The sequence below is a fragment of the Dendrobium catenatum genome, unplaced genomic scaffold (genome assembly GCF_001605985.2).
Source record: "Dendrobium catenatum unplaced genomic scaffold, ASM160598v2 fragScaff_scaffold_1056, whole genome shotgun sequence".
Lineage (NCBI taxonomy): Eukaryota > Viridiplantae > Streptophyta > Magnoliopsida > Asparagales > Orchidaceae > Dendrobium > Dendrobium catenatum.
In genome coordinates, this window is record NW_021319518.1 from 7,977,197 (window position 1) to 8,043,659 (window position 66,463).

Below are 66,463 nucleotides of genomic sequence, written 5' to 3' on the forward strand. Positions count from 1 at the left end.
CAATTTGTTTTTAATATTTTTTTAATCTGACACGTTTTCGGCGTGTCCGACACGTGTCGGAGGAGTGTCGGACGAGTGTCGTGTCAGACACGGTGTCGGACACTGCACGCCTCTTTGAGGAGAAGTGTCGGTGCATCATAGTTTGTAACTTAAATGTAAACAAGGGCTGTAGTAGGACTGCTATAAAAGATTCATCGTGAGTGTTGAATAGAAGGAATTATTTTGGTGAGAGAAATCGAACGTGATTTCCTGGAAATATATAATCATACAATAGCCAACATATATCATTAAAGAACAAGAACCCTTATTTCCTACCAAAAGTAGAGCTAGAAAATCACAAATATATGTTTTTTTACTTTGAAAGAAAGAAAAATATTATTAGCAATTTCACGAATAAATTCTAACCAGAAAATAGAATATTTGACACTATCAACTATTGAATAGTTGATGACCAATAGAGATGATAATTTTCTTGATGCATTTGCATTAATAAGGAAATATTGTTTCTCTTTATGTCATTTATTGTTTATTCCAATAGGAAGCTTGGGCATTCAATTGTTCATTTATTTCTACAAATAAACCCATATGACTGGTGAAATCAAATTATGTGAGAAGAACATAAATTTTACCCCATATTTTGGTTCTATGGTTCTACCTTCCAGGACTAGGAATCAACACAAACTGCTTTTAAGGATTCAAGTGTTCAAACGCCTACTACAACTTATAAATTTATTGTATTATTATTTTATTTTCTCCATGTTATATTTTCTTTTCTTAAATTCATATTGAATCTATAATTTGGTTGCCTAATCTATAACAATTTTGCAACAAATACAAAATTCTAATTGTTTTCCGACTACTTTTCATCAATTTTATAAAATTTGTTATTATTAATTTTCATTGAGTTTTCTCTATCCTATCGTCTTGTGTCTTTTCATTTTCCTCCTATAACTGAAAATACCCCCTCTCCACCCCTCAGATACCAATATTTATATGAACCACTAGCTAGAACTAAATCAACTCGTTATGGTACCATGCCAATTACATTGATAATCACTAACAATGAATGCAATTAACCATTTTGGATTTTACAAGATACCCAATATTGCAAAATCATTGAAAAACCCCCATTTTGGATTAAAATTTAAATTCAAATTATAACCATATTACCCATTTTCTTAAATCTCTCAACTAACCAAACCATTTCTTTTCAAAATAATACCAGTATTAAACATTTTCTTAAATATCGCAACTAATCAAACCATTTCCTCTCTTTCTCCACTTCTCATCAATTTCATAAAACTTTGCATTTAAATTTTTCATTCAGTTGTATTGTTTTTGACTTTTCTCACCCATCACCTAGTGGCTTTTCACTTCTCTCCTATGATTGAAATCACCTTTGTTGTCAAACACCAATACACATCTGCACCATGCCAATTGCATTCATTAGTAATCTATCCAATCAACTCCACAAAATGTGCAAACCAATCTTGTAAAATCCCTAAACAACCATATATAGGATTCAATTTAAATTCATAACTAAAACCATTTTTTTAAATCATTCAACTAGCCAAAACATTATAGAATTAATTTCATCGCGAGCAAATAATAATTCTCTTCATAGGAAAAATAAAAAAAGAAAATAAGAATATCACTCTATTTTCCTTGAAGCTACAACCAGTTCTTTTGATTGGCAATCAACAAGAATCTGCCAAACCTTCCTTAGAGGTCATCTACACTCCTTAAGAACTACATAGAAACCAAAATTGGATCATGTTTAATAATAAGGTATCATTACGTTGAGTTGAAATTTTTTTAATTAGTAATTAGCATGTAAAGGTCCTTGTTTTAAGAAATTTTGTTTAATGTAACACCTAATATCAAATCTTAGAATTTAAATGTGACTTTTTTTTTACCGAATTATGAGATACCCTAGATTGCAGGTTAGTGGATATAAGAACTATTATGGGTTTGAAAAATATTTCCCTGATTATTGTCATGTTAGAGGCATTTCATATAAGCATTTGTGTTTGTTTTTGCACTATAATGCATCAGCACTTTTCTTCAAAGAAATATATAGTGTTTGACACATTGGATACGACAACATTCAACACACCTCCAACACGTATTTAGATATGTCGAAGACGTGTCTGATTAAAAAAATATTAAAAATAAATTAGGCATGAGTGTCCGACATGTGTGTCTTAAATACTTTATGGAAAACCTTTTTTAAAATATAATTTTTGTATTTCAAATTTTTATTTATCAAAAAAATAAAAATTAAATTTCTTATTTCCTCTCGATAGCCCCAAATCAATTTCCCACATGCAATACCTTATTTCTCGAATATTCCTATTTTCATTTTTCTCTGGTTGGTCATGGCCAGGGTTTCACAAAGCCCGCTCGACATCATCACAATATCAACCTCTCAAAAACATCTTAAAATCGAAATCTAACGTTATCTTGGCATTGACACTCGACGTCAGCAATCACTTACAATCATGCTCCCACACCGTCTCAATATCTCATATTTGTCTAATGTCGTTTCAACATCGACGACCAACACCATCTTGACATTGATGGTTAACATCATCGCGATATCAATGTCCAATACCATTTCAAGATGTCCAACACCCAACATCATTGTTATCTCCCCTCTCGATGCCTAACACACGACATAGATGTCCGACTATCGACATATAATATCAATCATTTTAAGCATACATTCTAATTAAATGACATATTATTTCTCAATTATTATTAATATTATGCATATTCAATTTCTATATAATGTTTTTTAAGATATAACAATTATAATAGCACCACATAAGGAATCCATCTCATGGAAGTTTTACATCTACTCCCAATACTTCTAATGATTTAAGAGATGTATTGTCTGATGTTGTACTTGGAAGGACATAGCAACGTACAAATCATGGTGCATCACCTTGACCTCTCTAGGCTACTAAAAATGTCCTCATGGTAAGTGCAAATGACCATCATCAATGACTTGGTCAGGAAAAGAACCCTATAGATCATATGAATCTCAACAATCACTAAGATCTTAGATATCATAATGACCCTAATGACTAGAAAGATAATAAAGACCATTGGTGCCATCTAATAAATATTCTAATGTTGATCATGATGTTTGACCATATAAGCATCATAAAAAGGTCATGGAATTTGTGGTTGTTGACAAATGTTGACTCCAAAATATTCAAAAAAGTTAAATTACAAGAGCCCACCCATGAAAAAAGAATTAAATTAGAGTTTTAAAAATTATTTCAAATATAACATCTAAAAGGTTTGATTTTTCTTAAGGAACATGTATAGGTTAGCCATTTAATAGAGATAAGATGAATTAATGAAGGTGGTTGGCACATTTCTTCATTAATGAGCATGCCTCTATTTTTTCCCAAAATTTTCCTCTTATTTTTTAATTATGATAATAATTAACTCTATAAATAGTGCTGGAATGTAATAAAAAAATTTAGCTTTGAATAATAAGAAAATCTTGAAGAAATTTATTCTCTTTTTTGTTAGTGTTTGGTGGCCTACTTTGATCAATCATGGTGAGATTAGTTAGTTATCTTTTTATTCTTATTTACTCTTTTTTAAACATTTGTATCATCTTCCCCTACAATATAACCATCTTTCAAGATCATTCATCCACAATTCAAGCCTTAAAAAGGTCAACCTAACCCTCTTCAAATCCTTGACCTAGTTTAGACTCTCTTGCATCTAGTCTCATTCTCAATACCACTGCAAAGCTTTTAACCTCATAAAACTTTACCATCAACTCTAGATCATAAGTTCACACCTTAATTTTATCCTCCACAATCTTAGCAATTTACTCCGCTCAAAACCCATTCCCTATAGTGAACATGCAAACCAGCCTAAATTAGCCCAAAAAGGAGTAGTCTCTCATTCCTTCAACCTCACCCCACAAACTACTCATCTTTCCACTAAAAAATCTAGATTAGTTCTTTAAATAATAAACTAAATATTCATAAGCATTTTATTGACTAGGGAGATTTACATACATACCACTTAATACTACTCTATTTACATATTTAACACTTCAAACTTTAATATTACATACATACCACCCATAGTTCATTTTCATATCAAATATGAGAGGTAGGAAAGAAATATAAATGGTATATTTGATATTAAAATAATATAGGGTGGTATGCATGTAATATTAAAGTTTTGGATGTTAGATATATAAATATGATGTTATAAAGTGGTATGTATGTAAATTTCCCAAAAAAAAAAAAAAACTTGAAAGAACACCTTAGTGAGAGAGTGCTCTACACTTCAAAATAACCTCACAATTAGTGCAAATTTAAAATTTAATTATTTTATTTACTTTTTTATTAATGCTTATGATTAACTCTAGAAATTATTTGGATCAACTTTTGATAATTTGCTTTCTTAAGAATTAGAGGCTTGGTAGTCTTAGGCATTTTTCTTTATATGCATAATGATATATGCTAAACTTAGTGTTTTAAGGATAACAGAATTTTGTCTAAAAGACTTCGGTCTAAGGAGAGCTTGGGATTTAAGAGGTCTTGCATCCCCTTCCTCCTCACATGAAAACTCTCTTAGCCTAAAATTCATTTTTGATTACACATTTAAATTATCTAATACCCTTTCCTTCTCATCTCATTCATTTTTTTAAAATTAACGGCATAGCACCTAAATCAATTTCTGAGGACCAAGTTGAAAATTTGACCAGGATAGGAAATACTTTAGATCTTTAAATTCATGAAAATTGTTTAAAGACAAACTTTTAGAAGAAAATAAGAATCAAATGCAAGCTCTTATAGCTTATATACAATAATAGAACCTCAATTCCCCTTACAGTACCAACTCAATCTGTTCCATTAGAATAAAAGAAGAAGAAGATTCACACCCAAACTCATAGAAAAATCAAACACTTAGGAGACCACCAACATACAGAAATGGAGGATAAGGAGAGAATCGATCTAGGGATGTTGAAGACTTTAGTGATCCATCCCAAAGAGTAAAAGTTGAAGCACCAATATATTATGGCATACATAACCCAAATAAATATTTAAACTTGTTAGTTCAAATGGATGAATTTTTTGACTGGTATAAAATGGATGACTATCAAAAAATTACTTTTGCTAAAATGAAGCTAGTAGGATATGCTAAAATTTATTGATTGAAACTGCTAGTCAATGAACAAAAAGACTAGGGAGAACCAATCTCATTTGGATAGAAATGAAGGAAATATTAAGAGCGAAAAAATTGTTCTAAGCACCATGATAAGAAATTGCATAGTCATCTGCTAACTTTAAGATAAGGTAACCTTTTGTAATTGAATATTTTTAAAAACCTAATTTCTAGAATCGATTGTGCTAACAATGATTATCAACATGTTTATAATGATAAATGCACAAATAAATTTCTAAGGGCTTTATTTAATTATCTATCTTTTGTGCATAGAGATGGTGTTGTATGTTTAGTGGTGTAGACTACCTTTGGAGGGATCTAGGTTGATCAACCTACTCTCCAACTTCTTATAGTGGATCTTCCTTTTTTTCACCCTGTAATGATTTTTATTGTTCTCTTTTGATGGTGTTCATGATAGGTTAGTGTAATGTTCATGGTACTATTTGTTAGTTGAGCATTTTGTAAGGAGATCTACTTTAAGTTTAGTCACAAGTTGTTTGTCTATTCAGCCTTTCTCTTATTGTCCCTTTAGAAGTAGTTTGAAATATTTCACCTTCAATTTAATTATGTAAGATATCCCATATTATGATTCTCAGTTCTACTTTTCATTATGAAGGATTCCTCTTTTACAATGGCTGGAGTCTATGTTTCACTGAAAAAAGTTTTCTCAAATTAAGATGTAGGTTATTGGTAAAGTTCCTTCTTGTTATTCTTGAATGATTAAGAATTTATAATTTGGCATCCAAAATCTAAATTCAAGAGATTGAAAATTTCATAACTCATGATTTGAAAGTAAAGCATGTTGAGTGGGGTTGTGTATGGCTTGCAAGTGTAGCTAAAGCTCGCAACCTTTATTTCAAGATGTGATAATTCGTTAACTTTTAGCTTCTTATTTTTGATCCAATTGTTATGCTATTTTAACTCCCTTGGGTTCCTTTGAACTCTGTTATGTAGAGTTCAAATCCAAGTAATCTTCTACTAGTTGAGGGGCAAGGTTCTCCAAATCTTCTCGGGATATCTGAGTATCTTCATAAGCGGGTTTTATCCTTCCATCTAATTAGAAATTTATAAATGTTAGCAGGATTTATGGGTGCTTCTTATGTAATAATGGACTTAACTTCAAAGATGGTGAGTGGGATGAGATTCTGTTTGTGTGAAATCTTGTCTCCTACTAAAGAGTCAGACTGAATAAGTGGAGGGTTGCTAACTCATTCATATGATAGCATATCTTCAATATTAATAACTGGATGAATGAGCATATTAGCAGAAAAATTAAGGTGGTAAGCATTTGATCCAATTTTTTTATGAATTTAAAAAGGACCACAAGCCCGCATATGTGATTTCATGTATTTGGTGGTTTGATAATGCTCGGGATGAATATAAATCAAAATATAATCATGTTCGTTATATTCCTGTGTTAAATAATTACATTTTGCCTTAGAAATATAATTTTCATTATTTATCGTAATTTGCTTGCTTATGTCATCACGAAGACTTCGAAAGTCCATAGCAAATGAGAATGCTGCATCAAAAAATGCATGAGATGGTAAATTAGTTACATTAAGTGGTGTTTTAGAGTTTTGATCATAAACTATCTTAAAAGGTGATTTAATTGTAGTTTGGGAGACAGTACTATGATAGGAAAATTATGATGTAAGAAAATATAAATCTCAATTTCTCAAACTTTTACCTACCAAATAGCTAAGCAAGTTTCCTAAAATCCGATTTAGTACTTCAATTTGATCATCAATTTGAGGATGAAAGACATAAGAGAATTTTAATTTGGTGCTTAATATATTCCAAAAGTATGACGCAAATCTTATATCACTCTCAAAAATAATGGTTGAAGGGAGACCATACAGTCGTGCTATTTCTTTAAAGAATAACCTAGCTATATGAGACATGCCATTTATTTTGGAGCAAGGTAATAAATGAGCTCTTTTTTAGAACCTATCAACTACTACAACAATATTGTTATAATCACAAGCCATCCTAGGTAGTCTTAAAATAAAATCCATTAACAAGTCTTCTCAAGCCCTATAAGGAATGGGTAAGAAAGTATATTATCCAGACCTCTATTTAGTGGCTTTAGCTTGTTTACATATTAAGCATTGAGCCATTAAATTTTGAACATCTCATTTAGTGAGGGCCTATAAAATTTATTCTCCATCAAATATATGATTTTGTTATTTTTTTTCCAAAATGACCAACTATTCCTTCATAATGTAATTTCGCGATGAAAAAAATCTCTAAGAGAAGTCCTAGGAATACAAAATTATTTTTTCTTATACATATATCCGTTGATGATTGAGAATTGTGAAGTTAGGGATTTGTCCAAATGTGATAAAAGTGAAAATCAAGGCACACTTGATATTCATTTCTAATTCGATTAAATCCTTGGATCTTTAATTCTAGGGAAAAAAATCAAGTTCACCTTAGATAAGTCATTAGCAAGTTTATTCTCATTTCCAAGATTTATGTTTGAGTATGAAGGAGTAGTTTTGTAAAAATTCAACATATTTGTTGTGCCTGTAACTTAATTTACATTGAATACTAATGAATTTTAGGGCATGATAATCATACTTGAAATAAACTCCTTATGTCAAGGATTGAATTACTGTGTAAAATTCTCTATCAAAAGTGAAATACCTTTTTTTAGCTTTATTCAACGTTTCACTAAAAAATGCTATAGGTTGATTCTCTTTATTTAAAATTCCCCTAAATTCAGTTCTTGAAGATCGCAAGTCACTTCAAAGGCTTTAGAAAAATGAGGAAGCTTACGGACTGAAGCAAAAGTAATTAGAACCTTAATTTGATCTAAGATTTTTTATGCATCATGGGTCCAATAAAATTAATCCAATTTTAGCAAATCAGTTATTGAGGCTACAATATTATTATAGTCCTTGATGAATCTTCTATAAAAAATAGCTAAACCATTAAAGCTTTTAATCAAAGTAAAATTCTTATGTAATGGCCACTCTAAGATTATTCCAACTTTGGAAGGATCATGTTTGAGCTCATCCTCGGACACAATAAATTCTAAAAAAATCACATCCATTTAAAAAAAAAAGCACTTTTTAAATATGTGTAATTTTTCTTATCTAAATATTTCAAAGACTTGTTTGAGATCTTATAGGTGCTCATTTTCGCAAAAACTAAAAATTAGTTTATCATCAAAGTATACTACCAAATATTTTTCTATATAAATTCAAAGAATAATATTCATCAGTTTTATGAATATGTTAGGAGTATTTGAAAGTTCAAATGGCATGGCAAGCCATTCGTAAAGTCCAACAGGGATTTTATAAGCAATTTTTCTCTTACCTCTTATCTAATTTAATTTAATGATAATCATTTTTTAAGATCAATTTTTGAAGAAAAATTTGCTCCACTCCTAAGATTAAATCTAATATATCATCTAATTGAGGAATAGGAAACCTATACTTTATAGTAAATTTATTTATTGTCCGACTATCAACACAAATTCGTCATGTCTCATTTTCTTAGGGGTTAATAGAGTTGGGACTACACATGTGCTAAGATTCTCATGAATATAACCCTTTTTTAGCAATTCCTCAACTTTTTTGATCTTATTATGCTCAATATGGTTTATCCTATAATGAGGAAAATTGGAAAGTTGAGTAGCAGGTAAGAAATCAATGCAATGTTGAATGTCTCTAAGTTTATCAGGAAGCTCATAAGGAGAAGTATTATTAAAATCAGAGAGGAGTGAGGAGACCACAACAAGTATGTGAGTCTCAATAGAGTCTGATGTGACTTCCTTTATATGTAATAGGTGAAACTTGTCTCAGAATTGATAATACTATCCATAGCAGTAGGATTTCCTTTGATAATTAGTTGAAGTTTTGCAACTTTCTTTGAATTGGACCTAGGTTGCAGATCAGAAGTTTTCTGATGGAATGATATAGAGGGTGTCTTCTCTAGAGGTTTCACTAATAAGCGTTTAATGATCTTATAATTATGGTTGAAGATATATGTATTTTCTTAACCATAGTGAATACCGTCAAATCATACAATCAAGGTCTGCTCAATAGAATGTGAGCAATGTCCATGGGGAGAACGTTATATCAAATTTGATATTCATACTTATCAAATTTTATAGGAACTAGACATCTACTTATAATTGAAAGAGAGATGTGTCTGGAGATTCAATTTTTAGGTTGGCTCTAGAAGAGTATGGGTTGAAATAACATTCATTGCATTCCCCTATCTACGACCTACACATTTTTTCATTACACATAATATAAATGCTAAAGATATTTTTTTCTCCTCTTGTCTTCTGTTTCATTTTTAGCTACTGTAAGACACTTCATTACATTAATTTAAGGGTCATCAATGAATTTCAATTCTTCATCAGATAGTGGAATGTCATCATGAACTTCTAAGTTATTATTTATTGGATCATCAATTTCTTCTAGGAATAAAATTTGGATTTTACATTGACTTTGCATATTTCTTTTTTTATGACATTTAAAATACATTATTTCTCTAGTATTCTAATACCCCCTTTCAATAGGAGCTTTGGGCGACTAGGTTGAGCACATAGATGGGGGTAGGTCTAGCAGTATACTTATGAGATGAAATGGAAGAGGTTTGATTCTTAGTTTTAGAGAAGGAAGAAGATTTTTTCTTGTTATTCAACTAATAAGGCATAATGAAAAGCATCCTCTAAGGTTTGAGGATCAAACAATTCAACTTTATTTCTAATCACCATTGCAATTACTATTTTCATAGTTAGTACTTTTTATTTTCTGTAAACGCTATCCATGTTGTCAACCGTTCAAATAAAGTTAGAATCAACACGATTTCAATAATTGCTCATTTCAATCCCAATTGGACAATATTCATTCTCTTACCTTTTTTATTACTTGTACAACCAAGTACGCCTGTTTGTAGCAATAGCATAACACCTAGAGTACTCAAGATATATTTGAAGGTGAGAAAAAAAATACAAAAAATGTTGAAAAAAAAATCAAAGCATGAAAAATTCAAAAGGAGATAGAAGGCAGTTGCAAGAGTAGTTTCATCATTAAAATATGATTACTAAATTTACTTTCATTTTACCTCTAGTGACCTCATTCCCATTTCATCCCACGCCTTTTGATGAAAACATAATGTTATAAACCCTCATTATTGCACATTGGCAATCATTCCCACATTAGCAACACAAAAAATTTCAATGGCACCATTATGTGCTCTGACATGTGGAAGACTTTTGCAACTAATAAGTATTTATGATAAGACTTAAAGGCTGGCTTTTAGAGTATCCCTAAATGGTAACCTTAACATATACAAGGTACAAAGTGCCATAAAGATATCTATAGGGGAATGGATCAGAGGAATAAAATGATACTTACCCATATGAAATCTTCCCCAAACCCTAATTAAGATTTCTATCCATAAGTTGCTAAAGGAAAGGAGTATGGGATATTTAAGCCCAAAACCAGGAGAAAGAGACCAAAGGAAGCGAGTTATGTTTATGGGGTTAGCCATGCACCTTAGATATCATGCTTCGTGAGAGAAGAAAGGTAGGACTCAATTTAGAAGAGCATTGGCCTAAATTTGGGGGATAAAATGACAAATATATATGAGTAGAAATAATTAGCTTCATTCATCCTCAAAAAAACCATTACATGATGGTTTTAGTAGACAAAATTTATAAGTCATCATGATAAAGCCTAAGAATAAATATGTTATAGAAATAAGTTAATATATAAAGAAGCCTCCTTATAATGCCTATACAATTTAAAAAAAAATTATCATAGCTTATCAAAAAATATTTCTTAAGATCTTTCATTTAAGATGGTAGATTAAAAGAGACATTGATGAACAGGATTTTGGAAGGCAATCCTATCTTCCTCATATTTTGAATATTTCTTTTTTGCATGATGGTCCACATCTTTTAGAACGCACACTCAAATCTTCAAAATAAGTTTTGACACTTCAAAGAGAATCATGGATAGTAGTTTTTTTTAAGCTATTTGCTCCTACAAATTAATTTTAAAGATGATGAGACATCTTTTGTACATGCTTCTATATCTTTTCTTCTAGTAGCTAAGAGCTTTTGAGTAAGTTGAATGGAATAGTATCCTTCACGTAAGACATATCAATAAGGTTGGATGATAGAAATAATCCTTTTGTTCAAGAGAAATTTCCTTGACCCCTTTTTGCAACTCAAATCCCTTGGTCATCTCCCACTCCTCCGAAGTTCAAGTGGCAGATGGGTTGAATCTAGACCTCCCCCCATTACAAGCAAAACGTTTATGTGAAATAGGAAAAATTCTAATTCCACAAATATGAACACTATTACATGACATACATCCAATGGTTGTCTCATATACAATCTCGTCAATCAAATCTCTCAAAATAAGAAATTTAAAAATAATCTGCTTTTCATCATACACTCATTGCCCTTTTGAAAAACTTAAGATAACTTTTATCATCACGAGTTGTAGATCCTTCACTCATCCATTTGCGTTCAATTCAGGTGCTAAAATATCAATTCCTAAGCATCACAAATTGATGGAAGCTTCCCCAATAACTTCCATCATAATATGGGATCAATATATGATCAACACAATATAGAAAAGACAAGGAAATAAAATCATGTCAAACTGGAGATTAAACTGGAGATGAAACGAAAAAAGGAAATCGCTAGACAGTTATTTATTTTTTTTCTTTTTTGGGCAACATGAATTCACCTGACCATCTTTCATTCCCCTCTCAATGTCAACTGTGATGAAGTAACCTTCTCGCTCATATTTCACATTTGGACATTCCTCACAAACCTGAAGTAAATTGGAACCTCTGTTAATTTTAGCTTAACAATTGACCAGTTTAAATTCATGCATGTTGATTGAGAACATATCAAAGAAAATAGACGATGCTGTACATGGTAAGTACGTCAATTAAGGTGCCAAACGGTTCAAACCTGTTCTGATATCTGCTGATACATTCCAGGTGCAATTTGTATGTGACGTTGTTCATTTCTACAGTTACAACGCCTCTTGCCTGGAGCTGATTTTAAAACATTCTTCTCCCTCCATACCTAACAAGCATCGTGGCAGTATGAAATCAATGTACTTCAGTATCAAGATTCCAAGCAGCTAGCTTTAGCTGATATGCAAATGCAATGAAAATCCATGCAAAAATAATGAGAAGATCATGCCTTACACGTCTACAGAAAAGGAGAGAGGAGTGAGTGGGGGCCAAATGGCTAAGAGTTATAACTAGCGTTCATCAGCCAGTATTTAGCACAGCACACGTTATCTAAAAGAAACATTACAATGGATTTTTCTTGACAATAAGTGCGAAGTAAGCTAGCTATCACGTGAATGCTGTAAGCAATATTTTAAAAAAGAAACCACATCAATGAAACACAGTTCTGCCAAAAAAATCAAACTTCTGGAAGCATGTTAAACTCACCTTTAGTGAACCACCCATGTATAAATCTTCTAATGTAGCATCCAACTCTACAATTACATCATCACCTCTTGGAATTCTCTCCTCTTCCTCACGGGTGCTACCACCAAAGAAGCTACAAGAAGGAAAACAAAACCGACCATATTAGAGCATACCGAACAGAAACTATACAAAGCATTCTTTAGCACTGAGGCTCAAAATATCCACACTGTTTCGTTTCAAAAGAATAAAAGAGAAAGGGGGTAGCATGTTTCAACAGTACAGAGATAAATAGCAAGATTTAACTCTACAAAATGGTCAAAATAACCATGGTTAAAGCACTATTTTCTACAGAATACTAAACAAAAATGTATAATATGATGTTCATTAATTAAATCGGGATGTCCATTACTTGATGAGTATAATAACATCATACAACTCATAGACTAATTCTTCAAAAAGAACATTTGTCTGTAAAACGGGTTAAACAATAATTAGTTGTGCTGATGTAGCATTAAGTTAAACGAAGTATTGGTTTCCTGGTAAAGTGCTGTCTTTAGCTAGCAAGATATGAGATGTTAGGATGTTGGATATCCATATAAATTCAGAAGCATCAAATAAAATATTTTTATGTCAGCTCAATTTGCAAACCACATAATTTTTTTTAAACAAAAAATTTTATTGCAACAAAAAAAAAGGATTACAACAAGCTTAAAAACGGGACGAAAAAAAAAAGCTATAGAGATATAAAAAATAGGGGGGTAACAATCCATCGGGCTTAGTATTTGGCAGAGGCTTCCAACTACTCCGAAGCCAGGCACGAGCCATCCCGTTTGGAGTGAGGGCAGAACCACACCAAGTAGCCATCCGAAACGAGCAAGAAACACACCACCAGAGGTTGCCACAAACCATGGCTTAAGAAAAGTGAGCACTAGTCACATCATTGCTCACAAACCATAGATCGCATCCTCAAATATGAAACAAAGCTCCAGCAAAACGGCAACCACCAGAAGTAAATAATAAACCAAAGAGCCTTCCAACCGATGCAGCCCACAGCCAAAGCCATCACCACTATGAGGGAAACCAAAGAGAGACCCAAAACCCACCACCTCTATAAAACCAAGTAGCATAGAGAAGAGCCAAAGCCAAACAAAATCAGCACCCCATTCCCAAATTATTTCCTACCAAGTCTGCCCCTCCCACGAGAGGAGACAGAAACAACAGGTCGGTCATGCTTCAAGGCAAAATCATCCCCAGGTTGTTCATCCCCACTAGCCTCCGAAGAGGTATCGGGCAAACATTGAAGCCAATCAATTTGCAGTCTCACACTCTCCCCCGAATTAACACCCACATGAGAAAACAAAGCCTCAGGTGATATTAAATTAACAGGAACCTCAACAAAAGGGCCAGGAACTAGGACAGTAGGCGTCTCAGGGAAAGAAACATTAGGAACAACCAAACGAGCAAAGACCTCACCGACACAAACAGACGAGTTACTCTTAGTAGGAGAAACAGATGAATCAAATTTCTCAGCAAGCACACCAGGAACCTCAACCAAAACCAAGCCACATAGGGCAGGCACAGAAGTAGCACACGACATAATAGGATGGAGGTAAACATCACAATTCCCACCCCCAGCTTCACGAACACATAAACGATGGGCATGGATGGCCGGAACAGACCCATTCACCCCAGAATCCAAAAGAAGAACATTAGGCACACAATCAACAACAGGGGACGCAAGGGGAAAGTTCAGGGCTAGACACAGGCTCAAACTGACCATAGACCTGCAAAGCACAGGGCGGAGAAACATCAACAAGAACCACAGGATTATCGGCCAACCCATCCAGACCAACACCCAGAGAAATAGGATTAACAGAATCATTCAAAACACCCTCACCCGCGATATCCACAATAACAACTTCATGACTAATAGAAATAACAAGCTTCGAAGAGGAAACAAGCTTGGTAGTCGTGGAAGATGAACGACAGTCACCCCGCTTATGCCCAATGGATTTACAAAAATCACAAAATGGAGGAAAGACTTCCATTTGAAAGGGCGAATTCTCGAATCCCAGCCAAACCTTCTTAGGATAGCTTTTCGTAATATCAAATTCAACCAAAACATGCGTCAGAGAAGGTCACGAGCCAAGAGAGGTGGCGGAGTCAATTTTCAAAGGGCGACCAAATAAAGATCCCAAAGCATGGAGGATCTTGGGAGCGAAAAGGTAAGGCCGAAGAGACGGGAAAGAAATCCAGATGGGGATAACCGGAGATTCCACTCAAATGTCAAGGCTAGGCAACCACTTAGTAATTTTCATATAACAATTGAAACTAAGAACGGTGGCAAAAAACTCTACTATAATCCATATCAATCGCAAGTTTAATCAGGGCATGAGACGAATCAAGTAAAGTTACCGAAACCTCTGTCGAAAGCTTAAGATTGCAGAAAAACCGCCGGATAGCATCTAAATTAGGGCGACGGGAAGGAAAAAATCCGACCAAAGCAAACTGGAAAGGAGCGGCTAAGGAGGAAATCTCTTCCTCCGAAATCCAAACAGCAGGCAATCCACGGAAAGTTCGAGAGACGAAAAAATAGCATCCGACGAATGCCCAGATAAAGCATCCAAAAATAGATCCATCCAAAAAACTAAGAGCCGACGCGAGACCATGCCGGCCAGCGGGAAAAGAGACAAATAAACAACAAAATAAAGGGCGAAAGAGAAGAAAACTTCTCTGAAACCAGAGCGACACCACCAGCCAGAAGACAAAAAGCATCCAGCTGAAAAAACCCAGCGATGAGGGGCGAAGCTGACGCGCCAGAGGAAACCTAGCATATGGGGCTCCACAGCAAAAAACTTTTGTATTTTCTGGGGTAAACATACAACAAACCAATATACAAACAACTCTTATGAATATTGCAAGTTGCCTTGTGTCTTTTGAACTGCTCTGCCCACTTTAATGTCTAACTACTCATGATATATATAATCCAACCAATTAAAAATTTACTATGCCTTATGGAGGATAGATCCATCTAAATAAAATTAGAGCACTTGAAAGAAATTCAGTAGCCAAATCCAAATAGCCCCTCACTCAGAATCAACAATAACAACAACATCATCAAATCTTTATCCCACTATCACTCAGAATCATCATTCAAAAAATTTCAATCCGTCCAACCAATCTCAAACAGTTTCATTTACTATATAGAACAGTTCATGGCTTTAATGAAAAAAGAAATTCTATTTGAATCATTAAATGTTATCCGAGAACAGATTATATGACAGTTTTCTTCTCACTTCAAAAAAAAAAAAATTAATAGGTTGGCATAACTTTCATTTAGCATTCCAGAATGATCATCAATTTCTCATCATCATCAAGCTTTTCCCAACTATATGAGGTCAATTTTATTAATCCTCATTTTCCATTTATTCCTACGAAGTGTCACATGAGGTGTTAGACCTATTTTATGCTCTTTTTTTCTTTTTGTTCTACCACCATTCATGTTACCATTGGTCCACCATTTTTTTAATTTCAATCTTTGTATAATAATTTTAGCCACAAGTCTAATGAGATCATTTTCTACCAAATTTAAATTGGAGAAAATTCAGATCAAGATGTACTCACCCAATAAGAAATGAAAACAATCGATTTTGATCAAATTTGGCTTATATTATTTTTTTCCTTCTGAGTTATGTTATTTTTTTCCTTGTGAGTTTTGGCTCATGTTATTTTTTGAATTTTTATTTTTTTCTTGGTTTTCACTTATGTTGCAACATACCTCTTTAACAAATCATCATCCAATGAAAGCTACAACAACATAAAATCATCAGATCTCTCAAAACTTTTTTAGTGTGTGTGTGTGTGTATATATATATATATATGTGTGTGTGTGTGTGTGAGAATTTTGTTTATTATTTTAATTTTTTAATGTGGATGAATGTTTAATTTTTTTAAAGATATCTTTTATGAATTTACATTTTTTGTTGAAAAAAAAAAAACTACAGCTCATTTTAAATGATCTTTTCATAAACATTTATATTAGAAATTTGTTAAAGAATTTTTCTTATGTTTATTTTCTGAGTGTGAGGATGCCAGCATTACCGAATTCTAATCATAAAGCCATCCAATTAATGGGAGTATGTGATCATGGGACCTTGTTACATGCTTATCTCATGTTTATACCACAACAACTCTATTTTTTAAGCAAGATTTTCCTATAACTTTTTATAATAGGGAGGAACACCCATCGAATATCTTGTAACTACACTGAGGAGAAAGGAGATTCAAGGAAGGTAGCTTAATAGCTAGTAACTCCTTTATTCTTTTAGTTATGAATGGCAAGTTCTTTGAGATATGTCAATTCAAAATAATGACATATTTACGGAGGGTATTTTTAAAATAGTTAATTTATATCTCCACTAAGTAAAATTTCTATCTCAAGTTCTCCGCCACTATCTCTAACCATTCTTGTTGTGTCCTTAAAACATCCAGCCACGTTACCTTAAGTCCATGTCTTTACCTTCCTAATTCTTCCACCATGATTCTATCCACTTATCTCATTGGAAGATCTTTTTACCCTCACTCATAAATGCCCAAACTACCAAAATATTTCAGTATGATATTTTCAATAGCTTTCACTTCCACAATCTCTCTAATTTAATATTTCCTTGCAAATAATCAAGAAAATAAATAAATAAAGCATCAAGAGATGAATAGCAATGAATAGAGGTTAGATTCTACAATTTCATGGAACAATTTGCTCATTAGACAAACTTAAGATCTAAAAATAGGACATATTTCTTCTCCATAATTATTAGGACATCATCAATTATATAAGATGAACAGCAATGTCGAACAATTAGAAAGGAAAGGCTTAGACCTATAATAATATAGGTAGAAGTTGTTTAAAATGAATTACTAGAAACATTTTCCTCTTGAGTCAACTTCAGCTAAGCTACATGCATCATACATTAATCTGTGTTAATCCACTAGCTGTAACATTAGCATGCACAGGTCTAAACACTAACACATCCACCTCAAGCCTTCCTCATCAGTATCCTTTCCCTACATCAATTATTAATTGTCAGCCATACAATAAAGTGCAAAATTACAAGAAAGATGGGCAAAAAAATAATATTAATAGCAATAGCCCAGCATTACAGGATATCATGATATGTGATGTTAAATATAAGCATCATTTTTAGGCAAAGAAACATGAATGAACCTACTTACTTTTTAGTTAAATCCTAGGCCCATAAAACAAAGCTACAATGTTCCGAAATTCTGTTTGGTTGACAGATGACCCAAAGATATAATAGTCAATTAGCATTGTGGAGGGTTGCATCGATTATCTCCAACGGATCATGAGTTTGAAACATAGAAACAAATATAAGGAAAATCAATGTAAATCAACCAGTTTCTAGACCCTACATTGCTAAGAGCCTTGTGCCCTTGATGTGCCCCTAATTGTTCTAAGAGTCAACAACTTATCAAATGGTAAAAAATTTAACTACCAAACGACATGTATTGGTGCATATTACCAATCATGAAACTTCATACCCATTAATCTTAAACACCCAGTGCCGAATGAAGGATGCGCATCAAAAGTCTCAGATTTCAAGGTGACTAAAACAAATTAATTCCAAATCTCATATAAATCACACATATGCAACAAATTAAGGATCAGCAAAGCATAAAAGGGCCAGGAAATTAACAGATGTGAATCAATCCGTTGATCAGAAGGCAACCAGTCGCACAATTATGCACCAATCGAAAGAAAACAGATCGATACCTGCTGAAGATGTCCTGAATGTTCATCCCGGGACCCCTTCCACCACCAGCGGCGTGCTGCCTGAGGCCCTCCTCCCCGTATCGGTCATAGATACCCCTCTTCTCCGAATCAGTAAGCACCTCATATGCTATCAACAAACGACAATTAAAAAGCCGAATAAACTGCCTCTCACACTCTCTCCAGCAGAAGAGGCACGACAATAACAGATCGCAATTCCATACCATTATTGATCTCGGCAAATCTCTTATTGGCCTCTTCGTTCCCTTGGTTCTTGTCAGGGTGGTACTTGAGCGCGAGCTTCCGGTACGCCCTCTTGATCTGCTCATCGGAGGCACCCTTCGGAACCTGCAGCACCTCGTAATAGCTCTTCCTGGAGAACCCGCAAGGAGAATGAGAAAAGATTGCGAGTTAAGGAGAGGGTGAATGACAGTCTATATTAGCGGGATCTTATTACGCTCCAAAGGAGGCGAAGACCAGGGAGAGCACGACGGCGAGGAGGAGCAAGCCCGCCCTATAACGAGCCATTTGAACTCCAGCGGAGCTCCGCCCAATGAACCATTAATATTCTTTCATTAGAAAAATCAAGTCAATAGAATAACAATAGATATATATTGTCTTAATTTTTTTAAGTAATTATATAAATAATATTTTAAATATATATATTTTTAAAAAACTAATATTTTTTATATCAATTCTTTAAATTATATTTTAAATATCAAAATTCATAATAAAATTTTAACTCGTATTTTTTGCTTATGTCAAATTCATAGCACATGACAGGAGTATTAATTTTATAAATAGGTGAGTTGTGAGTGTTATGCATATAACTCTCCTTATTTTTTTACCATGTATAATTAGTTAAATAAAATATATAATGTGAAATTGATTATTTTGGTTAGAACTAAAAAAAAAAAAGAATTATCATGCATTACTTAATTGAGTAACTCCCATTAATATAAAAAATAAAAGTATTGCCCTCATTGTGTTATAATACGTGTTAATAATGTTAAATGAAGGGTTACCTAAGTTATTATTTAATAGTTTTAGTATAGGATGGCTATCAATGAAACCAATGTCATTTACAGTGCAGGTCCTATAAGAGACAAGTGAGACACAATTCTTACTGATGACTTGAGTCTTGCTACGACACATGGCAATAGCATAAGTCTTGGTACAATGATGCTTTTGTAGTTATTGGTTATAAAACATGTTGCAAGTGATGGTTAGAGTGAAAGACTTGTTTATGTGCAAGACAATAGTGCATGTTTTATTTTAAAGTCACTACCTGGTGAAGCACAAGGCATATAAGCAACTGGAGTATAGGTCTTGTTCTGATATAGATCTTGATGAAATGATGTTCTTGTTACAATGTAAGTATTGTTGGTGATGGTTAATGACTGAACAATGAAGGCATAACTTCTACTCAATCAATTATCAAATTAGTAAAATTGGTCAAGAGTTCGAAAAGGAGCATAGTAAGTGTTCAATCTATGTTTTGGAGGATTTAGATGCATTTAATGAATAAAATAAGAGATGAAAAAATAAATAATCATACATAAACACTAATTTTATTAGTGGGTTAAAAAGATGCCTCTTATTAGTATATCTCAATGTTATTATATATGAGAGAGAGAGAGAGAGAGAGAGAGAGAGAGAGAGAGGTGAATAAAATAACTTCCATATTAATTTAAAGCTAGCTAAATATTAAAAATAGAATATTAAAGTATTACGAGCTGCAACTCCAGTCTTTGCTTAAGTTGATGCCAAAAAGGAAGAATAAGAGAGAAAATGATCCTCTAATGGTTGGGTGTTTTAATAGTTGGCACCATATTGTGTTAAGATGGATTTTAGCTTTGAGTGTTAGATGATATAAGAATAATGCCATACACAAGTGTATAGTCAACATGTTGAATGAGATTGTTATGAAGTGTGTTGCATATTAACATTACATGTCTTTTAGGAGCTTCAATATAAATATTTCTTGAAAAAAGAGAGACCTTCAAGTGTTGATTGCAATGTTTATTGGTGGGTGACATTATGAAATTATCCAAGAGAAGTTTAATCTTGTAGACCATCTATGTAGAGACTTTAGTGCATTAGTTATTATTATAATTAAGTGGCTAAGTTGAGGTGTTAGAGAATTTTTTGACTTTTCCATGAGAAGGGATTTTAGTAGTAAAGGAACCTAACCTTGTGGATACCCTTTCAAGAGAAATGCAAAGGGCAATGTCTACTTAATTGGAGTGTTAAGTCTTCTTAGTAGAATTGTCTTGTGTTAAGATGCCTTTTAGGCCAAAAGTGCTTGCATGTAATGTAGAATACTCTTTTGTTGGCATATGTCATTTATTCATCCAAAAATGATATATGACAATTGTGATTGCGCCTTGGAATCAAATTTAAATTTAGTATTTATTCTCTTATTTTGGCTATAAATACTTTATTGGAATTCAAAATAAACAATCTTTTCACTTTTTATAAAGCATTCTTCATTTGTTAGATTTGTGATTTCTTGCAAGCTTTTTTGTATGGTAAGGGCTCCCAAATGAAGCTTACATCTAAGGTATTCCAATTAAGGGTAGGATCTATGGCATGAGGAAGGGGAATTATTTGAAGGTGATAAGGAAAAACCAAACATTAGTGGGGTTCAAGAAAGACTAACATATCTGAAATCACCACTTACATTAGAAAGAGATTTGGCCAACATGTCATAAGGTGATAGGAAGATGTAATTTAGTTTATTATTTTAGACTTAATAAATTATTATTTCATTAAAGAATAACTAAGTAATTATAAAAAAAAAATAGGAAGGAGAAAATTTCGCTCTTTTTTTTTATGCAGTTTATCTTTATTATCACTCTTAGAGTTCTCTCTCTCTCTCTCTCTCTCCCCCCTAATTTCTTACTTTTTTTATAATCTCTATAATTCTTAGTTATTGTAATACAATACAGCCATTAATAGTGTGACCCAGAAATTTGTGGTGAGGGCAATAAGAAGAATCGTTTGTCTTGTCTACTTTATTAGGTTTCTTTAGCTTTAGTAACTTCATGGCTAACTACATCAATATTTTAAATATTTTATTTATTGCATTCTTCTTGAAATAATAGAACTTATCAATCTTCTACTAAAAAGTAAGTAGAGGCATTTTAACTAGAAGAGGTTAAAAAATAGCTAAACTACCTTAGCTGTAGCTATTACTTTCTTCTTCTTAGCTTTCTTGGTTGGAGTAGGACTATGGCAATCTCGTCATTCTTATTGGATGTTGAAGGGTAATATATTATAATGTTATCCTTATTATGGGTACTATCCTCTTTCAATATTAAGGAGGATTCCTCAATTTGAAGGCTATTCACTTTAATATGTTGTTGTTCAAAAGTATGAATGGAAGAAAGTTTTAATAGTATAAAAATAGGACCTACAATATGACTTATCAATATATCAACTGTGGTTCTTTTGTGATGATGGATTGCATTTCATAAAAAAGTTTATGCTACCTCAAAATGAAATCAATCAAAATCTCAAAGTGTTTATATTGGTTAGACATAATGTCACAAATATGACCATTTTATGGGCACTAACAAACGTCTTAATGAAAACTTTTTCAAAGTCATCAAAGGTTTTAAATTATCCATTTGGAAGATTGCATACCACTCCAATGCAAATCCTAATAGGGAAGTCACATGTAGATGAGCAAAAGAACATTCGTGTTTTCAATATTACAACATAACTCCTTATATTAAGCTAGATGTTGGCAATGATTGTAAGTACCATGAAATTTAGCAAAGGATGAAGGAACAAATCCCTTAGGATAGATAATAGCTTTGTACTCCTCATGTTAATGTCGCCCATTTTAAACTATATATTCTCCTAATTCAGTTTCCATCACAACCTTAACTTGCTTCTCAACCATCCAACATATATGTGCATAAAAAAAGTATATCATGAGCTACTATAGATGAAAGTATAGGAGCTATAATTGAAATTGGGGTTGTAAAAGGAACATGTCTTCATAATTATTGTAGTGGATTGTATAATGGGAATAGGCTTTATATGGAATGACTCAGCTGGAATAATCGATATAGGAATATGTTGTGGAATAGTATTGCATTAGTCTGCGATAACTTGGTAGGAACTCTAGGAAGAATATGCTAAGCATGAGAAGGATGAAACAACTATCTAGGTTATCAGATTAGCCATTATAATGGTCATTTTCCTAGCATGCAATTTCTAAATTAGATTCTTTTTGTTTATCAACATACTTGAGTTCTACACATCCTGATCATTATATAAACTATATTGTCCTCCTTGACACCTTCAATGGATGCCTCTTGATATGAATTTTAAGATGGATCCTATGAAGGCTCTCATCAATAGGATTAACCTCGACCCTATTTCCCAAGCATCATGACATGTGGCATAGGCACTACATAAATAGTAGGTTTCCCATTCAAGTTGGCTAGTGTAAGCAAAGTCTCGAGAAAATAAGTAAGAGCATTTGAGCCAAATCTCTTAACATATTTGGTAAAAGTATAATTCCTAATAATTTAAAGCTAGTAAATGGGGCATGAGTAAGGATAATCATTAGAAATGTTGAATAAGCTTCTTTGAATACCCACTTACATTTAGTAAGGGCACATGGAGTGGAGAAGAGAATCTCTTCTTTTTAATATAAAATACATCCATAGACTTGTTTGATATAGATACAAAAAAAAAATCTTTATTTCTTATTAACATTAATAGTAGAAAGTACATGAGTACGAGTAATAGCATCATTAGGTATTCTGACAACAGAAGAAGCAACCTAGTTTAGATACAAACTCATGACTAGAAGGTCCGGACATAGTGGTATGAGCTGGATTATGGGGTGTAATAACAATAGAGGATAATCACATAGTGGAAACCTATGCATGTGTATGTCTTGCACCATAATGTTTATAAGGAAGAAGATAGTAAGATAAATCTTGCAAAAGATGTTTGCTAGTTGAAGAATTTTGGGTAATCGATTGTTATTAGACAATTGTTCCCTTACCAAGCTTGGATAAGATTTCTCCTTGGATCTAGAAGTCTCCTTAGTTTTATGAACAACAAGATGGGAGGAACAAGGAATATTCTAGGCTAATGGATGTGAACTCATAATTGTCTCTTGCTAAAAAACAATCTTAACCCTCTTAGCTACAACACCTGGCATTTGCTCGCCAGCCCTTATGAGTTCAACCCTCTCGAAGGCTCGACACCTTGAAATTCTTCCTCTGGTGGTGTCTTTTTAATCAACAACAAAAGCTCATCAACATATAGATATAAAAAATTAAAGGTACATCTAAGAGTTGATCATGTAGGATTGTCCCTCATGAATTCTAGCCAAGCACCCACTAATAAAAGGCCTTCATTTCTTACTCGTCAGGGTGTACCACAATAGCTCGCTCGAGCAAATTCAAACTATAAGATCTCTTACAATGGATATCTTTTTATCTAATAATGAAATTTGTGAAGTATTTAAAGTTCATTTTTCTCTTACCCACCACAAGTAAATGCGCATGAGAACCATGCTCAGCTCAGTAGAGGCAACCTCCTTTACAGTTTCCACTATTGGGTGCCCCAATGCTGCTCACCTCCTTATCCGTATTTTAAGAGGCTCATCATTTTCCTTATAAAGAGGCATTATGATCCTCGCAAGAAGATCACCCCCACCACCAATAGTGGTGGGCTCAACAATGATTGTAGGCTCACAACCTACCTAGCCTCCATCCCAAGTTCGATCATACTCTTCTTCCAAGAGAACTTGCCCAAAATATTCAACATGTGCTACTCGTCCTTGGCCTATGGAAGAACTAGTCCTACACAAGAGATTTGGGTATTCATATCCAAGATGGCTCTCACCACGTACTTGGACCACCATCCCAGTCACTCGCTCTCTTCCAAAGATATCATTCTCATGCAAGCTTGCCAAACTTAGCTACAAGAAAGCACTTAATCACATGAATCCTAGTCCATCTCACCTCAACTATCCTACTTAAAACTCCCTTCTTATGAAAACATATCACTCATCTCTCTTTTCTCATAAGATCTGAAATGTCCCACACATCACTGACAACATTAGCAAGCTCGTTGGTCGTAGGTCCCCACATTTCAGCTGTCGCCCACAAACTCACCATACTTACTTGACACTACTGAGCTCACTAAGAAATAACTTGACAAAGCTCTTCTGACCTTGCACTTCTTTAACCAACAAGGAGGTGACATGTGTCTATAATACTGTGCAGCATCATACTAATGTATGTGTAGTTTTGTGTTTTTAACTTTTTCTCTTTGTAGCCTTTCCTTTAACCTTTCGACCCTATAAATAAGGGAAAATTATTGCATCCGGTCACCGGACGCGGAGATAGGTCTGGATATTAATAAAATATTATTTTAAATTAAGCGCAACTAAAGCGTAGGTAAAGTGCACCTAAAGCGCAGGTAAAGTGCATTTAAAGCACAGGTAAAGTGCAGGTAAAGCGCAAGTAAAGCTCAGGTCAAAGCGCAAGCCGAAAGCACAGTCAAAAGCGCAGGTGACGTGACAAATTTTTATTAGATGTCCAAACCTATTCTCCGCGTCCGGTGACCGGATGCAATAATTTGCCATAAATAAGGTGTGATGAAAAATAATTTGAGATATTTGAGACTTTTGATAGTTTGAAATATATAGCTTTCTTGATCATTATGCAAATCCTCACAAGTCCCAAGTCACTCGCTCGCTCACAGGCTTTACATGCTAATAAGGTCTAATATCATTCATAGATAAATTTGAATCCAACAAAATTAAAATTATTATCTTCTAAAAAAGCTAACAATATAATAACCTTAAAGGCATTAGAAGTTACTTGACATAATTGTGCCATGATTAAAATAAAATGTGAATGATCAGGAGTAATTTATGCCTCGACCCAATGCCAATATATACTTTTGTGCATATACTTTCTAAGTTAGGAACACCGTATAAATGAACTATCTTGCAAGCACGAGCTTTTCAAGCACCCTCAAATAAATAAAGGACCTTCCCTTCACCAACGAGGCTAATTTAAATATTACGCTAGTTACAAATAATAGCATTACTATTATTTTATGAAATAAATAAATAAATAATAATTGCAAAAAACTTAGAACGATTTTTGGCTAAATGAAATAAATGATGGCAAAATATTAATTACGTGCAACAATGTAAAAAAAATAAAGAAATTCATACAAAACATATATAACTGTAACTTCTTTAACTCGCATCAATTTTGCAGCAGATTATACTTACAAGAAGCATTGCTAAAGCTTGGAAATTTAGCATTACACCTTAGAATGCTTGATTTCCTTCTCCAAGCAAAACAAAATAAGACTAAAATTACACAGGATTAGTATATTTCAACAATAAATCAGAGGAAAGACAGAAGAAATGCCTTTATTTGATCAATATAAGGTGATCTAGTGGGAATAATATGACCCATATCATGCTCGATGGTTACTGAACTATTTTTATCAAACAAGTCAGCAAGATCCCTGCTAACTTCACAGTTAATCTGCCTATCTCTTCCCCTGCCATCACCAAAAATATGCAGAGATGGGCATTTGATAAATCCTCCGACGGACTTGCTAGATACAGTAGAAAACCCAGAGCAGAGAACGGCAAATCGGAGACCAGATACTTGGCCACTTCTTTGCTGCTGCTCAAGAAACAAAGCAGCAATGGCTGCTCCCTGAGAGAATCCAAGGATTCCATCAAACGGACCATTTTTTAAGACCACATCTTGTAGGTAAGAATATGACAGTTCAAATCCTTCAGTTTGCATTTTATACTGAAAAGGATCAAACTGTTGTTCTTTTTCATCCGATGATGTTGAATTAGGAGAAATGAGCCATGCAAATCTTTTCTTGCACTTCTCCAAGAGTACAGGAGAAATTTGTTGTTCAGTTGGTTGATAAATAAATGGTAATTCATGAGGAGCATCAATGAAGATGAACTCGACATTATTCTTGAGTTTTTTGGCCAGTGATGATGTTCTTCCCTTAAAACTTGAAGCATTCTGTCGGAAGCCATGCAAACACAGGATTCTTAGCTTCCTGCGGCGATCAAAAACTATGGGACAAGAGAAAGATGCATATCAAGAATTTTTATATTTGTATAAACTAAGGTTTCATTTGGGATGACTTTCTTATTGCTTCTTCAAGTAGTTTTTTAAAATTTTTGTACTAAAAAACTGCTTTAAAGAGCAGTAAGAAAGCCGTCCCAAACGAAGCCTAAGTTTGTTATAATTGGTGTTTGTTGTGCCTTCTATAAATGAATACAGACCTTACCTGATATAGTAGAGTGTTCACGACAAGGCTTTGCACTGCTATCATGTGAAGTTTCTGCTTCAGTCTCAGTAACATCAAATGACTCCTGTGAGAGTTCCTGATGCAACTGACTATTTTGCACAAGAGGAACGGGCTTTTCTACATTGTCGTGTTTCTGGCACAGCTCACATATGTATCTTCCTCTATAATTGCCCTGAACATCAGTGTTTACACAATAATTAAAGCAATAGTTATATCAGGACGAATTGAAGCAGCAATGTCCGACAAATGAGCTAATGTTAAACAGTTTTGTCCACTGAATAGACTGTACTAGTCATAGAAAATGAGGATATGTTAAGAACACAGTATTGCCAAAGGTTTTACTGCTAGTATCACTAGTAAAGTTCCTGCTTGTATGACCAGAAGTGTATTAAGTGTAATGAAAGATTATTGAACATTTAAATATAATTTTGCACTGGCGTAGGAGAAGGAGCCAACCTGACAATTATAGCAAACCAAAACCAACATTCTGCAGTAGAAACACCGACAACGAGATGAATAATCATCAAAGGGAGAACCACATATAAGACAGGTTCCGAGCACATCCTTGTCCTGACTTCCAACAGAAATCCTGTAGCATTACATGTGGATATTATACAAAATTTCTGACTAAACTATAGAATAGTTTACATCAAGAAACTCTGAAACTGAATATCTATAAAAACAAGATAAAAGCATACCTGTGATCAAAGACAAAATTTTTTCCTTTAAAGAAACCACCATCAGGAAATTGCTCCATATATCTCTGTATACCACCAAATAACTGCCAGATTCCACAGCAGATTAAGACTAAACTTTAAGCAATACCAAGCTCCATATATATATATATATATATATAATACTATCTATGCAGCTGAAGAGCACAGATAGAGATGCACAAATCCCCAGGTTGCTGATGCTCGTTCAACAAAGAATGAGTAATCAAACCCCCCCAAGATGAGAATATCAATTCTTGAAGCATGGAGAAAGAGATGAGAATGCTCAGGTACATCAACGGATTAAAATTGTTGAAGCTCAAAACCAAAAGGTTTTATTCATCACGCCATCTTAATTTCAGGATACTAGGTACTACTTATAATAGTTACTCTTATTCCAAATGAAAAAAATTACCTTTAAACAATAAAAACATACTAAATTAATCCTAAATGACATATTATGCATTTACCGCTAATAATTAAAAAAAAAAAACATAAAAAAGCTTAAAAATATGGCATATAATCATAACGTAAAAATAGGTTACTATTATTAGGAATGAAAAATAGGCATCATCTGCAATGCACAATAAACCCTATATCTATGATGTCAATTGATAAGTAACAAAGACAACATCGGATGTCACACAAGTAGAAAAAAAATTGAAGTTTAAAAATAAGAAATTAAATAAAAAAACCAAAACTTTTGAAAATTTCCTTTAAGGTGACTTGCCTGAAACACGTTCCCAAAGCCTGCACCTTTTGATCTGATATAGGCTGACGCCATTTCGCATCTTATGCCTCCAGTGCAATACCTGAAAAGTAAACAGAAATATATCAGATATTTGTCCATGCAATAAATGAGGCTAGCATTGGTAATTAAGTTTCATACGAACTAATAAAAATATATATAAATTGCAAAATATTAAAGAGACGTATGCCACAAGTTTACAAATTATGATTGTTTTTTGAAAAAACAAACTACTGTTTTTCTAGTCTAAATGCAAAATCAAGCTTTACCTCAAATTCTTTCAATATAAATAGCTTTTTTTAAGCCTAAACATTTATTCATTTTTTTAATCACTTCTATAAATTATAATATTATTGTGTTAGGTAGGACCAGAAGAGTATATAATTGTCTTTAACACAGGAATTTACAAACACAATACGATATAAGGATAGGAAGGAAAAACTACTAGACGAAGACAAATGTTAAATTTTCACTTTCAGCAAAAAAAAACAACTCCACTAAACAGTTGAACGTCAGCACAAGACTATCAGCAACAAAGACGGGTTTGAAATTCATCGTCAAGATTTTAAAATGCAAACAGAGTAGAGATTTCCCAAGAGCTCCCTCCTTGAATTTCAGATTCCATAACCATCGAATGAACTGAAAGACACGAAGGTGTGAGAGAAATTTTGCCATCCTCAACGGATTGCATATTTCATGATCGAGCACGACATAAAAAAGATGATATATTGCCCCGAAGGACAAAATGTGTCATTTCCTTATGGACTCAATAATAAAACTTGCAATTTTAATAGAGATTCCCCCATTCAATATTTAGTTGAATGGGGTTTATTTTATTATGTGATACAGATGTCCAAGCCCCTAGGATTAATTACATCTCAAACTTTTGGTACTTGAAAATTTTTTTCATTAAATTAGTGATTTTCTTTCTTTTGAAAATCATCCAAATATTGGCTTAAGTTTTGATTTTAAAATCCATGAAATTATTATTTAAAGAGTTTTGGTCTTTAAGAATTTCAAGGATGAGAGGATCAACTTTAAATCAGATTTTGGAATGATAGCCAAAGGAGGGAAGTAGGAATACTTGATTCTGAGAAATTTCAGAAATGCTCAGACTATTCTATGTTGGGCTTTATATTTTAGAATCCGGTTTTGTATAAGTTGATCATTTTGATTAGAATGTTGGAGCTTACATTCCAACAATGTGTTGGAGAAAATGCCCAGAATGTGAGGACTTATGAGGTGATTGAAATCAAATACTGCCTCGGATTCTAGAACTAATGTGAGGACTACTGAGGGGTAGTGCCTCGAATCTAACTCTAATGAAGTGCAAGGTACTTACAAACTACACCTCATATGAGGCATAGCCAGCCAGACCTCTGAATTTATTGTCCTGTCTAAAAAGGGCTACCAGTTAACCCACATAGTCGCTTTTAAAATCATGATATCTTATCTCAATGCATATGAAGAGTAGTGAGGTAGTTTTGTTTAGAGGATAGGGCTTACAACTTAACTTTTAGACCAAGATGCCTGATCATGTGGGTAAACAGAAATGCTGAGTCACAAATACAAATTTATTTATTATCTGATCCTTAAGTTGAGACTTCTTTACATGAGACTTGCTGCAATAAGTTTTGAAATTTAGAAAACTTGGCTCCTTCGCAATTTTTTTTTTATTTGAAAATCATGAAGCCTAATTTGATTTTAGATTGCTTACAATTTAATTGGTAGAAAACTTATTTTTGTCCTAAGAGCCCACAGCATCAAAAGTCCAAGTCACCCCCAAGCAAAACAAGGAAGAAATCTAAGAAAAATCATGCATTTCTATTGCACAATCAATTAAACAAATCAAAACATGCTTACATATATAAATCAAACATAAGAAATGCAAATTGTAGTGTCACGACCCGACCCGGATGCTCGAATTATAAACATAAAATAATAAAAGACAAATACATAATATGACTTAAAAATATATCGACTCGATCGTCGTCGTAGATCGACGGCCCTGACTCTGATAGACTTTCCAAGCTCCGATGTCCCCATCACGAACATGGTTGGTTGACTCTGACATTAGCTCAATTCATAGTATTTATTTTGGTAAAAGCTTTTCAAAGCATATATACTTATGGCGGCTCCACTAAAGAAGTTTATCCTTTTATTTTGGCTGTTCTCTGGGTCTCTAATAGATCCCAAAGGCATTGAAATGGTGTAGACGTCATCCCTACTCAGTGTCAAATCCATGTTGCAGCAAAAGTCATTGGATTTCATTAAATAGTGCCATGCATCAAAATGAAATGAGAAAGGAATCAAGATAAGACACCAATCCCCTACAAGTGACACGGTTCTAATACATTTTTACACCAAATTTAACTTCATTATCATTCATAAGTTTACCTTGTTAACCCTATCAACCTACAACTACAATATGGAGTTATAATGATCATGGATAAAATTAAGATGATTTTATGCTAGGCATTGTTCTAACAAGTGTAGGTATGCACTAGATAATCAAGATGCTGGGGTAATGTATAATTCTAGAATATACATGACTCATATGAAGATTATAGCTCAAGAAGAAAATATCACGCTCAAAAGTCACTAGATCAAAATTTCAAGACAAGCCAAAGGCAATATGAATTAATAGTTGAAAAACAAGCCAAACTTAAATTTTGGTGTTGTGCTTTCATATTATTTAAGTCGAATATGTATGTTGGAGATAATGAAATTGGTAAAACAACTAGCACGCATACACAAGTGAAGTTAAGAAAAATTACTTAAATTTTTTATTAAAACAAATTGATCATAATAGATTGATATCAATCGTATTGTACAATATGCTCTAAATTCAAAGAATCCAGTGAGATCAATTTTCATTAATTCCTAGTTGATTTTTTTCCATCTAGATTAGCTTAGTTGACACGTCAAAGGTCATATTTTTTCCAGTACTTGCAAACGAAATCATCTTTGACTTACATATATCTGAAACTTGGAAGTAGAATTTAAAAAAATAACAAAAATCTTAGCATCAGATAGTTAAGGGTTTAGGTAATCAACCACAACCAAAGTAACCAGTTTGTTGGATTTATAGTAATTGAATAGTGAAAAAATGCAACTCTGAAGTTGATATCTCATGTATTTTTTACTTACAAGAATATATAAGGTGTAGATGATATCGGGCTAGTTTAGTTATCAATTTTTTGAAGGCTAAATCCAAGAATTCAGTTAATCTTTCATTTTTTAGCAAATCTTAATTTTTTGTTGATCAAGCAGTGGCTAAGAACTAATCATTTGTTTCAGTTTAATTTGATGGTTTAGATTTGAGTTCTTATATATATGTTATTGGATATAACCATTATTTTCTGTATTTCTATAAGAATGCACCTCTTCATCATCTATATGATGCAATTAGCAAAGAAAAATAACAACATAGGTAAAGAAATTAACAATGCACAAAAATGTGTTCAACTAATAATGGTTATTCATGCACATAAATTGTCCATATAACATTTTTAGGTTATTAAAATTCAATCATAGAATTAATAATTAAACAAACATATAATAAGAATAATGATAGAAACCACTCAACAAAAAATATAACTTTGATTAGAAAAATATTCAACAAAATGCAATTTACTATCAAAATGATTTTTAAGTGCTCGATAATGGTATCTCAATCTCCTCATCTTCGTCTTCTTCCAGCAAAGTATATATATATATCACAATAAGTTAATTATAAAATAATCATTAAAAGAAATATTATCGAATAACAAACAAATAAACACCTTTAACCTACTCTTCAATCCATAGTGGCCACGAACCCAATTTGACCTGCATATCAAAGCTTGTACCGTTTCAACACCCAATTTAGAATAATATGTATGTACAACTCTCTACTGCTGAGATGTATATCTGAAGCAACTATGCTAATAGAAATTGATAAGATGTCTACAGCCAATCTTAATAGTATGGCATATTTTATTTGGTTGCTCTTCCACCAAGCAATAACATTGAATATCCTCCTAGTTGGACAAATTTCTATACCACTTCTAAGTAATTATCTAAATCTGATTTTGCAAATTTCTTATTGATTTTTTCAGATACATAAGCTGTAAAATCAAGCTAATCATATATTTATTTGATCCACCTTATTGAGCCATTCCTGAACTGCTACTTTCACAAGCAAAAGCCTCCTCCCCTAATATAAATGCCACCTTCCCCTTCAACTTCTTCAAAACATGAAACATATTCCTCATATAACTCATGTAACAATGCATGCACGTATAAATATTATGTGGACTCTATCTCCATAAATCATAGGATATGCAAACTCTATCACAAAAATTTTCATTCTTGGATCCAAAATAGCACAAAATGCCATCAAAAGGTACATTAACTCTAATATTTTTCAAAATTTTCTTTCATTCTTCTGGTCATGTCTTTAACAAAATAATTATGAGATATTGAGCGATCATCTAAAACCTTCTTGATGGTGCATATTTAGAAAAAAAATAAATTTGAAGTTGGATATTCAGTTCTTGAAATGAAGTTTGTTGCTTCAATAAAAAAATCAAGAACATCATAAACCTTTTCTATTATTACATTCCTCTTCTAAAGGACATTTGTGATAATGTTTTCCTCTAACCATATGAACCAAATGTCTCCCTTAACTTAAAAGTCACAGTAAACATGTTGTAAGTTGAATTCCACCGTGTTAGATAATTCCATAACTAGCTTTCTAGTTGACAATTACAACTACTGAACAACATCGACAAATCAAAGCAATCTCCATTCAGATGCATTCAAAAAACTGTCCTGAATTTTTTTTAACTACAAACTCAACACTTTTAATGTCATCTTTTACCATCAAATTCAAGATATATGCACATCATCGAATATGAAATATTTTTCATCTAAAAAATAATTTCTTCCATACACGAAAGTTGTCCTTTAATAGTTTAATGACCCGATCATTATTAGAAATATTATCAAAGGACAATGTGAACACTTTATTCTCCAAACCCCATTCATTTAGTAACTTGTAAAAAGTATCAACAATCTCTGAAGTTGCGTAAAGAGGAGACAAGTGAAGAAAATTTAGCACACATTTTTGCAACTTTCAATTAGAGTCTACCTATGTTGCACCGACACGGATAATGCGGCACAGATACGACACGATACGGATACGAGACACATCAATTATGAAAAGTGCAGGACACGGATACGGCAGACATGACAGTATAATTTATAAATGATTTATTAAAATTAAAAAAAAAAACAATCAAAGCATAATATTTAAGCAAAATACTTGAGCCACATCAAACATAAAAAATGTCTAAGTTGCACCCAATCAATTAATAAATTATGTAACCAAATTAAACCTTAAAAAGTAGCAGAATACCTTTTTGAGTTTATCTTGCTTACTGAACCATAACTCTCAAGATAGCAGAGCTGTGAACTATAAGTTTGTAACCCTCCTCTTATTCGACAATTGGAAGGAAGATAACCCCTCGAAACATATGAAAATAAAAAATAACAAATGTTTATTTGCCTGAGAAAATGAAGAAGACACGAAAATGAACCTTCAAGGCTCATTCGCCTCACTACCTTCGAAAATATAGGTTTATGCATTTCAATTACTGGCTAATGTATTTAAATACTATCTACATATTGGATTTGGTTTTCTTAATGAAACTTAGTGTTTATGCTTTTCAATTATTAGTATTTATTGAATATAACTTAGTGTTTATGTCTTTTATATTTTCTTAATGAAATGATAAGTATGCTAAAGTTAAATTGTTTGTTCTATCTAATTTAGAATGTTACCTTAATCATTTGTCAAAGATAATATTAATGACCCAATAAATATAGAGACAGTTGATGAAGTACAATCTTTTAATGCAGAGGTAAATGTTGTGTTGAATGAAAATGATTCTTGTGTGGGTGAGAATAAGGGCATAAAAGGGTATGTTGTAGGGACAAGTAATGAGAATAAAGATGCAAATCCTATAGAAATAAAAAAGAAAGAAAACATCAACTGTTTGAGATGAATTTAAGGAAGTTAAACTTCCTAACGAACACAAAAAAGGGAAATGTATTCATTGCAGGAAGAATATTTCTATAGGAAATACAGAGTCAACAAAATTTAGATGACATTTAGAACATTGTGTTGCTAAAATTTGTTCCATTAGAAACCAAAAAGTTTTGCATTTTGAAGCTAAGGACATTGATTTAATTGCTGATAATTCTCAAGAGAGTGATAATTTGACTATTTTTGCTTATTATAATTCTAAAATTAGAAAAGTATAGTGCACTATATTCTAATTAATAAGAAGTCATTATCAATAGTGAAAGAATTTGGTTTTAACCTTATTTTAAAGTCAATGTCACCATATTTTTAAAATATTCAAGAGCAATAGTTCGTAGTGACGTCATCTTAGTATATGAGAAAGAGAAAAAAACTATAGAATGCATTGAAAAGCATAAATATAATCAATTTCATCACATACATTTGGAAGTCCAAAAACCAACAAATTTCTCAAATGATTGTTATCAGATATTATGCAGACTCCAATAGACGTTACAAAAATATGTGCTAAGTTTCCTTCACTTGTTTGCTCTTCACACAACTTCAAAAATTATTAACATTTTTTATAAGTCACTAAATGAATGGAATTTGGAGAATAAAGTGGTAACATTATCAACTGATAATGCTTCTAATAATGGTCACACCATTAAACTACTAAAGGATAATTTCTGTGTACGAAAGAAATTATTTTTAAAGGAAAATTTTTCATGCTCAATGTTGTGTCCATATCTTGAATTTGATGGTGAAAGATGACATTAAAAGTGTTGAGTTTATAGTAGAAAAAATTCGTGAAACAGTTAGCTTTTTGAATGCATCTTAAGGGAGACTGTTTTTAATTGCTGATGTTGTTCAGCAGTTGCAATTGTAAACTAGAAAGCTAATTATGGATTGTCCAACACGGTGGAATTCAACTTACAACATGTTTATTGTGGCTCTTAAGTTGGGGGGGCATTTTGTTCATATAATGAGAGAGAGAGACATCTTATCACAACTGCCCTAAAGAAGAAGAATGAAATAATATATAAAAGGTTTGTGATCTTCTTGATTTTTTTAATGAAGTAACAAACATCATTTCAGGAATTAAATATTCGACTTCAAAATTGTTTTTATCCAAAATATGCACCATTAAGAAGGTTCTAAATGATAGCACAATATCACATGATTTTGTTAGAGACAACTAAAAAAATGAAAGAAAATTTTGATAAATATTGGAGTTAATGTAACTTTTGATGACATTTGATGCTATTTTGGATCCAAGTATGAAACTTCTTATGATATAGTTTACATATCTCATGAATTTTGGAGATGAGAGTCCACATAATATTTCATATGTGTGTGCATTATTATATGAGGAATATCTTATATGTTTTGAAAAAGTTAAAGGAGGCCTCAGTAGGAGAAAGTAGCAGTTCAAGAATGACTCAATAAGATTGATAAAAAAATATAGTTAGTGGCTTGATTTTATAGCTTATATATCTGAAAATATCAGTAAGAAACCTATAAATAAGATTTAGATAATTACCTAGAAGATGGTATAGAGATATGTCCAACTGGTAGGACATTTAATGTTATTGTTTGGTGGAAGAGAAACTAAACAAAATATCGCATACTATTAAAATTGACTTTAGGCATCTTATAAATTCGTATTAGCACAGTTACTTCAAAATTTACATTCTTAACTGAAGAGAGAGTTGTAGATATGCATATTTCTAAATTGGGTTTTGAAACAATGCAAGTTTTGATATGCGGGTTCGTGCCTACTATGGATCGAAGAACAGGATAAATGTGTTTATTTGTTTTTTATTCCATAATATTTCTTTTAATGATTATTTTATTACTAACATATTGTGATATATATACTTTGTAGGAAGAAGATGAAGATGAGTAGATTGAGATACCATTATCGTGCATTCAAAAATTATTAACATTTTTTATAAGTCACTAAATGAATGGAATTTGGAAAAAATATAAGAATTGATATATATATATATATAAACTAAAAGAATTGAAACCTGAACCGCCAAATTAAATTGAAACAAATGATTTCAATTAGTTCTTAGCTACTGCTTAATTAGCAAAAGTTTGAGATCCACCCAAAGCTAAAAGATTAGCTCAATTTTTGGATTTAGCCTTCAGAAAATTAATAATTAAACTGGCCCAACATCATCTACACCTTATATATTCTTGTGAGTAAAAAATACATGATATATGAACTTTAGAGTTGTATTGTTTCACTAATCAGTTACTAAAAATACAACAAAGTGGTTATTTAGGTCGTAGAAACTAATTGATGCTAAGATTCTTGTTATGTTCTAAAATTCTACTTCCAAGTTTTAGATATTTGTAAGTTAAAGATGACTTCAATTGTAGTTATTGGAAAAAATATAACATTTGACGTGTCAAAGTTAAAATGTATTTCTAAAATAAAAATTGTTACAAAATTTTAAAATTAGCTTACAATAAAAATTTCATAAAAAATCCATCTATTCGAGCCTACAATCGAGCCAAGTTCGAGCAGGTTATTCTAGTTCCAGCTAACGAGCTGAGTTCGAGTCAAAGTTTTGGTCACATGAGTCAAGTTCAAGCTCAAATTCTGGGCTCGATCGAGTTCGAGCTTGAGTTTGAGCTGCTTAAAAAATTGGCAGGCCGAGCTCGAACTTGCTACGGCTCGAGACACCCCTAAATATAGGTGATGGTCATATGAAGATATGGAAGATAATGATCCATGTGATGGTGATTAACAATAGTTAGACTATGATGAATCTTGGGGTTATGCAGATGTCATAAGATGCATGTTGACAAACAGCCACACTTGAAAAGATTGGAAAGACACCAACATTTTCCATGTAATGCATCTTTCAATAGCAAAAGAAACAAATTAGTCATTAATGGTGGGAGTATTATAATTGTGTTATCTGAAGCAATTAGTTAGACCGGTCCACAGGACCAGTCTAGCTGGTCCATACGAGACCGGCTTGCAAGTAACAGAGGCAGAGAATTTCCGTCTCCTGCTCGTGTCGCTTAAGGCGCATAATCCAAAAGACCTAATTAGAAAGGATTTAGGAGTTTAGAAGGAAAATTTGAAAGTAGGGGAAGTTTAGAGATTTCCTTTTGGATTGTATGCATTAAATAATTTATTTTCCTAGGATTAGAGCATCTTGAATTTGGCTGGAGATCTTTCTTAGTTTTTGGGCTCTGGCGGCGTCTCGAGAATTGTGAGAGATAATGTATCTTAGAATTTTTCATTTCCATTTCATCAAATAATACAAATTATCTATTGCTTTCCTAGTTTTGTGTGAATTTTTGTGGAGAATTCTTGCTATTTTTCAAAAATTGATAGGAATTATTTGAGATCTACAAGTTATTCCTATCAAAATGGTATCAGAGTGGTTTTTGGGCTGTTTTTGGAAAATTCTTGCAACATATTTTTCTACTTTGGATTGAGGTTTTTGCTTTTTTTAGGGGGAAAATCTAGATTTTTGAACCTATCAAAGAGACGGGGATATATGGCGGGAAGAAAGGTAGAAGTATTGGAATAGGAGATCGGATAAATGAAATCTAAAATTTCAGATTTCAAACTCAAGTTTCAGATTTCAAAAAAGATATTTCAATTATTCACGATAAGATCGATTCGAATTTTTCCATCTTGGAGGAGATGTTGAAGAAAGTGCTCGAGGACCAAACCAAAAAAATACCGTCTGAGGTGAGGTAAGTTACTAACGACCAGGGAAGTGGAGAAAACCCTAAGTCAATCAGACGAAAGGAAGATCAAGAGGTGAAGATTTCATAATGATCACAAAAAATGCCTCCCCTAGGGAGGAGTCGGGTAGAGGGTATGTGGAGTGGCGTGAAGGGGTTGGGTAAGAGAGGAAGGGGGTTCAATTTGAAAGAAAAAGGGTTGAATTTGAAAGACGATTACTTGATTATGATCGAAGAGGTGTCAAATTTGAAAGGAGAGATGTTGAATATGAACGAAGGGGTGCTGAATTTGAAGGAAGAAGATGGGCTTATGATGAAAGGTTTGGATGCGAGCTGAGGAGGGATGATTGACACAATTGGGGGGAGCCACCCCATTAGGGAATGGGAAATTTTGGAGAAAGCAGGGTTGACGAAGGAGATCTGAGAGTGAGAAAACTGAAGATGCCAATTGTTGAGGGAGAGGATGCACATTGGTAGATATACTGGGTGGAAATGTACTTTACTGTCAATAGGTTGACGGAGAAGAAGAAACTGATGTCAACTAGCCTATGTTTAAAAGAGAATGCTTTGGTTTCATACCAGTGGAGGGATACGCGACGACCTATGCAGAGTTGGAAGGCGTACAAGAATTGCTTGTTAGAAAGATTCCAAACCGGCAGGGAATGAGACTTCTACTAGCAATTCTTCGCCTTGACATAAGATGATTTAGTAATAGAGTACCGGGAGAGGTTCGAGTACCTTACTAGCTGATTGGACCGCCATTTTAAGATCGTGCTAGAGGGGAACTTCATGAAGGGACTCAAAACCAAAGTTCCAGGTGGCAATTAGAGTGATGAGGCTCATGACTTAGGAGAGGATATGGAGCTAGATCAGTTGGTGGTGGATCAGAGGCACCTGAAAAAAGAGACGGAAGGCAAAAGCTCATGAGGCATATACAGGATGACCATCACCTTTTTAGCATCCAAGGAGCCAACATCAGGTACCCTTCGGGAAACCTTGAAGGAGAAGACTATTGGTGGAAGGCCAGGGGATAATTTTAAGAAGCTCACAGAAATGAAGTTACGGAAGAAAAGAGCGTAGGGGCTCTATTTCAGATGTGAGGAGATGTATACACCGGGGTACAGATGTAAGGATCGAAATCTTCAGGTTCTCACCGTTTGTGATGATGAGGGAATGAAGAAGTGTGTCGTTTTCCCACCTTGCGGACAAGGTGCGTCTTTAAGGGGGAGTATTGTTAGATCGGTCCAGCCGGTCCATACGGGATCGGCTGGCGGGTAACAGAGGTAGAGAATTTTCTCCTCCTGCTCGTACCGCTCAAGCCGCAAAATCCAAAAGACCTAATGATGTAATACAAAACAAGAATTGCTTATACGAAATTAATAAGTTGTGAACTTGGCATAGTTAAACATAGACGAATGCGTTTTCAAGATAGATCTTTAGAAAATTCCACTGAATTACTAAGTTACGACAATTGATTACAATTAAGAGCAATAGGAGACTAGCAAAATTACAACAACAACAAATAAGTAGAGCAAATTGCATGTAAACAAAATCCACGGTTTAAAAGCTAGATCATTCACCTTGGAATCCCTCACATACACTCTTGATATCACTCGGTTTAGCGGAAGAAGATTGCACACAAACTTAGGGGTGCCACTAGTAGACACGTGATGCCGAGTGGGCTAGTCGCCGGGGAAGGAGCCGGAGTTGGAGGAGCGGGTGGGTGTCCACTCTCCCGTTGGTCGTTGATCGTCGATGACGTCCGCTAGGTGGAAAAGAATACGGTCGAGGTATTCTTCAACGGTGTGGTCGAATTTGAATCCCACGTCGAAGAACGGAGATTGGATGACGTCGATCTCCCATTGAGAGTTGAACACAAATCTGTGGTCAAGCTCCGGATCGGTCATACATGATCATGGGAGGTCTTTGACGTGTTGTAGTGGCACTGTGATGGGGAAGCTGTCACTTGGGAGGAGCGGCCAAGAAGAAAAGGAGAGAGGTGGGGGCTTGGGTTGGAGGAGGTGGAGAAGGGGGCGGCTAGGCTAGGTGGGGATTAGGGAGGTGAATAGAAATCTGAAATTAAATTTCGGATTAAGTGGAATTGGAGGGAATTAATTTGAAATTCAAATTAATCCATTAAAGGGGGCCAGCGGTTAAGAGGGAATTAAGGAGGATTAATTGGTGGCAATTAATGAAATAGGAGAGAGAGAGAGTGGGGGATAGGTGGCCGGCCAAATAGAGAGAGGGGGAGAGGGATTTAGGTTTAAAATCTGAATTGAATTTCATATTTTAGTTAAATGAGAAGTTCCGAATTTAAGTACTAGTATTTGGAAAGCATTTGAATTTCAAATTTGAATCTGAAATCCAATTAAGTAACTTTCCTGATTACTTAGACTTATTTTAGGAAAGTGATTAATGAACATTTGAAATTTGAATTTCAAATGTGAGGGCTCGGGGAATTGGGCTGGCGGGTTGAGTAAGTAGAGGAAGGGGTGGTGAAGGAGGGGAGGCCGGTGGCTAGGTGGTTGGCCGATGGGATTAGGTGGGGGGGGGGGGGCCAGGGGGGTTGATTGGGGAAGAAAAGAGATCGGGGCCACGAACCTTGGAATCCACCAACGATTAACGGGTCTTGCTATCGCCCTCCTTGGGCTCCTCCTCTCATGAACTCACTTAGAGATCAAACAAAGAACATAAAATTTCATTTCATAATCATCATCCTATTACAATGCATGAGGCCTCCTATAAATAAGCCAAAAATGAAATAAAACCAAAAAGACACATATGCCCTCGGGGCTACAATAGCGACTCCATACCCACAGGGGTAAACTAGAAAAAATAGAAAATGCAACAATAAATAAAATACACGATATATCAAAAGTAAAGGCTCTGGATCGTAGCCGTCGATCTACGTCTCCAACGACAGTACACATGTCGAAATCTGATGTCCTCATCACCTAATTAGGAAGGATTTATGAGGAGTTTATGAGGGAAATTTGAAAGTAGGGGTTGTTTAGAGATTTTCATTGTTCATGTGATAACAAGAGAGCTTTGGTGATGGGGTATTACTATTCAATAGCGGTGCTATAGCGTCAAGTAATTGATTTGTCATATATAAACTTTTTTAATGAGGCAGATACAATATATTAAATAGAGCAGTCAAGAGTAAATGACTACACCTCTTAAAAAGTAACATAATAATGAAGATCATACTCATCAGTCATCACTAACTATTATTAATTCTTTGGTGTATAATAATTGAATTAATGTCTTAGTTGATAGGCAATTATTAGATTTACTTATAATTTTATTGGTTTGGGTAGTAGGTGTTTGTTAAATAGGTGTAAGTGTTTCAATTGAATGTTAATGCCTTTGGAATTTAAACGTATGAAGGCTCTACTATAATGAATAATTTACATGTCATAAAGCCCTGGGTATCCTAACAAAATACCCATAAGAACCATAGGTAGTACATCGCACTAGATTATATCAGGATAACTACCAAACAGATTAAGTGCAAGCCATCTTTCATTGAGAATTAATAATATTTTATTGTCAAATGCTAAATTAAAAGGACTAGGTGTGGTTTAGCTCTGAGATTGCATCCTATTGAGATTGTGATAGGAAACACTTGTAGATCTCAAATAATTTCTATCAATCTTTGGAAAACAGCGAGAATTCTCCATAAAAATTCACACAAAACTAGGAAAACAGTAGATAATTTGTATTATTTGATAAAATAAAAATGGAAAATACCAAGATACAATTGATCCTCTATTCGAGAGGAGGATCTATCTCTCCCAATTCTCTAAACATCGCCAGAGCCCAAAACCTAAGAGAGATCTCAAATTTCAACTGAATTCAAGATGCTCTAATCCTAGGAAAACAAATTATTTAATGCATACAATCCTAGTATGATGAATGAAAATATCATTTAAATGAATTACTGCATGATTTGATGAAATGTTGGATTAGTTACTAGATCCAAATACTTTGTAAAGATTAATCACATAAATAATTATCAGCAAATAAGACTTGGACTTAGGAATGAGTGAAAATTTACTTTTAAGACACATGATTGATCTTCAAATGGCTTATCACCCTTTGACTTTTGAAATATATCTAATACTTTTAAGAGAATCATGAAGCAAGTCCTTCATCCATACATTGAAATATTCTTAATAGTGTATTTTGATGACACTTACATCTTTATATTTACAGAGATAGACCATTTGAGTGACTTAAGCTCATTTTTATTACATTTCGTATTAAAAAAACAGTGTCAATTTAAAGTGTTTATTCATACAACCTAAGCTCTTTTTCCAAATTTTTTTTTGTGATTATTTTCAATAGGGTTTCTATGGATCCTATTAAGGTTCAGGCAATCAGAGCTGACCTTCTCCTAAATCAATAATGTGCATAGTTTTCATGGCTTAGCAATCTTTTTCCATAGATATGCTCAGAAATTTAGCACCATTATAGCTCCATTGACTTTTGCACTAAAGCATGCCAAGCTTGATCAGCCTCCTTTTGCACAAATAAATCTTCAACACTATTAGCAAATTGATAATTATCGCCCCAGTTCTTCGATTACCTTATTTTTAAAGGTTTTTTGAGGTACCTAATGATGTCTCTAGTATTGGCATTGGAGGTATTCTAAGTCAAGAAGGAAATCTAGTAGCATGCTTCAACAAAATAGAAACTACTACAAAGCAAAAATGCATGAAAATGATTATAAATTTTAGGATACAGTCCAAAAAATTTAAAACTAGCAATAATATCTCTGCAACAAAATTTTTTTACATATGATCATGAATTCTCGAAATATTTGTAATCCTAACAAAAATTAAATTCTAAATATGCAGAGTGGATTGCTCATCTTTAGTTCACTTTAGTGATTCGACATTGTCAACGTGTTTATAACAAAGCTGTTGATGCCATTGGTTATATGTACTCAATCTTGACTCTTGTCACTAACAAGATGCATGATTTTGCTATATTAAAGAATAAAAATCTTTATTCCCATACTTTTCGTTATATATTTCACTATAACAAGAACACTAAACCAAACAATAAATTTGAATTTTGAGGCACTAATAATTGGATTTTTCAAGGTTCTTCATTGTCTTCCCCAAACTTCACTTTGTGACTTTTTCATATGAGAATCACATAATGATGCACTAACTAGACACCTTAAACAAGAGAAGAAAATAGCATTATTTTATCATTATTTTATTGGCATTCAATAAAATGTTATGTCAATCTGTTATTTTTTTATGCCACACTTCTTGGTTAAAAAAAGTTAATAAACAACCTTCAAGTCCCCACACTCCCTTGACTGTTCTAAATGTTTCTTGGATTGATATGAGCATTATTCTTATAGGCTTATCTAAAATGCCACCTGTACATGATTCTATCTTTTTAATTGCTGGCTCTGTTTAAAATTGCGCAACGAGGCGCACGCAATTTGGAGCTTGAATGAGGCGTACGCCTCACCCTGTGTGAGGTGTACGCCTCACCCTGTGTGAGGCGCGCCTCAATGGTGCAATTGCGCAATAATTGGTGACGCCTCACCCGTTGGCCCCACCCTACTTAAAATGACTCTTTTTTTTTCCCTACACTCGTTCGGCCCAGGCTTTTCCCGATAAAGCTCCACCCGCAAGCTCCTGTTCGCGAAACAAAGCCCCTCCCGCATGGTCGGCCACCCTTCCCGCCGCCTCTCCCGCCGGCGCCGCCTCTCTCCGGCGAACTTGAAGTGTCCGGCTGCCTTGTAGGAGAAGTCCACAAACGATTTTAGGTTTTTTTTTTAGTTTTTGGTTAGATTTTTGAAGTGAAAGAAATTCTAAGGTTTTAGATTTTTTGAATTATTTTGTGTGATTTTCGATTCTTTCATTAGGGATCATGGTTATTTTGTGTGATTTTCGATTTTCATATATCATTTAGATGTTTTTATTGTAAGGTACAATATTGCTATTATTTTCCTGCTAAAACCCTTATTTTTTCATTTACGCAATTCTGTGTCCGTGAGGTTTACGCCTCAGACCGCCTCGAGGCTTACGCCTCGCCTCACGGACAAAAACCGCCTCGAGGCTTATTTACGCAATTTTAAACCTTGATTGCTGGTAGAATTTCTAAGATGGCATGCTTTATGCATTTCTATAAAATTGCTCCTACTTCACATATTTGCTAGAATATTTTTCAAGGAAATTATTAGATTCCATGGATTATCTAGTTTTATAGTTTCTAATTGTGATGCACATTTTGTTGGTCATCCTTGGAGAACTAATAAAATATGTTTGGTATTATTATAATTTTTTATATTTCCTTCTATCCACATAATAAAGTTCAAACATAAGTGGTCAATAAAGTCTACAAATTTTGCATTGATGATTGCTTGGTGACTATTGGATTTTATGGATTTAAATCTTCATAGTTCATACTACAGAGTAGACCATTTAAAGTTCGGTGCTACGCACTGGTAAGAAATCTTTTTTTGAGATTGTTTATGGTATACATCCTAGAAAACCTATAGATCTTATGACATTATGCAGACAAATATTATATTCTCAATCTATTATATATTTAGCTGAGCATAAATACTTTTATTTTGACATAAAGATACAAATTTCTAAACAACATAAGAAAAATTAAATGATATTTGATATTTAAAAAAGAAAGTGAGAATTTAATATAGACGATTTTTTCATGTTTGAATTCCATCATAACACTTTCCCCACATACATTTAAAAAGTTCAAGCATGTTCTTCGAAGCAATATAAAATTCCTAGGAAATTAGGTTAAAATGCCTATTTGATTAATTTACCTCAAAAGTTTTCTCCTCTATTTAAAATTAAAGGTCTAATATATCATTAAGGCATTTTCGAGACTTTTGTACCTAATGGAAGCCTTTCTGTAAGCAGAGCTTATACTTTGATAATAATGATTATTCATGTGCTTCCACCTATCATTATTGCACCAACTATCAAAGTGGAACAAATTTTAATAGATGAAATTACTACAGGTCCTCCAGAGATGCACAAGTACTTAATTCACTAAATGAATCAAACATTCTATTGAAAATTCCTAGATCACATAAAATGAGCTAATGAAAATAGCACCAAATCTTCTTTACCAAATCCCATTTCTGATTCTCTAAAGGCAAGTTCTTATGGCCATGGGGGAGTTGATGCAACAAATGAGCCCAAATTAAAGATTAGAGCTTGGTATTAGTTAAGATGGAACCAAATTGGTTCATAATGTTTTGTCTTGTTTAGTCGTTTAGGTAATAGCGATGCAAAGACTTTAGATTTAATTATTTATATAATAGATTAGATACTAAGAAGGGAGAAATATATATGTATAAGTTTAAGTTATCAGTCAAACAAAGAGATAAGAGTAGTAAAGATTTAGTTCAAGTGAAGCGTATTAAGGATGAAGATCACAAAGTACTTTTATTAGAAGAGGATATTCGACAAAAGTGGATGAGATATTTTTATAAACTCTTCAATGAATACTATGAGAATGCGATTGACTTTAGTAACCATAATGAAAACAAAAATTTTTGTTTTTGTCGACATATTAGTAAAAACGAAGTTAGAGAGGCTTTAATGAAGTAAGGAAAAGCTACTTGACCTTATGATATTTCAACAGAGGTGTGGAAATGCTTAGGAGATGAAGAAATTTCTTGGCTTACTAAACTTTTTAATATTATTTTGAAGACTAAAAAGATATCAAATGAGTGGAGAATGAGTGTGTTGATTCCTATTTTTAAGAATAAAGGTTATGCACAAGATTGTGTGAATTATAGAGGAATTATATTAACGTATCATACTTTAAAACTATGAGAGAAAGTTATGGAGCATAGGTTGCAACATGATACTAATGTTTCTCAATATCAATTTGGATTCATGTTGGGAAGGTCTACTATGGAAGCTAGACATTTATTGAGAGGTTTGATGGAGAAGTATAGAGAGAATAAGGAAGATCAACATATGATATTTATTGATTTAGAAAAAAACATATGATAAAGTTTCAAGAGAAGTGATATGAAGAGTTCTAGAAAATAAAGGGGTTAATAATGCTTATGTTCAAGTCATTAAGAATATGCATGTAGGAGTTGTTACTTGTGTTCATACACAAGGCGGTTTGACCAAGTATTTTCCTATGTTAGTTAGATTAAGGATCAGCCTTAAGCCCATATCTTTTTGCTTTAGTCATGGATGTTCTCACTAGACATTTACAAGAGGTTGTACCCTAGTGTATGCTTTTTGCTGATGATATTCTTCTTGTTGATAAGGCTAGAGAGGAAGTTGAAGATAAACTTGAATTATGACGGTCAACCTTAGAGTCTAAAGGCTTTCATTTGAATAGATCTAAAATTGAATATATGGAGTATAATTTTGGTAATAAAAGTTTTAGTATGGGGATTGTGACTTTGGGTGATCAAGTCATTAATAAGAGTACACGTTTTAGATATCTTGGGTCTATTGTTCAGAGTGATGGTGAAATAGATGGGGATATTATTAGTAGAATTCAAGTTGGATGGTTGAAGTTGAGGAATGCATCGGGCTTGTTGTGTGATAGAAAAGTCTCCCTCAAACTTAAAAAAAATTTCTATAAGATGGCGGTGAACCCTGTAATGTTTTATGGTGTAGAATGTTGGCCATTAAAAGAGAAGCATAATATTAAGTTAAGTGTTGTAGAGATGAGGATGCTCAGGTGGATGAGTGGCTTTACTCTTAGATATTGGATACGACATGAGCATATACGTGAAAAGGTTGGAGTAGATCTAGTGGAAGATTAGATAGAGTTGTCTTAGATGGTTTGGTCATATAAAACGGTGGCATTCTGATAACCCGGTTAGGAGATTAGATGTATTAGATTTGACTTATGTTAAGAAAGATAGAGATAGACTTAAAAGACTTGGTTAGAAAATATTAGAAATAACATTTCTTTATTAGATTTAAATGAGAATTTGACTATTAATAGGAAAAAATGGAGAAAAAATATTCATGTAGCCAACCCCACGTAGTGGGTAAAGGCTTTGTATTGTTGTTGTTGTTGTTTTTGTATGAACTGTCCTATTGCTAAACATAGGTATAAGTTAGACTTAGTTGGTAGGATTTGAGTCAATCCAGATAGGATTAGTCCCCTCTCTCTCTCTCTCTCTCAAACTGTTTTTCTCTCTTAATCTCTGTTCAGCATCATTGTGCCCGCATGTATAAGTGAACACATGCATATAAATAAAACATGCGATAACTTAATAAGAATTTTAAGAACGTTAGTTTTAAGCATAAACGAAACTCGATATTTCAATAAGGTAATCCTTCTACTTTCTCTGCTGTTAATACTGTTCCAATCCAAACATGCAAGCCAGATAATGAAGTCCGCTTATGAGCTGGTAATGACACAAGGGCAAAGATTAAGGAACTTCAATCTCTATATCTGCCCTACTAATTGATGTTCATTTTCTTATTTTCGTATTGAGATGCTTTTTGTATCATGAGAAAATACAAAATTCTTTGCATGTATGGATATTAGATGTTTCTTTTTGACATTCTAATCAATCACAGAAATCAGTCAAATACCTAAAGATTGTACGAGGACAATTCTACAGTTCAAAACACTTGATACCAAATTGGGCCTCCAACACTTGGTAAAATAACAATAATAATACTTACATCAGAACATTCTTGTTACGAAGCCTTTCAGAGTGCTTATCTATCCACGAAGCTAAATCACTGTACTGCCTTATTTCTGGATCGAGGGTATTAATATTCAGTATTTTGAACTTCCCAATTCTAGTCTCATACACATTCCTTGCATCAAGCAATACAAGGTCCTCATTCTGCATTCTTGCCTCACATTGCAAAGCATTTCCTGCTAATAACAACAACTATAAGAGAGTAATATTTATGGTTAAAGTAAACGAAAGAAAACTGTTTTAGCTAATTGCCAATCAACCATCATTAGCACACTCAGCAGCTTGATGAAGAACATAATGGAACTCAGATGCAGAGAGGTGCCTTCCAGCATTTGAGATCACTGGCGATTTCAACAATGGATCAGACATAAAAGTTACCAGCTCCTGATGATGTTGAAAATAGCAAAGAAATAAACCAATCAATCCGATTTAAATTTTACCAGCTCTGGCACTATAAAAAATAGCAAAGGCTAAACATAAAATTAACTTCATTCCAAGCAAGTAAATTATTTTATCTTTTAACAATCAGTTTTAATGAAAGAAATGAGAGTTAAATAAGAATTCCAAGTATATGCATTAACTTCACTGATGGCTTAATTTTGCTCACAAATTCAAGATTAAAAAATTCATGAACTAGAAGCAATATTAGCCAAAGAGAGAACCTTGACAACTCGAACAGAGAGAGAGGTAAACCCACATTCCCTTGCAATCTTTTCATTTGATGGATGACCACAAGGTGCTAGCTTGAAGTCAGTGCCATCAAACAAGCTGTTTGAATTCATGACTGTTATGTGCTCTTCCAAAGCAGATAACTTCCCACCAATCTAATCAAAGGATCAATGGAAGCAAAAGAAACTACAAATTACAAATTCTAAACTTTTTACAAAATAAATTAATATCTCATAGATCAAATGCTTAAGAAAATCAGAGCTCACAGTGGCATTGACACCTTCATGACCAACCCGGATGCGGCCAAAGAGGTTAAGTGATCTGCAATGGGTGTCATAGAATCTGGCTAGGGAAGTAGCGTCAGGTATGGAAATGTAGTTATAATACAACAACACACCATAAGATTCAGTATCTCTCCCATCTCCATTTTCTTCCATCAAAATCAACTGGCAATATCACAAAACTTCACCCTATGCGTGAATGCAAGATGATGGATGGTCGCTGCTAGGTGAAATGGATCAATAGCATAGAGGTCAATAAATCTCACAAATTTCAACAAACTCTGAAATGAAATTAACTGGCACGCTTAGTCAGATACCATATGAGATTATTCATTCATTAAAAAGAAAAAAACCACAAAGCTAATGAGAACAGAAAGTAATAAACAACGAAATATTTACTATGATATAAATAAAGCAGTAAAACCAAAAAGTTGCTTTAGCATTGATATACGCAATTAATATTAATGCAAATTAGAGTTTAAAAATAGCCACTGCAACATAAAACAGAAAAGTCCAATGACTAACAAAAGATCCAATGAGATAAAGCCAAGCCCACAAATCTTGCACTATCACAGAAATGCCGGTCTTGCAGCTATTGACTCTCATATAGAACAGAACAAAAGATATAAACAATTCCAAGCCTTCGGCCACCAACCAGAATCCAGAAACAGCGTCAGTAGTTATGAAATATTCACAAAAAAGTTACACAAAACTAAACTAAATCATCAATGAGAAATCCTTAACGACTTAACAATCAGTTAGGATCAACAATAGGTCCATCACCCAATTGAGTACACAAACCAAGCGTAAGAACATTTTAACTTACATAAACCATCCACTAATTACAATGCTGGCAAAAAGCAGCTGCTAAAACGGTGACTAAAGCACTAAAAACATGCTAAAATGTCCAAAGCGCTAATATAACGGTGATTCGGAAAATCAAACAAACACAAAACTCGAAATAAAGAGTAGGAAAAGCACCTTCGGTCCAGCAAGAGAGTTGGTCGTAATCGTAAACGGTTGGCTGGAGGGATGGAAATTTTTTTTTTTTTTTTTAAAAAAAAGAGTTTCTGAATCGCAAGCTTCGCCTGCAAAGCTTAGGGCTTCAACGAAAAAAATAGTGAAAGTGACAATCACTGAAAGGAAGATGAAGAAGAGGATGCCCTCGAATAAGGATAATAGGCCGCGCAAAAATACGCACGCTAATACGATCGACGGAATGGTCGGCAGCGGCCGTGGCCTTGAGAAGGAAAGCTGCGGGCGGCCTGACTGCACAAGTTGTTTCAGCATACGCACACAACTCACAAGATCTTGGAATAAAAAAAAAGTCCATACCATTTGAAACTAATCTCGTTCAATGAACTTCAATAAATAAATAATGAAGATATTCTTATAATCATCCATACGATGGGCATATTAAGCTAAATTTTAATTTTTATATTTACTCATATAATATTACATATTTAAGTCATATAAAAAATATTACTAATATTAATTTATTTATAATAAATTTCATATTTTCATATATATTTTTTAATATGATTTAGAAATTGAAGTATAATTTCATACATATTTGTATTATGCTAAATATTATTCATATATGTTGAAAATGGTTATGTTTCTATATTTATGAGATGGGATTGATATATTTATTTTCATGATCATTTAATGAAATTGATATGTTATGTTAATGCGTTGAGCGATGTGTTGAGGAGGGACAAAGTAGGATGTGTAAGTGATAATCGTATTTATTTATGTGCAATACAAGTATAGTAATAATGGGCCAAGGGAAAATATGATCAAGTAGATGTATAAATGAAAGTGAAAGAATAAGGAGATATCACGAATATGTGTTTATATTAATATGATGATGTTATGTTTTGTTCTGTTTTTCATTTCTTATATCATATTCAAGTGAATACTCATGTTATCTCTGCTGACATATTATTATTGTGATTTGACATATGACACTATTTATACTGATATAATTCTGTTAATAATAATACCTAAACCCAAACGATCATGTTATCTTATTTAAAATCATATTTTCATGTTTAAATAAAGTTCAAGATTATGCTGATTATTTTAATGTAAATATTTTTTAATTGGCTTTAAATAGCCTATTGAGTGGATGTTGCTCACCCTACATTAATGGAATGTTATTCAAAGAAAGGGTAAGGCTTTTATCGAATAGAGACTAGATAAGTGTTAAAGATATGGTTTATAGGCATGTCATGTATTTGGATAGAAATCTTTTGGCAATCATGATATGATATGTATTTTGATGAAAATAATGATATTGTCATGAATATTGCATATTGTTCTTTGATTACAAGTGAAATGATGATTATGGTGTTTTGTTACAATTAATTGAAGAGTTAGAATGGCTCTATGTTGTGAAAAATGAGAAAGACTAAACAAGAATTGAATTCTTCTAACTAGATCTTGGGTAAAGTTTTATGTACATCTATTATGATGTAGCTCGTTAGATATGAGGGTTGCATTATCTTCTATTGTGATAGTATCAATGATAGTATTAGAGCAATGGTTTGGAAGAATTAAATTGTAATCATAACCATAAGAAATATCAAGTGAAAGTGTTGAGTATATTAATACATGCGTATTAAGTTAAGTCTTGCATAAATCTAATAAGTGAAAGTGTAGAAAAGTTAAGAATCCCCAAGTTTAAGAAGCAGTAAATGGGTAGAGTTCTAATTAGGTTATGTATGTATAGAGTACAGTAAGAGTTATGACATATGATTTTATGCTACAGTTTGTTATTCAGGTAGCCCAGTTTATGGGTAAATCTTAGAGTATAATGTTTTTATTGAGAGTGAAACCTCTTAAGTAGAAAGCGAAAAAAAAGCTAAACTCTTAACTATCAATATAATGTCAACTTTGGCCTAAAAGCTTATGATTTTTTTCATGTTAGTGTAAAAAACCTTATTCAAGAGAGCTCAACATGGCCACTACATCACAAGTGCATATAGTCGATGTCACCCCAATCACCTTTGATGAGCCATATGGGCCAAGGAGTGGAAACACTTTAATAACAACATGGTTGTTGTAATAATAGTCACCAACTACTATATGTGCAATAGATTCATTAATATTATAGTTCTATTAAAATTATTTAACATGTTCTTGATAAAAATGAATCTAATTGCTTCCCAATTAACCCCAACCCTAAATCTTCTATATAATTTCTCTAACTAGTGGTGAGAAATTGAAGGCATGATCACCTTATTAGTTATCTAGGGTGATGATGAATCAAATACACTAAAATAGCTAATTTCGTCCTCCTTGATGCGTTGATCACCTATATACTGCAATCATTAGGTGGACATTATTGAACACCTTCAAGGTGATCATTTTAATGTACCACATAATGGCCATGTTTTTGGCAGGAAGCTTAAAAAATCATAGTAAGAAGTGACCTCACCCAATCGCAAGCCTACTACTTGAAGGCCATACAAAAGGTGTAACTTCTCCTAAAGAAGCACTATAGCTAGAAATAGAAAGATAATCAAAGTTGTAGACCACAAAATCATTGAAGAAGTCTATGGGACATGAGGAAACATAGAGAAAAGCTTAAGAAAAAGCTCATGCTTCAACCCAACACATTGATCATCCAAGCACTTAGAAATAAACTTGATGTATTTTCTTGGATGACACTAAAATGATTGTGATTGACATTGAGTTTCTATATATGGTTGAATGTTAGGTTTTAACTACACATAAGACGATTGTATGTATTAAATGATGAATGAGAGATATTGAAAATATCAATATTTTCATTAAAGAATAAGAGTCTATATTGATACTTAATATGATATTTACATCATCAACACAAAATAAGAGATCTAGCCAAACATGAAAGAAATTAGAAGCAAACTCATATTCATTTTATTCATAGAAGAACAAAGCATAAGAGATATAGTAGAATTTTATCATCAGGAAGAATGAAAGTTCTTCTCTACGCTCCTACCACTTACAAGGTTTCTTATACAAATATAGGTTAAACTCTCCCTGAGATTATATCTTGCACTTCCCTTACCTCCCTTAAACTTGACAAATATAATCAAAGGATGACATTTTTTTAGGAGTTTTTTTTAACCAAATTTTATTCCAAACAAGAAAAGGGAAATACAATAAAGAACAAAAAATAGTCTAAGCCAAAATATATCCAAAAATAACAAAAGTAAGCAAACTCAACAAAACAAATAATCAAAGATGCATGAAAAGGAGCCATCATCGGACTCAAGAAAATGGCAGCTCCCTGCCATCACCACGCAGCCAGGCACGGACCATTTATTGGTGACAACCACTCATAAACACATCATCAGCCTACAACCCACACAGGTAACCACCTAGCAGAAGGGCTTGAAGGTTGCCAACAAGCCTGGGCAACCAAGGTGATAAGAAGGGAGCCGCCTCATCATCGTCCAAATCATCAATAAAGCCCACGACATCGAAAGCAAGAGGGTAACCTAAAGACTATTTCTTTTTAGATTTACGTTTACATCTTTTGCCACCACCATTGACTACTGCTTGATCAACAACACACCACATCATGAAACTATACATATCATCATTTACATGGTCATCAAAATCATCACCCCCCCCCATGGAAGGTGTAGATAGGGACTCATCTATATCCAGCCAATCAGATTGAAGCAAAATAGAGTTATTCGAAGGCCGGGATAGATGGGATTTCAAATATGCATTAGACATAATCGAAATTGGAATATCAACATACTCCATATTCCCCTTTGAGACATTCACAAAAGGAGACACGTTCGACTCAACATTAATAGGTAAAACTAAAACCTAATTAATAGCCGAACTTTCAACATCGCATGCCACATGCTCCAAAGGAATAGAGCCATCATAAACAACCAACGCCTGGGTTGGAGAACCTGGGAGATCCTCACCAGAGGTAAAACCAACCCTGGAAGCCACCTCACCCGAAAAATCACCCAAATCTTCCACAGCATTATCACAGGAATGGCTAGCTATAAGATTAAGACAACAATTATTAACACTCAAATTTTCATTCACTCCATCACAACAAGCAATATCAGGCAGATCCAAAAGAGCAACAAGAGAAGCAGGCTCCTTCGCCACAAGAACAAAATCACCAAAAGCTAAATCAGAATCCAATGTCATAGCATTAACCTCCAAACAATCAGCAACACTCCCAACTACAACATCAATGGGACTCAAAACCATAGAATTAACATTAGCAACATTAGCATTCTCCACCCTACATATATTAGGGGTAGTAGAAACAAAAGCCCCCTCCCGAACACACACATCGAAAAACACACACTCTGGAGCCAGGTCCACAACGATAGGGGCGAAAGCAACAGTGGTAGGGGGAAAGAAATTCGCAGGAAGAGAGGGATCATTTAGAGCCAAAGAAGTAGTGCCCACAACAGGAGAAGGTCCAAAACCCATAGGAGGCTGAACATAAGCATTAACCTTCCTCAAATGAGGAAACAACTTAACACATTCAGACCTCTTATGACCCACAACTTTGCAATGAGGACAGTAACTAGGAAAACCTTCTAAAACAACTTTTTGAATGACCTTCTAAAACAACTTTTTGAATGTAGCCTAATTTCTCAGGACCAAGCCAAATTGAGCCAGGATAAGTTTTAGAAATGTCCATTTCCACAAGGATACGAGCTACGAATGGCCACAAACCCACAACAGTGGCATTGTCTGTATGAAGCGGACGGCCAAATAATGACCCCAGACCAAAAAGAATACGAGGAGAAAATAGGTGTGGGCGAAGCTCCAGAAAGGAAATTCAGTCAGGGACGATCAGAGACTCCTCCGATAGGTCAAGGAATGGTGTCCATTTTATCACTTTCATAAAACAACCAAAAATGAAATATGATCTATGCGAAAAAATCCTATTGTAGTCGAGATCATTAGAAATCTTGATTAAGACATTACTCTGATCCAAAAGAGTAACAGATAACTCACCCGATAATTTGAGGTTGAAAAAGAAAACCTCCTAATTGAGTCTAATACCAGCCGCCGCAACGAAAATTTTCTCACTAAAGCTAAATCAAAAACTTCATCCTCTGAGATCCATAAAGCCGGCAAACCCCGAATCGTAGTGACTTGTAAATCCAGAAATGCCTTAGACGCATCAGAGCCAGACAAAACCTCCTTGAAAGATTTGGAGCGATTCTTACAATTAAGAAAGCCAAGATCTAAATGTTTAACAGAATTCTCCATAGCACCAAAGCAAGGGCCAAGAAAAAAATCAAACCAACCAAAAACAACCAGGCGAAAAAATGGAAGTAAGGTTTTTTTATATAATATGGCCCCTTTTGATTTTTATTTTTTACCCCTAGCTGTCCTTAATTTCACGCAATTTGCCCCTCCAAAAATAAAAAAGCCTCTTGGCCTCCCGCTATTTTCATCCAATTATGTTGAACTTCTCTAACACTAACAAATAAGTCTATGAAAAACGATTATGTATAAATAAATTATTTTTGCACCCTTATAAATATTTTTTTATGTTTTTATAAATAATTCTTCAAAATATCATGAAATTTTAAGTTATAATAATTTTTCAATATTAATGACCAATATAATAAGGTTGGACAATTTTTAAAGCGCTTTGTCCAAACTTGCATGCTCCCAATAGATATATATATATATATATATATATAAATTAAATTATTTTTATCAATACTTGAATTTCGCCAAACAATGTAAAAAATATCTAACGAATTATTTTAATTTTGATTAGCAACAAATCTAAGTATATATCTAGCATTTATATATAACTAATTAGGCTCAACTAGAGAACACCTCATAATAAAAACTGAAAGCTGAAAAATAAATTTGAGAAATTTTTTAAAAGGAGGTCAGACTAAACAAAAAAACAATCAAGTTTAAACAAAATAATTATATTTCTCTATCCATTAAACAAAATAATCTTTAATTATAAATCCAGATAAGTTCCACTTGTTCTTTGGCCAAATAACTCATGAATCATGATAATGAATTAACTGACCAAGTAATTTCGTAAACTTGATCAAACCAAAGATTCTTTAGGTTGGTTTAAAAATATGCCATTATAGTTTTTTGTTTGCATTAAATAGCTCATTGAAATATAAATATATTATATAGTGTCCTATATACACACACTAATGGAATATTATAGAATCAGTCTATCAAACACCTTTCTCTTTTCATATAAAAAGCCCCATCGAGAATATTGATTGCAACAACTTCTCGTTAAAGGAAGGCTAAGCATTACAGCTTACGCCTTCTCCACTTTTATTTAAGATATATAGCAATGGAGTTCGCCCGAAGAATACTTCCGGTTCTTCTTCTTGTCATGCTCATCCTCCCTATCTATGGTGAATATTTTCAACTCTTTTTAAATTAATTTGTATATGTTTTGTCGACTATAATAAGTTTTTGTCATGAAATAGATGGTGACTATTTGCCATATTCTTATAAAAAAATTTGCTTCAAGTAGATGTTGCTGGGACTGGTCGCTTAAGGGTGGAGCATAAGATGATGAAGATGATAACTGAAGAAACTTGTGAAAATAGCGACTGTGATAACCTCTGCAAGAATGTCAATCATTATCGTAAGGGCGTTTGCGGCGAAGGTCGTTGCTATTGCTATCCGTAATAAAATCAATAAGGCATTGTGTTGTATGTCAAGCCATGCATGATGGCTTCATATATAAGAAAATTTCTCTTCCCGATCCTACTTTCTCAAGTATTGGCATATTCAAAACAATATAAGTATTAATTGTTTGCTTGAGCTGTGGGTTTTAGTTTCCTCTAGTATTGTTTGATAGAACTTTTTGTGAATCTGGCTAGGGAAGTAGCGTCAGGTATGGAAATTTAGTTATAATACAACAACATACCATAAGATTCAGCATCTCTCCCATCTCCATTTTCTTCCAACAAAATCAACTGGCAATATCACAAAACTTCACCTATGCGTCAATGCGAGATGATGGATGATCACTGCTAGGTGAAATGGATCAATAGCATAGAGATCAATAAATCTCACAAATTTCAACAAACTCTGAAATGAAATTAACTGGCACGCTTAGTCCGATACCATATGAAATTATTCATTCATTAAAAAGAAAAAAAAAAACACAAAGCTAATGAGAACATAAAGTTATAAACAACGAAATATTTGCTATGATATAAATAAAGCAGTAAAACCAAAAAGTTGCTTTAGCATTGATATACGCAATTAATATTAATGCAAATTATGGTTTAAAAATAGCCACTGCAACATAAAACAGAAAACTCCAATGACTAACAAAAGCTCCAATGAGATAAAGCCAAGCCCACAAATCTTCCACTATCAAAGAAATGCCATTCTTGCAGCTATTGACTCTTATATACAACAGAGCAAAAGGTATAAACAATTCCAAGCCTTCGGCCACCAACCAGAATCCAGAAACAGCCTCAGTAGTTCTGACATATTCACAAAAAGTTCCACAAAACTACACTAAATCATCAATGAGAATCTTAACGACTTAACAATCAGTTAGGATCAACAATAGGTCCATCACCCAACTGAGCACGCAAACCAAGCGTAAGAACATTTTAACTTACATAAACCATCCACTAATTCCAATGCTGGCAAAAGCCAGCTGCTAAAACGGTGACTAAAGCACTAAAAACATGCTAAAATGTCCAAAGCGCTAATATAACGGTGAATCGGAAAATCAAACAAACACAAAACTCGATATAAAGAGTAGGAAAAGCACCTTGGGTTCACAAAAGAGTTGGTCGTATTCGTTAACGGTTGACTAGAAGGATGGAAATTAAAAAAAAAAAGTTTCAGAATCGCAAGCTTCGCCTGCAAAGGTTAGGGCTTCAACGAAAAAAAATAGTGAAAGTAACAATCACGGAAAGAAGATGAAGAAGAGGGTACCCTCGGTTAAAGGATAATAGGCCGCGCAAAAATACGCACGCTAATACGATCGACGGAATGGGCGGCAGCGGCCGTCGCCTCGAGAAGGAAAGCACAAGTTGTTTCAGCAGACGCATACAACCCGCAAGATCTTGGAATACAAAAAATAGTCCATACCATTTGAAACTGATCTCCTTCAATGAACTTCAATAAATAAATAATGAAGATGTTCTTATAATCATCCATACGATGGCCATATTAAGCTAAATTTTAATTTTTATAGTTACTCTTATAATATTACATTTTTAAATCATATAAAAATATCAATAATATTAATTTATTTATAATAAATTTCACATTTTCTAATATATATTTTAATATGATTTAGAAATTTAAGTATTTCATAAATAAATTTAAATTTTAAATTAAATATTAAATATATAATATATAAGAATTCAACTGCGTATGTATATATGCCCCCTAAAGTTATTGGATTTATTTTTTGAAATTAGTATATATGGGAATCATTAAAAATTTATATTAAATTAATCTTAAAATAAATTTAACAATTTTGAGATTTATCTAGATCAAACTTTGCATTAATATATTGCAAGCTAAAATTTTCCTCAAAAAAATTGCAACAATGTGCCCTTAAAAAGCTATCAGTGGCTACAAACCTTTATATTGTATATCAAATATTTCTTTGATCTCAACCATGTGATAGAATAGCAAAAATATTATATATTATTATTATGATTCTTATTTCATAAAATTTTTTATTGAAATGTATATTCGCATTTGGGTGCAGTCTATATTGATTAATTGTATTGTAGGATAAAGACTTGACGTTGTTGTATAAATATTTTAATTGAATATTCATACATGCCTATGTAGGTAACTCGTAGATATCAAGCATGTTTCTATTGACTTCTTTGATGGACCTCAGTGGGACTCACCTAGAGCTAGTGTGACCTCACAGAGTAGAACATGTCAAATAGCCTATGATTTTATGACGACTCGCTAGTAAAGATTGCAGCATGAAGACTCGTCCAAAGAGAACTATTATGTGATGCAATCATTTTTTTGTGTGCTCCTTAAAAGGACTTTAGTGTGGCCCAATGGGATTTAAGGCACTGATGGGATATTGTTTTAGCCTTGCGAGGCTTCCAAAATGTATTAGGAATTATGTAAAAGCCTTTGAAAGGGTTGAAGTTGAGTGGTGTTCAATTAAAATGTAAAGGAAATGTGATATGTAAGGGTGCCTAGAATATAGCCAAAATTTTCTATGTTGTCTTTAAGCTTTTAAGGATTCAAATGGTGGGAACTCTAGGACTAAAAAAGTGTTAAGTATATTAATAGATGTGTATTAAGTTAAGTCTTGCATATATCTAATAAGTGAAAGTGTTGAAAAGTTAAGAATCCCCAAGATCAAGAAGCAACAGATGGGTAGAGTTCTAATTAGGTTGTCATTGTAAATAGTTGGCATATGATTTAATGTTATAGTTTGTTATTCTAGTAGCCCAATTTATGGGTAAATCTTAGAGTATAATGTTTGCATCGAGAGTTGAGGAAGTTGATAGGCATTTGTAAATGTTTTAAAGTTTAAGGGGTGGACCCTCTTAACTATAAATAAAAAACAAGCTAAAATCTTAATTATCAAGATATTGTCAGGTTTGTCCTAAAAGCCTCAGGGTTTTTTTTTTTTTTTTCCTATTAGTGTAACTTCTCAGGAGATCTTCCATCCAAGAATTTTTTCAGGATGAGCATGCTTACCTATAGAGTTTCTCAATTTTCAAAAATACATTAATTTTATCTAGTTTTTCGATTAAAATTTTATTTTCATAAAAAAGTGGATAACATTGTACTAGTAAAACTTTCATCCCATAACTTTTTATATGTTATAGAGATTAGGATTAAGAATATTTTGAATATTTTCTAGAAATTTTACTATGGGAGTTTTGGAATTTGCGGTATTTTTATTGAATTAAAAATTATCTGGATACTAAAAATAATGTTATAGCAATGATATAAGAGCAATACACCAGCCAAAAGATAGGAACTAAGTGACATACAAGATAAAATGCTATGCCATGGAAGCCTCCTCTTGAACCGTGTAAGGGACAAAGTGTTACGTGGCGAGAGTTATCACTTGAACTTGGAGTGGTCACCTCTAGAATCTTATCTACAAGGTGGATGATTCTGGGATAAAGATAATGATGATGATGATGTCAGCTTATTAAGTATGAGAGATTGTGAAACCCCATAAGTAAAAAAGAAAAAAAAATGAAGCTAAACTCTTAAACAACGTGATTCCTTTTGGTGCAATTATTAGAATTTTATTAAGAAACTTCGTAGTTAGGCAGCTCATCCCAGAGAAATCCTTAGAAAGGTGATCACCTGGGAAGTTACACTAATAAGACAAAACTGTAATCCTCTTTGGCTAAAGCGGACAATATATCGATAGTTAAGAGTTTTGGCTATTATATAAATGTTTCTCATTTTATGGTGCTATTGAGTCTCAAATGGTTAAAGACGTTGCTGAGAATAAGGAATTCCTTTAATAGTATGCAATATCTGAAGAGTCATAAGGTGTCATTTTCTATATTTATATTTGATGGTAATGTTTAGTGGTTGTGGTGAGGCTAGAAGAGGGAGAAGTATCAAGGAAGAATGAATGTTGGTCAAACATTTGAAGATTGGTTTGTGCTGCCACCTGATAAATAGTAAATATAAGATTCATTTTCGAGACTAGAGCAAGAAAGTGAGTGAAGAATGTAGTATCTAGAAGAATTTATAGTCTCTGACAGAGATGATAGGTTTACCTCTTGATTGTGGAAGGATATTCAACAAGGGTATGAAACTACGTTTTAGTATAATATTTCATACTTAGACTAACGGGCAGTCTAAGAGGACTATATAGGTACTGAAAGCTTTTTATGAGGTTATGTGTTTTAGATTTTGGTGGTAGTTGGGAGGATCAAATTCATTTGATCGATTTTGCTTACAACAACAACTTTCAGTTAAGCATATATATTGATCCATATGAAGCTCTACATGGTAGAATATGCAGGACCCCCTTGTTTTGGAAAGAGGAGTGTGAGAGATATTTGATCAAAGTAACCTTAGTAGATGATGCTACTAAAAATATCCATTAGATCAGAGACAGATTAAAAGCTATATAGAACAAGAAACAATTATATTTTGATGCTAAGCGTCGGGCTATAGAGATTCAAGTAGGAGATTTTGTATGTGTAGATCGATTAGGCCCATGAAAGACATCATCAGATTTGACAAGAAAGGAAAGATGTGTCCAAGATACATTGGACTCTTTGAAGTGGTTGGAAGGAATGAGAAATATGTCTGCATGTTATTGTTAAAACATCACATGTTTGAAATTCATAATGCATTCCAAATTTAATTTTGTTAGCAAATGGGTATCTCATTCAAGAAATGGGGCATCTACTGCAGATATTGAGATACGTCCGAATCTAAACTAAGAGAAGAACTAGAGAGGAATCATGCTTATGATGTTAGAAAGTTAAGAAATACGTAAATTCTAATGCTTAAAGTTTAGTCGAAGAATAAAATTGAAAGAGAAGCTACTTGAGAGAAGGAATATGAGATGAGACATCTGTATCCCAATTTAGTTATAAGAAATGAGATATTAGTTTTGAAATAACAAGGATGACATTTTTTGAGTGGAGAGTTCTTACACCTCCAGGTTCAGCATTTGGTTTAACCTGTTTTGACCCGAATTGAAATAATTAAATACTTAAACTTTTATATTTTGAACTCTTTTGCTTGTATTTGGAAGTGATATAATTAAGTACTTTTAGAAACTATTTCATGTCAATTAGCATCCTCAGGTGCTAACAACCAGCTTTATGCATCCTATTCATACTCTATAATTGAAACTAATCCTACCCAAATTATTTATAAATAAAGTAAGGATTACTTTTTTTTTCCCCAAGACTCTTTCTTCGGACCTGTTTTATGATTGTGCAAGATTAATATAGTGATGCATATTATGAGGAAACTAAAATTTAGACAAAAAATATAAAATAAAAATAGTTAATAATAAATATGTAAAAAATTTGATACCTATTTTTTGATGATATTTTTTTTCAAACTCGAAGTGTATACATAATTTTAATAAATTCATAATAGCTCATTATTCCCATTTCAATATTCTTATTAAAATAAATTAAGAAAAAAAGTATTAGTAAGATAAATATCAAATAAATAATTAGATATATAAATTAAAATATTTTAATCAATATTTAAATTTCACCAAACAATGTAAATAATATCTAACGAATTATTTTAATTTTGATTAGCTAAATAAAAATCTAAGTATTTATGTCTAGCATTTATATATAACTAATTAGGCTCAACCAGAGAATAATAATAATTAGAACTCCTAATGAAAAATGAAAAATAAATTTGAGACATATTTTAAAAGAAGGTGTTCAAGCTGAGGTCGAATTAAAAAAAAAAAAAAAGCCAAGCTTTAAAAAAAAAAATTAATAAAAATAAATGTCATTGAATCATAAATTACTCTTGTGCTTTAGGGTTTAATAAGACCTCATAATGAATTCATTGACCAAGTAATTTCGTGCACTTGTTCAAACCAAAGATTCTTTAGGTTGGTTTAAAATTTTGCCAATCATAGTTTTTTGTTTTTTGTTTGAATTAAATAGCTATAGATTACCTTTTCATATAAAAAGTGTACGAAATTACTTTGCTAGAGCATTCATTATGGGCAAATTATTGCATCCGGTCATCGGACGCGGAAAATAAGTTCAGACATCCAATAAAAATTTGTCACGTCACTTGCGTTTTTTACTGCACTTTTTGACTTGCGCTTTAGTTGCGATTTACCTTCACTTTTGACTGCGCTTTTGACTTGCGCTTTACTTGTACTTTAGTTGCGTTTTACCTGTGCTTTATTTAAAATAATATTTCATTAATATCCAGACCTATCTCGACGTCCGATGACTGGATGCAATAATTCGCCTTCATTATGAGGTCTTATTTTGCCAAAGAACAAGTTAAAAAATCAAGTTCAAACAAAATAATATTTCTCTATCCAGTATACATTGCTTTCCTCGCCGAACATGTTATTGAATCTTTAATTACAAAATAACATCTGATAATGAATTCTCTGACCAAGTAGTTTCGTACACTTGATCAAAGGAAAGATTCTTTAAGTTGGCTTAAAAATATGCCATTATAGTTTTTTGTTTGCATTAAATAGTTCATTGAAATATAAATATATTGCGTAGTGTCCTATATACACAAACTCTGGAATGCTATAGACCCAGTCTCTCAAACACCCTTCTCTTTTCATATAAAAAGCCCCAACGAGAATACTGATTTCAACAATTTCTTGTTAAGGAAAGGCTAAGCATTACAGCTTAAGCCTTCTCCACTTTTAATTAAGATATATAGCAATGGAGTTCGCCCGAAGAATGCTTCCCGTTCTTCTTCTTGCCATGCTCATCCTCCCTATCTATGGTGAATATTTACAACTCTTTCTAAATTAATATGTATATGTTTTGTCTACTATAATAAACATCTAATAAATAAAAAATCATCAAACTGTTGTCATGAAATAAACGGTGACTATTTGTCGTAATCTTACACAAAAATTTGCTTCAAGTAGATGTTGCTGGGACAGATCGCTTAAGGGTGGAGCATAAGATGATGAAGAGGATAACTGCAGAAACTTGTGATGAATACTGCGATAACCACTGCAAGAATGACATTCATTTTCGTAGGGGCATTTGCGGCCAATACGGTTTTTGTTATTGCTATCCGTAATAAAACTCGTAAGGCCTTGCGTTATATGTCAAGCCATGCATGATGGCTTCATAATAAAATTTCTCTTCCCGATCCTTTGGTTTGCTACTTTCTCAAGTATTGGCATATTCAAAACAATATAAGTATTAATTGTTTGCTTGATCTGTGGGTTTTAGTTTCCTTTATTATTGTTAAATTTGTGGTGTTTAGTCTATGTTCTATGGTTGAAAATGGAAGAATTGATCTCTATTTTGCAAGTAATTCAAACTGATCTAAAGGTCCAAACTTCATTTTTTATTTTTCTTAAATATTGGATCTATTATTAAGATCTACTTCTTTCTTTGTAAGGAAGATTTACTCCAATGCTACTAAAATCTACATTTCAACCATAATATGTTTATTTTAAAAAATATATATTCATTAGGCCTTCCAAAATGCAATTTTTTGGGTACAGTTAATTAGTTAAGTTGGATTATTTTTTTATTGTTTTCAATAAAATTTTGTATTAGGAAGTTAGTTTTTTCGATAGTTTCCAAAAAAGTTATTTTAATACAACTACTTTTATAAAAATCGCAGCTGTCTCAAACGAATTCTTAGATTTTGTTTGAGATAATTTTACTACTGTTTTATTTTTTAGTCAAAATTTTTATTTGGCAATTGCTTTTTCACTACTATCGTGAATTTTCTATACTTCGTTTGGGGCGGCTTTCTTACTGCCTTTTGCTTTATAGTTAATTTTTTTTTTATTTTTATATTTGAAAGTTGCTTTAAGAAGCAATAAAAAAGTACCAAATGCAGTCTAAAAAGCTCTGTTTTCTATTGTAGCTTTCAAAAAAGCTTATTTTTTTAAGAATAATTTTATAATCATCTTTATAAAAATTATATCCGTCCAACTTGAATTTTAAAACTATAAATTTAACTTATAATATTTCATGACATGAAAGCACACCTAACAAAAAAATGAAGTGTTATATAGTAAGAAAAGAAAGAACAAGTTGACATAATATCGCAAAACAATAAAAAACAAATGGAAAGGCATGATTTATATATTGATATATTCATATCATATTTCCTAAGAGGCAAATAAATCAGAACATAAAGTAAGCAGGAAAAAGACAACGGGCCTTAATAAAGCCGGAAAATTATTCTGTTCGGACAGCGTATCGAGCATACCGAGCGGTATCTTTGTTGGTACCGAGTGCGGTACTGAGCACGGTACCGAACGCCTAGTGATGTGGTACTTTTTTATTGGTCTCAGGGCACGTTCGATGTTGAGACACAATTATCACTCTAATAAATCCTGAGTGAACGAGACGCTCTGATTGCAGGCATCAGTTGCCGTTTCTTTTGAACGGTTTCAGTTTCTCATCTTTTGGTAGGAGGGAATTGTAGAGAAAGTTTATTTGTTCTCATATTTGTTCATATTAAGTTGTTTTAATAATATGATTTCAATTTATTAATATTTTTAATGTGACTTCGCTAGTGATGGAATTGGATGAGGAAGGGTTGTACTTCCTCTTCTTAGGTAGATTCTTTTAAGTTGCGTCTTGGAGTATTCGCGGAGTAGAGAAATATAAAATTTAACGTCTTATTTTTGTACCAAAATCCGGCACACAATCAGATAAGAGAGAGGGTCTAGTATTTATGAGAGACATCAAGATTTTTACGTGGAAAACCCCTGAAAAGGGGAAAAAACCACGGGACCTAGACCAGTTTGAATGAAACCACTATTATTTTTAGTTGATTACAATTGAGGCCCTTCCATAGGAGGAATGCATTGACTTTAGGGGTGTCAATATTTGACACGACACGAAAACCCGACTCGAACCCGACCCGAAAAATCCGGGTTGGACCCGACCCAAATGCAAAACGGGTCGGGTTCGGGTTCCAGAAATCGACCCATTTGAAAAACGGGTCGGGTTCGGGTTGACCCGACAGGTTGCCGGGTCAACCCGTTTGACCCGAAACGTGCAGTCCGAGCCAGCCCGCGCTACGCCCGCGATGCGGCGATGCCGCGCTTCGCCTGCACTGCCGCGCTCGCGCGGATATATATATATTATATAATATATATATTATATATATATATAATATATTAGGGACTCCTGGAGCTTAGACTCCAAATGGGCGCAACTGTATGTTTTCAATAAAATTATCTGATCAGGCACGAATCTCGAGGCCAAAATCAAACCGCAAACTTCAAAAATTAAATTGGGTCATCTTGAAACTCCGCTTTCACAAATTCACAGTAAACTGAGCGACTTGGAACAAACCCAAACACATCAATTCAACTCAATTCTGAGCCAAATTGAGTCCAAATTCAAGTGACCTCTGAAGCGCATTGGAAGTTAACCCATTTGGATTACCAAGATGGTTTCAAAACATAACTGGCTTATAGTCTAAATCGAGCGGATCGACGAGACGAATCACGAGCTCGAAGATCGCCTGAATTCTAATATCATTAAGACCCTCAAATGTTTGACAAACTGTCTATGATCAAGTGATTAATGATCGTACTCCGTCCATGCGACTACTTCCACATTTGCCCTGATACTCTCACCGTATTTATGGCCATGTCACTTCCAGAAATCTATTAAATAGACCGTCATTTCTCTTGAGAAGAAGGAGGAGATGAGAAGAGACAAAGAAGAAGGATTAAGAGGGAAGAAACTCCTCCTCGACCACTCGTCAATGATTCTGCCTGACTGCGAAATGACACCATAAATTTGTCCCGACGCCCAACGTGAAGGTCGGAACTCTCCCAAGAAGTGATCTCCGTAATTTCGTTCAACCTTCAAGTGATGCATGAAGTTCCACCACGAAATCCAAGTGACGTCTGGATTCCGCCCGACCTCCAACTGAACGCTGGAGTTTCACTCCTGAACTCCAAGTGACGCCAGAGTCTTCGCCGATTACCACTAGCCGAAGTTCTCCTCGGCCACCCGACTGACTTTGAAACTTCACCCGACACCGGACCTTAGCGATCGGCATAAATCCGGCTGTTTTTACCAGCGATCAAATATATCGGCGGCTCTCCCGGTCTTAACTACGCCGGTCAAATTAAAAAAAATGTCACAGTGATCCCCACC

At 33.4% G+C, this 66,463-nt stretch overlaps 2 protein-coding genes across 11 annotated transcripts in view; both read right to left on the bottom strand.

Moving 5' to 3' along the window:
* LOC110105003 (dnaJ protein ERDJ3B) overlaps positions 1-18,972 on the bottom strand; it is a 26,706-nt gene extending 7,734 nt beyond the window's left edge. Inside the window, exons 1-6 of the mRNA XM_020834340.2 lie at positions 18,876-18,972; positions 18,643-18,791; positions 18,422-18,548; positions 12,652-12,763; positions 12,158-12,274; positions 11,928-12,014 (exon numbers count right to left, since the gene is read on the bottom strand). Of these exons, the coding sequence (XP_020689999.1) occupies positions 11,928-12,014; positions 12,158-12,274; positions 12,652-12,763; positions 18,422-18,548; positions 18,643-18,791; positions 18,876-18,946 (663 nt within the window). The 5' untranslated portion in view covers positions 18,947-18,972. The remainder of the gene's footprint in view (positions 1-11,927; positions 12,015-12,157; positions 12,275-12,651; positions 12,764-18,421; positions 18,549-18,642; positions 18,792-18,875) is intronic.
* A 6,644-nt stretch (positions 18,973-25,616) lies between these two features.
* LOC110105008 (rhodanese-like domain-containing protein 6) lies at positions 25,617-57,774 on the bottom strand. 10 transcript variants are annotated; one of them, XM_020834349.2, is made up of 11 exons: positions 57,597-57,774; positions 56,566-56,668; positions 48,642-48,876; positions 48,369-48,530; positions 47,967-48,090; positions 47,684-47,885; positions 28,202-28,283; positions 27,457-27,539; positions 27,215-27,347; positions 26,738-26,930; positions 25,617-26,519 (listed from the first exon to the last, which is right to left on the bottom strand). In XM_020834349.2, the coding sequence occupies exons 3-11, from the start codon at positions 48,810-48,812 to the stop codon at positions 25,819-25,821; spliced, it is 1,851 nt and encodes a 616-aa protein (XP_020690008.1). In that variant the 5' UTR covers positions 48,813-48,876; positions 56,566-56,668; positions 57,597-57,774; the 3' UTR covers positions 25,617-25,818. The 10 variants fall into 10 exon arrangements, with proteins under 10 accessions (XP_020690008.1, XP_028554041.1, XP_028554036.1 ...); XM_028698208.1 differs by having other exon boundaries at positions 47,684-47,882; positions 56,566-56,729; XM_028698203.1 differs by having other exon boundaries at positions 56,566-56,729.
* Between the last annotated feature and the right edge of the window lie 8,689 nt (positions 57,775-66,463).

Bases quoted from the DNA above. Each gene is read 5' to 3' on its own strand.
- LOC110105008 (XM_020834350.2), bottom strand. From the start codon at position 48,812: ATGGAAGAAAATGGAGATGGGAGAGATACTGAATCTTATGGTGTGTTG. The intron at 26,931-27,214 runs GTTGGCTCCTTC...ACTGATGTTCAG, and splicing joins TGGTTTGCTATAATTGTCAG to GGCAATTATAGAGGAAGATA. The intron at 26,520-26,737 runs GTAAGGTCTGTA...CTTGTCCCATAG, and splicing joins TGAACACTCTACTATATCAG to TTTTTGATCGCCGCAGGAAG.